Genomic DNA, 72,089 nt, shown 5'->3' with positions numbered 1-72,089 from the left:
TCTTTCGGGGGACGGTGTACGAGACGGCGACCTACACCGTCAACCACTACTACGGCGCCACCGAAAGGGACCTGCGGGTGATCGAAACAAGGAGCCCAGAGAGCGTGATGGAGTCTTCATTGGGAATGGCTCTAACGGTAAGCTGGCTTTACATTTTGTACTCTTTGGTTACCATGCATCGCACGTTCTTTCTTTTTTTTCTAAGGCAGTTGCCTCTTTGCTTTGTATGGTGCCTTGGCTCTTCACCGGAGCATATCCAGGTCCAAGGCTCAGCTCGAGGACATGAGGGGTGAGCATCAAGCTGTTCTGGCCGCCCAGCAGACTACCTTGGCCACCCTGAAGACTGCCCAAAAGCAGGAACAGGAGGCTAAGGATGCCTTGGCGGCCACGCGGGCTGAGCTGGACGCGTCCCGTCCCAAGCTGCAAGAGGTCGAGGCTACCAAGGCCGCGCTAGAAGCTGTAACGGCCGAACTCAAGGAGTCCAAGGCTGGCCGGGCCACACTAGACTCTGCAAAAACTGAGGCCACGGAGGCCAAGGCCGCCTTGGCAACGGAGAAGGCAGCTTCCAGCTCCGCTATGGAGGACATGCTATACCACTGCTGGGTCTTCAACCCGGACGGTGACTTCTCCTTCCTAGGAGCGGATGTCTGGGAGCCCTTCCTGGAGGGGTTTAAAGCTTGTCTTCAGCAAGAGGCGCCCTCTGAGACCGGGGAGACCTCTGTAACGGTCAAGCAGGAGGGTGAGACGGTGACCTCAACGGAGCAGCCCGGTGGGGCCTAGGGCCTTTCTTTTTTGAACGCATTTATTATATATATATTTTTTGTAATTTTTGTATGAGGATTTTTCACCTCGAGACAATTGGCTTTATCAATTTTTGCTTTTAATTGGTTTATATCCTTTTGCCTCTATGCACTTTGGTAATAGTATTAGTTTGTTTATCTTTTTCTTAAGACAAGTCCTGGTTGCTCCCCGGACACTTCCTTGAAAACTTAGTTCGCGTTAATTCTTGATATAATATCTCGTGCTCTTTAGGAAAAACAACGATCAATCAACTTGAATTAACTTCTAAGTTTTAGGACCTGGTTATGTCCAGGACGTTAGTTTGAAAATTTAGTTCGTGTTAATTCTTGACTAATATCTTGTGCTTTTTAAGAAAAACACCAATCAATCAATTTGAATCAACTTCTAAGTTTTATGACCTAGTTACGTCCAGGACGTTAGTTTCAAAACTTAGTTCATGTTAATTCTTGACTAATATCTTGTGCTTTTTAAGAAAAACACCGATTAATCAATTTGAATCAACTTCTAAGTTTTAGGACCTGTTTATGTCCAGGACGTTAGTTTCAAAACTTAGTTCATGTTAATTCTTGACTAATATCTTGTGCTTTTTAAGAAAAACACCGATTAATCAATTTCAATCAACTTCTAAGTTTTAGGACCTGGTTATGTCCAGGATGTTAGTTTCAAAACTTAGTTCGTGTTAATTCTTGACTAATATCTTGTGCTTTTTAAGAAAAACACTGATTAATCAATTTGAATGAACTTCTAAGTTTTAGGACCTGGTTATGTCCAGGACATTAGTTTCAAAACTTAGTTCATGTTAATTCTTGACTAATATCTTGTGCTTTTTAAGAAAAACACCGATTAATCAATTTGAATCAACTTCTAAGTTTTAGGACCTGGTTATGTCCAGGAAGGTTAGTTTCAAAACTTAGTTCGTGTTAATTCTTGACTAATATCTTGTGCTTTTTAAGAAAAACACTGATTAATCAATTTGAATCAACTTCTAAGTTTTGAGCCGACCTAGTTATATCCAGGAAAAGACTTAGTTCGCGTTAATCCTTAATCAATATCTCGTGTTTTTTAAGAAAAACATCGATCAATTGATTTGAATCAACTTCTAAGCCTTTAAGGCGACCTGGTTATATCCAGGCACCATATGCCCCCCAAGTAACTAGGAAAGGGTCTTTCGTGGTTACTTGAGATTACACCCACAAATATACACAATAATAAACAAAGATTTAACTCTCATTGCTTAAAAAAAAAAAAAAGTGGCCTTTAAGCCTTACAAGGGTGCTACTGATAATATTTCTTCAAATGAATAGCGTTCCAGGTTCGTGGGACTGCTTCTCCATTGAGTCGAGCTAATTTGTAAGTGTTGACCACGTTTTTGGCCAACGACGTGAGAACGTCAAAAACGACAAACCTTCAAGAGAAAATAAAACGACACAGACGGGTTTTGAACAGAAAATAAATAACACAGCAATTTTTATAGTGGTTCAGCCCCGATTGTCAGTAATAGCCTAATCCACTTAGAGTTGTGATTTATAGATCTGTACTCAAGATCAGATGGACTGAGCCAACTGAGTTTCTCCAGTACAGATTGCAAAGATACAAGAATTCTTTCAAATGCCAGCACTTTCTCTCTCTAGAATACTCAGACCCAAGTTTTCTCTCTCTAGAATACTCAGACCCAAATTTTCTCTCTCTAGAAAGAAGAAGCAGAAGAAGCCCCTATCTAATCCCATAGGCCCTCTATTTATAGGCTTAGGGTCATACATACGGTATCCCCTAGGACCGGGATATTTTATTATATTTATTACATTTAAATTACAAAGAAACATTCAAAATTCAAAATGTAACAAACCCCCCATTTGTGGGAAGAATGAGAGATTCCCGCATATCTTGTTGAAGTTGTTTCTGGGAATCTTGACTTAGTCTCCTCTAGCTAGTTGATGCACCTCCTACTGACCACCCAAGCAAGTGCTGGTCAAACATGTGCATGGTGGTAGGACAAACATTTGTTGGTCGGACGTGCATGGTGGTAGGACATGCACTTCTCTCCTCTAACATGGCACTCTCCTCTAGCATGCCATGTTTCTCCTCGGACCAAATCCTTGGGGTCTCCTAGGACCACCCTCTTGGGGTCTCCTAGGACCACTCTCTTGAGTTCTCCTTGGATGCACTCTCCTTAGCTCTCCTAGGATGCACTCTCCTTAGCTCTCCTAGGATGCATTCTCCTTAGCCTCCTAGGATGCATTCTCCTTAGCTCTCCTAGGATGCATTCTCCTTAGCCTCCTAGGATGCATTCTCCTTAGCCACCTAGGATGCACTCTCCTTAGCTCTCCTAGGATGCATTCTCCTTAGCCTCCTAGGATGCACTCTCCTTAGCGTTCCTCGGACCAAGGTGCACTTGGCTTGGTTATGACATCTTTCAAGCAGTCCAAATTCTTCGTCAGTCTACAGGGTCACTTTATCACAACTCTGAGGAGTCAATGTATTTATTGACTATTTAATGTGTCTTTTACGGACCATGTACTGCCATTTGTCACCTCTATTGCCACGTCATTGATCTCCAATTTTTGGGTATAACAGTAAGTTCCTTCCTTTATGACCTCGGTGATTTGATATGGCCCTTCCCAGTTCGGTCCCAATACTCCATCTTTGGGATCCTTACCGGCTAAGAAGACTCTCTTGAGGACTAGGTCGCCAATGCTAAAGGCGTGTTTTTTGACCTTTGAGTTGAAATAACGAGTGATTTTTTTCTGGTAATGCGCGAGCTGAAGCTGCGAATCTTCTCGTCTTTCATCAATCAGGTCGAAGGACGCGCAAAGTAGTTCGTGGTTGCGGTCCTGGTCATACACCTCGACTCTATGCGAAGATACCTTAATCTCGACAGGGAGGACTGCTTCACTCCCAAAAGTGAGAGAGAAAGGAGTATGACCCGTAGGAGTCCGATGCGAGGTCCGGTATGCCCACAGAACCTGGGGGAGCTGTTCCGGCCAGACCCCCTTGGCTTCGTCTAGTCTCTTCTTAAGGCTCACCTTTAACGTCTTATTGACAGCCTTGACCTGGCCATTTTCCTGGGGATAGGCAACGGATGAGAAGCTTTTCACAATTCCGTACCTTTCGCAAAATTCGGTGAAGAGGTCGCTGTCGAACTGAGTCCCATTGTCGGATACGATTTTCTTGGGTAGCCTGAATCGACAGATAATGCTCTTGACCAAGAAGTCGAGGACTTTCTTGGAAGTTATTGTTTCCAAAGGTTCTGCCTCAGCCCACTTCGTGAAGTAGTCAATAGCCACCACGGCATAGCGGACCCCGCCCTTTCCCGTGGGGAGGGCGCCGACCAAGTCGATTCCCCAGACCGCAAATGGCCATGGGGACGAGATCATCTTCAGCTCGACTGGAGGAGCTCGGGCAACTGTGGCGAATCGCTGGCACTTGTCACATTTCTTGACGTATGAGATCGAGTCCTTTGATAGAGTGGGCCAGTAATACCCTTGCCTTAAGACTTTTAAGGCCAATCTTTGCCCCCCAGTGTGATCCCCACAAAAACCCTCGTGCACTTCCTGCGGGATGGCCTTTGCTTCACCTGGCAGAACACATCGTAGGAGAGGTAGGGAATGCCCACGTCGGTACAACACCCCATCTACTATCGTATACCTTGGAGCTTGGTACAGTACCCGCCGTGCGTCATTACGCCCCTCGGGTAACTTTCCTTTGGTGAGATACTCGAGGAGGGGGGTCATCCAGGTCGGTCTGGCGTCGATCATCTCGACCTCCACCCCGGCCTCTTCTATACTTGGCTTCTCCAGGAACTCTACCAGTACTAACCCCAAAGCCTCCGTCTCCCCGGAGGTAGCGAGCTTGGCAAGGGCATCTGCATTAGCGTTCTGCTCTCGAGGTATCTGCTTGATTGAGCCTCGTTCAAACACGGACAGTTCGACTTTTACCTTGGCCAGGTGAGCAGCATCTTGGCTCCCCATGCTTGATACTCACCTAGCACCTGGTTTACCACGAGCTGGGAATCGCTGAAGCACTGAACGGAGCTGGCCTTCAGCTCCTGGGCTATCCTTAGCCCGGCCAGCAAAGCTTCATACTCGACCTCGTTGTTGGAGGCCATGAATCCGAATCTCAGCGCCGAGTGGAATCTATGCCTTTCTGGGGATATCAAAATGATTCCAGCCCCGGAGCCGTTCTCATTAGATGAGCCATCCACGAAGATCTTCCATGACGCCTGGGTCGAGGTGACCTGGGGTGACCCTTCCACAGGATCCTCCCTGAATCCTATGCACTCTGCCACAAAATTGGCCAGGGCCTGACTCTTTATAGAAGTTCGAGGGGTGTACAAAATCTCGAACTGACTGAGTTCGATGGCCCATTTCAACAGGCGGCCCGATGCTTCAGGTTTTTGCAAAACCTGCCTTAAAGGTTGATCGGTCATGACGTGTATTGAGTGGAACTGGAAATACGGCCTGAGCTTTTGGGAGGTTGTGATAAGACAGAACGCCAAATTTTCCATCAACTGGTATCGGGATTCGGCCCCGAGAAGTCTCTTGCTGATGTAGTAGACCGGTTTCTGAACCCGGTCTTCTTCTCGGACCAATACGGCACTAGCTGTATCTTCTGTGATAGCTAGGTAAAGGAAAATAGGCTCTCCTGCCTTTGGCTTGGACAATACGGGCAGCTCGGCCAGATGTGCCTTCAGGTCGTCGAGGAAAGCACTCTCGCACTCCTCTGTCCATTCGAACTTCTTATTTCCTCGGAGTAGGTTGTAGAATGGCAGGCACTTGTCGGTGGATTTTGAAATAAACCGATTAAGGGCTGCCACCCTTCCTATCAGGCCTTGAACATCCTTACGCGACCTGGGTGAGGGAAGCTCGAGCAATGACCTGATCTTATCGGGGTTCGCCTCGATTCCTCTAGTGTTGACAATAAAACCCAGGAATTTTCCAGACGCGACCCCGAAAGTGCACTTTTGAGGGTTAAGCCTCATGCCGTATTCTCTTAGTATCTTGAAGCATTCTTCCAGGTTGGAAACATGGTTATCGGCAGTCTTTGACTTGACCAGCATGCCATCAACGTACACTTCCATGCTCTTCCCGATCTGGTTGGCAAACATTCTGTTCACTAATCTCTGGTATGTAGCACAAACATTCTTCAGTCCGAACGGCATAACCTTGTAACAATAGACGTTAGTTGGGGTCATGAAGCTGGTGTGCTCCTGGTCTGCCGGGTTCATGGCGATCTGATTATAGCCTTAGTACATGAGTTTGTGCCCCGCCGTGGCGTCCACCAATTGGTCGATCCTTGGCAAGGGAAAACAATCTTTGGGGCAGGCTTTATTCAGATCGAAGAATTCGATGCAGGTCCGCCATTTCCCGTTGGGCTTCGGCACCAGCACAGGATTGGCGACCCAAACCAGAAACTTGGCTTCACGGATAAAGCCGCATTTCTTGAGCCCGGCTACTTCTTCTTCTAAGGCCTCAGCCCGAGTTGTTCCTAGGTGCCTCTGTTTCTGGGACTTTGCAGGAACGCTCTTATCCAAATGAAGGGTGTGCATGATGACCTTTGGACTGATTCCCACCATGTCCTCGTGTGACCATCCGAACACATCCAGGTTATCCTGCATAAATGTGATCAGCTCCGCCTTCCTCTTGCCACAGAGGTTTTTCCCGAGCTTAACCATCCGTGAGGGATTTTGCGGATCGATATTTACTTCCTCGAGCTCTTCAATAGCTTGGAGCTCGGACTTGTCCTCGCCTATTCGGGGGTCAATATCCTCACTTAGGACGATACTTTCCCCTTCGGCGCTCTGAGGTTTTTCAATCTCAGGATTAGTCAAAGATTCCTGAGATTCCTCTTCTCCACCTTGGACGGCCATTGTTAGCTGCCCAGGTTTCGATTTTCCCTTCATGGAAATGTTGTAGCATTCCCTGGCAGCAAGCTGATCGCCACGGACCGTGCATATCCTTGTGGAAGAAGGGAATTTCAGCGCAAGGTGGCGAACGGAGGTGATGGCTTCAAAAGCTATAAGTGTAGGTCAACCCAAAATGGCATTGTATGCGGCGGGGCAGTCGATGACCACGAACTCAAGGAGTTTTGAGACTGTCCGAGGTCCTTCTCCTAAGGTGATCACCAGCTCGATCGTCCCTATAGCCGCTGATCCTTCTCCCGAGAAACCATACAGCATCATTGAGGTCGCCTTCAGCTCGGCGACAGTCAAACCCATCTTCTCCAGCATGGACCGGAATAGAAGGTTTACCGAGCTCCCATTATCGATCAGCACTCTCCTAACCCTCCGATTAGAGAGCTGCACTGCTACGACCAGAGGGTCGTTATGAGGGAACTGAACATGGCTAGCATCTTCTTCAGTAAAAATGATTGGTTGCCTTTCCAATCGATGCTGCTTTGGCAGATGCTGCTCGGGGACGAACTCTACTCCATTATGAGCCTTGAGTTCGTTGACGTACCTCTTTTGGGCACCCCTGCTCGTGCCAGAAAATGAGGACCTCCAGAGATTGTGGATATCTCTCCTCCTATCACTGGAGGAGGGACGTCTTGATCTACCCGAGACCCGGGCTGACTGACCGGGACTTCCGGAGCAGGTCAACTTGCTGGAACCCTGTTCCGCGCATACTGAGCCAAGGGTCCGGCTCTGATGAGAGTCTCGATCTCATCTTTCAGGTGTCTACAATCATCGGTATTGTGGCCAACGTCATTGTGGAAACGGCAAAACTTGGAGGTGTCTCGCTTCCCCTTCTGGTGCTTTAACAGCTCCGGCTTCTTCCAGGGGAGGCGAGCAGAGTTTGCTAGGAAGATGTTCTCCCTAGAGTGGGTGAGCTCCGTGTAAATCGCATAGACCGGATTAAATTTTTCTACGGACTTATTCTTCTTTGGGTCGTGCTGGTTGCCCTCGCCGTTCCCCTTTCTCTTGCCTCCACCGAACTGGTTATTCTGTGTAACGTTCTGGGTCGCTGTCACGACCTCCGTTCCCACTCCAGTAGGCTGCTCAGGGACCTGGCTGGTTCCTGCAGCTGAGGCTTGGGCCTCCTCCAAGTTGATCCACCACTGGGCCTTATTTAGGAATTCATTTACTGAGTTGACTCCCTTCCTTTGTATTTCATTCCAGAGTCCCCCTCCGACGAGGATCCCAGTCCTCAAAGCCATGAGCTTGGAACTGTCATCTGCGTCTCTGGCCCGAGCAGCGACGTTCGCGAACCTGCTCAGGTAAGCCTTCAAAGGCTCGTTGGGTTGTTGCCTCACGTTAGCCAGGGAGTTGGCCTTCATGCAGGCAGCCTGGGAGGCTCGGAATGCTCTTTTGAAGTCAACAGAGAAAGTTTTCCAGGAGTTGATTGACTGCTTCTTATTTTGTTTGAACCACTGTCTGGCCGGCCCAGTCAGTGTGGAGGGAAATATCAGACACCTCAGCTCGGGGCCAATGTTGTGGGCCATCATCAGGGTATTGAACATACCCAGATGATATGACAGATCTCTATCTCCGTTGAATTTGGACAGGTGCGGCATACGGAAACCGGGCGGGTATGCCGTTGCTGCTATGCTGGGGGCGAAGAGCTCAAGCTCGTCCCCCGAATCATATTCGTCTTTTTCTTTCTCCGATAGGAGCTTCCTCATCAGCTCCTCCATCTGAGCCAGGCGCTCAAGGGTTTTGTCCTGATCTCCTTGGTTATTCCAGGGCTGTTCAACAGCTCTGAATCCATTGTATACGTTTGGTGGGTTATTGCCCCTCCTATCTTGAGATAGGTTGTTTGGGACATTCCCGTCGTTACGTTCCTCGGACAGGTCTCCCCTCGAGCGAGAATGGCTGCCACTTCCTACCGGGTCCCCCCTATGAGAGTTAAGGCGATCTCGTAGGTCACCCCTTAGGGTGGCTTGAGGACTTTGCGCCGAGCTTAGGCGTTGGCGCAGGTCTCCGCCAGAAAGGTCACTTCGGTGACTTCCGGTCCAGTAGCTCCTGTTAGAGAAGCTCGGAGCCCGCCCCTGGGGGTGAGGATCTGGGACTTCTCTGGGCGCCCTGCTACGATGGGAAGGTCCTGCGGAAGGCGGGTTTCTCCTGCTGCTCCCATAAGCTGGGATATCCCGGATAGGCCGAGGAGAAGATGGATATCTTATTGGTGAAGGAGGATGTCTAACGGGGGATGCAATCCTGGTCCCATCAGGGCGGATCAGGTTAGGTAGGGGCCCTTCGGCCCTGCCAACTTGCGGGCCTAGCACCTGGCGATCTGAACGGGGCGCAGGACGGCTGGCTGGGATGGGCTGTCGCTGTGAGCTCTCCCCGAATCTCCTTCGAGAATTCCCTCGAGCCTTCCTTGGAGCGCTCGAGGCTGGCTGTGAGCTGGGAGTTGAAGTTCGAACCGAGCGGCTATACTGTTTCTCAGCCCTGGGTAGTTCTTCGAAGTTTGCCTCTCGGCGGTGCGATGAAGGAGTAAAGTTGGGTGTCGGAGGTCTGGCCGAGCGGCTAGGCCTGGACCGATTACCCCGGCGGGACTTATGAGTCTCGCCTTGCCTCTTTCCGACGTTAGCATCGGTTGTAAGAGGGGGTAGTCGGGCCAACACCTCCTTAATCTGCTGATTGGCTTTCGCCAGCTGACTCCTCAGCTGAGCATTTTCCATCTCTACCGCCGTGTAAAAGTCCGGGTTTGGATTAGGTGGCCGGGGTGCCGAACTTCCAGTGTCATCCTGGCCTATTGGCTGCTTGCCCGGCCGCTGCTGAACTTCGAGGTTTTGCTCACCGGATATGGCGGCATGATGAGCCTCCTGCCCATCATGTTGTTCCGCCTCGTTACCGTGTCTCGATCGAGTGGTCACCATAGTTGGATATTTGCGATAGCACCAATCTAACAAGCTCTCAATGAAAGCACCAAACTGTTGACGCAGTTCTTTGCCAACATGTAATTAATAAAATAAGAGAAAGGGATTAGTGCTAAATAATGAACCGAAACAGATGAATGATCTTAAAATGGACTGATGACACACATACGTTTTTAGGTGGTTCAAAGGTTAAAATCCTTCTACTCCACCAGCCAATATTATTGCTATATTTCTGGTATTCTTTACAGGGTATTTCGTTACACAATAGAATCCACCCTTTGCAACTCCCAGGGTCTCCATATTTATAGGAGAGGGCACCTGGGAGTTGGTAAGGGGGGGTCATCCCATGACCTTCTTACCCATCATGTCACTTCTGTGACATTCATGATTAATTCCTAAAACCTGACAAATGAAGTGTGGTCTAATCAATAGGTAAGGGGATAATGGGCCGCACGGCCCAACCCAGTCGCGGGTGCCTGAACACGCACGCTCATGCAGCGTGTCCGAGAATTCAGGGATATATCAGACACGTGATGTCTGATATATGCACGTTTACATTGCGTGGTTGACTTTATAAAGGGTCACAGCTTCCAACTCCAGCTCGTGCCTCGAGCTGGACGCCTTCTTGACCTGCGGTCTTTATTAACCTGACTCGGCCCTTAAATAATCTTGATAAACCTTTGGTTACCTCGAGCTAAAGGGGTAGGACCTGACAACAGCAGCTCCAGCCACGTGGCTGATATAATTATGTCTTATCTCAACTTGCTAATAGCCCGTGGAAAATTAGGACTTACAAGTTGGATCATTACATCAACGCAAGTTGATGATGAAATTCCCACTCTTCATGTCCAACCTACACAAGTCAATTTAAATGAATAAATTACCACTATTCTTGAGCAAACTGTCATGCAGCCTCGTCATAGTGGGAGGGTTTCTAAGAACCCAATTCGCTATGGTTTGGATGGTGAAACCAATATGATTATTGGTGACACTGGTGACGATGATCCATTGTCTTTCAAACAGGCAATGGCTAGCCTTGAAAATGAACTATGGCTCGAAGTCATGAAACAGGAAATGGAGTCCATGTACTCAAATTATCTCTGGGATCTTGTGGAAGCACCTGGTGACTTTAGGGTCATTGGGTGCAAGTGGTTCTAAAGGATGAAACGAGATGTTGATGGAAAGATCGAAACTTATAAAGCTCGATTAGTGGCAGAGGGTTATATCCAAAGAGAAGGCATGGACTATGAGGAAATGTTTAGTCTGGTAGCCATGCTCAAGTCCATTCACCTATCCATACCAGCCGCTCTCGACTATGAGTAATTGATGTCAAGACAACTTTTCTTAGTGCGAAGCTTGATGAAATCATTTATATGGATAAACCAGAAGGATTTAAAGTAGCTGGACAAGAAGGAAAAGTTTTCAAGTTGAATAGGTCCATTTATGGACTTGAGCAAGTTTCTCGTTCCTGGAATCTTAGGTTTGAAGAGATAATCAAAACCTATGGCTTTGAACAAAATATTGATGAGCCTTGTGTTTACCAACTAAGGGCAAATCAAATAGTGGTATTCATGGTTCTTTATGTAGATGATGTCTTACTCATTGGAAACAATGTTAAGAAATTATCAGATGTGAAGAATTGGCTGAACATTCATTTCCAGATGAAGGATTTATGTTCTATGTATCCAGGTCATTAGGGATAGAAAGAACAAACTCTTAGCTCTATCTCAAGCAGCTTACATTGATAAAGTGCTTGAACGTTTCTCAATGTCAAATTCCATGAAATGACGTCTATCATCCCACCATGGAATTCATCTTTCAAAGAAGTAGTCTCCCTAGACTCCTAAAGAGGATGATGCGATGAGAAAAGTTCATTAAGCATATGTAGTTCGAAGCCTGATGTATGCTATGTTGTGTACTAGACCAGATATCTGCTATGCAGTGGGAGTAGTGAGCAAGTATCACTCAAATCCAAGACCCAAACATTGGATAACAATTAAGCATATCCTTAAATATTTAAGACGAAGTAGGGATTATATGTTAGTCTACAATGGTGGTGTTCTAAACCCTGTAGGCTACACCAATTCAAATTTCTAGACTGATGTCGATGATAGGAAGTCTACTTCTGGAATGGTGTTTACTCTTGGGGGTGGATCTGTGATATGGAGAAGTGTAAAACAGTCTACGATCTCAGATTCCACCATGGAGGGTGAGTACATAGTTGCATCTGAAGAAGCTAAGGAAATAGTCTGGCTAAAGAAGTTCTATTTAGACATTGGTGTTATTCCAGATATGGATAAACTTCTTGTGTTGTTTTGTGACTGTTGGGAATTGTGCCCTGAAAGCATATGTAGTAGACATTGTTTTATGAAATAAATAAATGAATTGAATTTGTTATGCATATATTTTATGGACTATATTATTATGTGATAATATTATGTAAATATCAGAAAATTTTCTAAGTTCATATATGTGATCTCAAACACGTATTGGTACGAGAGGATTGTGTTTGAAATAAATGAACTTGAATAGTTCGTAGTAAAATAAAGTTATGGAATCTTTAGATTAATTACCGCAAGTACGGTCCACTAGTATTATGAATACATGTGATCTAGATCCGGATCACTAGTGTGGTAGGACACTTTAGTGAAGGTGCTTTATATATTAGAGAATATATAAAACTGGATCAGATATGTTTATTAATACTTAGTTAAATACCATTTCGGAGTATTAATTAAATATATCAACTGATGATCATATACAAATAGATCTTAATTCTGAAGTTACTATGAACTCCTGTTTATGTTATATGAGTTCTTTGATTCACTCGCTAGTGTCTGTCAGAATGATCAGGCTAGAAACTTTTGTTTTGAGAACTCATTAATGTAGATGGCTGGGGACATAGTATACAGATATGGAATTTATGCCTTCTCGCAAGAGATTGAATGATGGTTCTCTTAAGGGTTGACTTTTGGGACTGAAAGGTTATTGAACTTAAAATCATAATTTAGTTATGAATTAACCTTCACTAGTAAAGTCAATGATACTTAAGGAAACAAGGGATAATTAAAAGGGTAAAACGGTAATTTTATTCTCGACTAATTATGAACCATTATTAGAGGGTCAATTTGTATGCAATGATTATATCAATGGACGCTTTATAATTATAAAGTACTCAGTAAATAAAATGTCTATAATTACAAGAGTGTAGTCTCATATTTATAGTGGAATAATCATGAGATTAATAAATTAAGATTATTTAATTAAAGAGTTTAATTAATAATCTCAAATTTATTGGAGCTTGGAATTATAGGTCCATAGGTCCCCATAGTGGCTCTATCAACACTATTCGAGGTAAGAGTTGATATGAAGGGAAAAATAGTTTAAAGACATATTTAAGAATAAATTTGTTCTTCAGGCCAAATATGTAATTATATGATAATAATGATTAATTAATTAATTACAAATTAGTTGTAGTTAACAAAATTAATCAATATTTAATTATTGTATAATTTTCAAAATTATATTAAATAATTAAATTAATTTCGAAATTTAATTATATAATTAATTAATTATAATTTTTGAAATTATAATAAATTAAATATTTATTTTTGAAAATATTGGATTTAATTAATTGGTAGAATTAATTAAATATCTTTATTTGAGTGGGAGATAATAATCTGATAAGTTCAAATTAAATTTGAATTTAAAAGATTAATATTTATTCAAATAATTAATTATATTTGATAATTAGTTAAAAAGATATTTAATTCAAATTTGAATTAGTTATCAGGTTGTTAGATCTTATCTGACAAAGAAGTTTGAAAAAACAATTAAATAAAATTTGAAAAAACCAACATCCCTAAAAATAGGGATGCTACACGTGCACACACAGTGGCGTGTACTGCTATTTTCAGGGATAGGATTTTCATTTTTATTTATTTAATTAATTAATTAATTAATGGATAATTCAAAAATTAGTTTTTGGATATTTTCATTAATAAAATAATTAATTAATTAAAAGGTAAATTGTAAGTTGGTTACATATTTATTTTTGAATATTTTCTTTTAAGTATGACTAATCAGAAAATATAAAAATAACCAATCTCAGAAAACTAAGTCGAAGATTCGCTCTGTGAAAAATAGAACGATAGTTTTCTCTCCCTGAAAAATAAAGAACAAATTCTCAAGCCTATTCTCTTGATCTCATGTGTTGAGTACATCAAGTAGAATCACAAATAAACTATCATTCATTCTCTAAGTGCCCACACACTTCTTGAGGTGTAGAGAACACTTTGGAAGATCTTGGTGTGAGTACCTAGGAGCAGCTTGGATAGGAAGATCGTTCTTATTACGAAAAGATAGCAAGGACACTTGATAGGCTTCAAGAGGTATGAATTCTATTCTTAACTTGCTTATGATTAATGTATGTATATTAATGGATCCGCATACTTAAAGGTAGTTTAAATATGTTACAAAATTTTTGTTGTAAACTGGGCCAACCTCACCACCATTCCGCTGCGTTTTAGGAAACTCATTCCTAACAGTGACAACATAGGAGAGATAGCCAACTCGAAAGAACATCGAAGTCGCAAGAGGAGTAAGCATATAGAAAGGAAGTATCACATAATTCGAGAATATGTGGCCAAGGGAGATGTGAAAGTTATGCAGATTGCATCTGAAGACAATCTTGCGAATCCATTTACAAAGAGACTACCAGAAGCTACATTTTATAAGCATATCAAGGAAATGAGAATAGTATAATTAAGGCATTAGTTTCAATTAGTGCAACTGGGAGTTTGTTGGGGTTTTATGCCGTAATTAAAACTCAATTTCTTTGTAATCTCATTTTATTATCAATAAAAGAATAGTATTCTTTTTTGACTTGGTCAATTACTTTGCTCACATGTTTTATTTTCATGATTATTTGTTTAATAAAAACTTCTATTAAATCCCGATCATTTAGCTAATCATATTTATAGTGACGTAATTACAGTGGAGTATAAATATGATTATGTGCTCAAAATAAGTTAGTCCTAAGATTAGTTAGTGCACATGATTTACACTGACTTGTCAATCTACGATATGGTCTACCACATTGTAGTGTTATGTTCTTTCTAGAACATTTGTAAAGTGGATAGGATCAGATATATTTGTTACATCGGACTGGACCGATATTGACTTTAAATAGATAAGTAAATGTACCATTATTATCGAATATAGTCATATCATAAAGTTGATCGTAGGACAATTCAATCTCAATTCGGAGTGGTTAGTATTCTAACTGATTGTATTATTCAAGTCCTTTGATTTGTTCGTTACCAACTTATCCTACGGACTAGCCCCTACTTAAATTGTGGGGACTTGGTAGTATTATTGAGTGGGAGTGTTAATCATAGATATGAACATCTATAGCTTCTAGCAAGAACTGAAATGATGATCACCTTAAAGCTTGGTTCAACGAGTTAAATGATTGAGTACTCATTTCTGTGATTAAAGTTCATGTAAATATCATTTACAAGGAACTTAGTGGTATTTAAGGATAAGATACATTGAGAGGTAAAACGATAATTTGTACCTAACTCAGTTGTAGATCATCTATAGAGGATTGAATGACAAATTATGGTTGTAACAATGGATAACATATTTACTTTAAGTGTAAAGCGTTCTATGAGTTCAAGAGTGCAATTCCAAGTCTTTAGTGGAGTCACGAAGATTTAATAAGGTAGTGATATTATTCGATAATAATTTTACGGTAACTTATTGGAGCTTGAATTTATAGGTTCATGGTCCCCACAATTCCTTTGATTAAATCATCTAGATAGTCTCTATTAATTGATTTTATTTTCAATTAGGATTGCCAAAATTATTTTGTGTCAATTTTGGACAGTTTTACTAAGATGTGGACTTTAGACAAGAAAATAGAATTTTTGGCAAATTTATTAATTATGACAAATTAGTGTCAAATTGATAAATAGTATTAAATCAATGTTCAAATTATAATTAATTAATTATTATTTGAGTATAATTATATACATAAAGTTTTAATAAAAACATATAATATATATTATATTTATTTAATTAATTAATAAGAGTTTTGTTTTATTATATAATTATAGAAAATAATAGTATTTGAAATTAAAAAGCTTTTATGCTTTGAATTTAAAATGAAAAAATCGGAAGGCTTAGCAAAATATCTAATATTCAACCATATAGGGATTTTTAAGCTATTATTTTAATTATTTAATTAAATTAAATTAACCCTAAAATATTGCTATAAATAGGGACTTAATTCTACGGTTGTCAAGTGTGAAAAAACAAAAACTTAGACTCAAAAGAGACATATTGTGGCCACACATCACTACTCTCTTCTTCTCCATAATTTTCTCATCTCATGTGTTAAGAATTGCCCACCCTAGTCTAGATGATAAAAGTAACAAGGGTTAGAGAGAGTGAAGAAAAAAGTCTCAATATCCGCTGCGTAAAAATAAGATTCTTAAACTCTGTTATTTGATTTATATGAAACATACATGAAAATATTTATGATCCTGTAAAATATATTTCTAACAACGTGTGGGCACGTATGATTCAAAAGGTAAATTTATGACTCTCTAGATGTACTCAACACATGAGATCTAGAGAGGTTTGATAGAGAGAAGCCAGGTTTGGGAAAAGCAATCGCTACCGTCTGAGAGAGAGAGTCTATTTTTAATCACATCAAAAATATTTTTTTTGAAAATATCGCTCTATCAGTTTTTATAAAGATAATTAATCTAATTAATTAATCTTTATTTTATTAAAATAGAATTCAAATTAAAATTAATCTGATATTACTATTTAATTATTTAATTTAAATCATATTTAAAAAGAATAACTAAATAATTGATTAAAAAAATAATTTGAAATTCAAAATTCAAATCTCATGGATTGGGGAATCTCTGCGTGTGGTGCCACACTCACTGCATAGTGAGTGTGTTGCCCCACATATTAAAGTTTTCCAAAATCTTCTCATTTGTTTGTTTAATCAACTTTTAAGACAATATATTCATCTCAACATAAATATCAATTAATTCAAAATTAATTTTATCATAAAATATTAGTTTTAAATAAATAAATAAATATCTTATTCTAAATAAGATAACTATCAATCTCTCTATATATTAATTCAAACAAAATTAATATTTATTCTAACCTATAGTTTTTCAAAATAAAAACTATATGGTTGAATAATTAATTAATTCATTCATTCATTCATAATTAATCAATTGCATATAATTGTCACATAATTATTTCCTTGCCCTGGAAAATTAATTCATTTGCAATTAAGTCTTCTCTACAAATCTTTCTTTTTTACACCCTTACTGTTGACCGCGTTTTTGATCAACAACGTGTAGACGTCAAAACGACAAAAAACCTTCAAGAGAAATATACGACACAGACAATTTTTATAGTGGTTTAGCCCCAATGTGTTGGTAATAGCCTAGTCCACTTAGAGTTATGATTATAGATCTACACTCAAGATCAAATGAACCTGAGTCAACTGAGTTTCTTCAATGCAGATTAAAAAAATACAAGAGTTCTCTCAAGAAACAATTACTCTCTCTGGAAAATTGAAATCTGAACCCCCTTTTATGATGCCATGAGCCTTGTATTTATAGGCTCAGGATCGTACAAATGAAGTCCCCCATAATCGGGATATTTCGTTATTCTCACTATATTCAATTAATAATAATATTCAAAATACAACAAAACACTATTTTTGTGGGATAATCTGAGAGATTCCCGCACAGGTATGACCGATTCTTGTTGAAACCGTTACTGGGATCATTTGCGTAGCACTGTTCTGTCTAGTCAGTCCACATCACACTCAGGAGGAGAACTGAAGTGCCAAAATTCCTCACTGGTTGGCCAAGACATGTCTGGTCGAACAAGCACATGCCTAGGCGGACAAGCACATGTCTGGTCGGCCAAGGACATGACTGGTCGGACAAGCACCTGACTGGGCGGACAAGCATATGACCGGTCGGACATGACACTTGACTGGTCAGTCAAAAATCTTCACCGGTCTACCGGACCACTCCTAAGCCAGATTACCCAGCCATTCCTTGCCATTTGTCACTTTTATTGCCACGTCATCGTTTTCAAATTTTGGGGATAACATTTGCCCCCCAAGTTTATTATATGATGTTCTCACATAATAAACTTTTTTCTCTACTGCTGACGGCACAATAAAAAATCCAACTGTTCATTTTCCCGCCTAAGCAATAGACCACGACTCCATAGCAGACCACGATCAATGGAATTAACTGCTCACAATCGTGGGGAGAAAATATACCCAAGGAATTCCAAGGGTCTAAGAATAAGTGGCAATTTCCACTTTTTTCCCTTTAAATAGACCCATAGGTGCTCATACTCTCATAAGCAAAAGAGAAGAGCAAAAAAATTCCCTCATCTTTTCCCCTCTTGGCCGAATACCCTAAGTTCTCTTCTTGGCCGAAAGTCTCCAAAACTCCAAGGAAAGCTCCCATTTTTTCCAAGCAAACACAAGGGCTCTTCAAGAAATCTACACATTTGGGTAAGTCTTCTTCCTTATCTCCACCTATGTGTTTTTTTTTCAAAGCTTTAAGAAAAATATATGTAGGCCGAAACCCCCATAGGAAATTTTCTCTTGAGTTTGTTTATGAATCTTTGAAATACAATGTGTTTTGTGGCTGTTTTGATGTTGTTTAGGTTATGGGTAACTCAATCTTGTCTTCAATTTCATGGAAATTTGAAGAAAAATGAATTTTTCAACCTAAATTGCATATATGTGTTTATGGGTATTTGATGATATATAGGGTCCCTTATAACCTTTGAAACCTTTCAAATCCCCCATTTTGATCTTGTTGTTATGTATTTCGAATGAGGAATTGTGTTTGTGTCCTATGGAATTTAGGGTTTTTCGGAATGGGTTTAGGGAAAAATGTTTTCATGGCCGATCGGCCATGGCTTTTTTTCTTGCTTGAATGTTCAGAAATGCTTATGGCTACTCGGACACAAAGGGATTTTGCTTGAAAGTTATGCCCACCGATCAGTCACCATACCTTAGCCACTCGGACCAATACCCATCCGATCGGAGTGCCTCACATGCATCACCAGCTGCTCAGACGGAAGGCCCCTCGGACACACGCGCACTGCTCGGATGCCTCGGCGTGACACAGGTGCACCGATCGGACGTCACGCACACAGCTGATGTACTCCTCAGACATGCGCGCACTGCTCGGATGGTTCGGCGTGACACAAGCCATCCGCTCGGGCACCCAGCCATCCGCTCGGTCTACTCGGCCACGCCCCCGGATCCACTCGGACACCCCGAGACATCCGTTCGGACATCGTGCTGGCTCCTCGGACACACGCACACACCGCACCCAATTTCTGGGCCTAGCTCCTCGGACATACACATGCCCGCTCAAACATCACTCGGCCTACTTGGACACACCACACTTTAGGCACCAAATTTTTGCCTATCATTTTTTCCCTCATACATGCTCATTCTGGGGAGTAAAGTATATTTTTACTACCCAATAAAATATTTCCTGAGTAGTAAATAAATATTTTCCCTGAATCAATTGACTTATACTTGTTTGGTTACTCACCTCCCCTTATTTATTTTTTGTAGATGAATCGCTTCGACTATAGGGGAGGTGACAACCATAAAAATTCCGACACTTCCATTTCGCAATCGAGCGATACTCCTCAAAGCAGCGACTCTTCGTCGAAGTCTTCTAGCAGTCGCACCCCCGAGGATCGCCTTCGCCATCTTAAAAAAATCCTTCCCCGATCAGCCTTATATTTTCTCCACGAAGAACAGTTTCTCAATCAACAGGCTGAGCAGTCAGAAACGAGGGTAAAGAAATCTAACAGACTTCCTCAGGACCAGGACCCTCAGGTAGCTCGCAGAGCAGTACAGAAAGTAGTGGAAAGCAGTGAGGTCTGAACTGTGGCTTCTTCAAGACCGCCTCGCCAGACACAAAATCCCAGCAAGGCTCGGAGAAAAATCACTCAGAAATTTACTACCGAGTTCTAGCGATTAGCCGTTCAAAAACCAAGAAAAGAAGGAGAAGAAACACCTTCTTGGTTTACAGCCAAACCCTCCAAACTTAACCCCGGCATGTTCGACAAACACATTCAAGCCTTGGGCCTGAGAGGGGTTAACGTGATATGTCCGCGCCCTCATCAGAGAGCCAACAAGCCTGGCGGACCTTACTGTGCCTGGTCTAGGCACCACGTATACGCAGGAGCTACCATCCCGCTACATTCTTTCTTCCGGTCAGTAGCGGACTACTTCAACGTCTCTCCTTTTCAGATTGCCCCCAATGGGATTTAGGCATTGTCCGCTCTATACATCCTTTACTTCCTACAAGGCTGGGATCCACCTACTCCTCATGAAGTGCATTATCTCTTCGATTTCAGGACTAACCCAAGCCACAAGAATACAGGTTTTTTCCACCTCTTCCACAGGCATAAGGGATTAAATACCTCCATGGTATTTCTCATAAGTCAAATCCTGGAAAATACTATACAGAGTATTTTCTCACTTCAGACATCAAAGCCAACAACTTAGCTTTTACACACGCGGGTCCATTTCACCAGCCCTTGCCTACCAAAGAAATGTGTTCCCGAGCAGAAGAGTTGGCTAATATGTGCACTAAGGAGAAGAATGTGAAAGAGTTGGTTACTGTGGATAATCTTCAGATGGTGGGCCTGCTACCAAGTAACCAGAACATTATAGTAGAGAGTACTACTGAGGAAGCGAATGCAACTGACCAGTCCAACGCGGATACTGAGGTAGTGACCGATCAGTTCTCTCCTGGCCCGTCTCCCTACTCTCGTAGACCAGGTGACCTTATCATTAGGGAACCCCAGCCAGAAGATCAACGTAGACGTGTTATTCCCACACAACCTGGGAAAGGAAAGACCGTCCAGCTTCATAAAGACTTAAGCTCATCATTTGATGAAGAGGATGACTTCCTTGACCAAATCCTAAACTCGGGTCTAGTAGTCATAGTGAGATGTTTGATTTTAAATAACTTGGTTATATGGGATTTATAGAGCTATCTGGTAGTTGTAAAGTATTTACCCACATATTGCTTTACTTTTTACTAACAAATCATGTGTTTATTCTTTTGCAGATTCAGAGATGTTCAGGCAATTCAACACCTCTCTTGCCCAAAAGAGGAAATATGGGGAAGGAAGTGGCTCCAACCCCCCAAGAAAAGTTCCAAGGACAACCCCGACCAGCCAAGGAAGACAACCCGAGGAGCCGATGACAATCCCACAGCTGACCCCTTTGTCGATTCCTCCTTTTGCGAGCCTAACCCCCACTCGCCTGACTGGCCTGAGTGAGGCCCTTCGCACTGTTGGTAACATTGGGAAGGAACTGCTTGACTAGACCCTTCATGATGCTTCAATGATTCAAAGCTTTGAATCCTTGCCCCGGCTTAGTGTTGAAGTAGTCTTACAAAGAGGGCTCGCTCAGCTGATCAATGTAAGTATTTTATCACAAGACAATTTGCTATTAATCATTTTTACTTATAGTAACTTCCTGTTTTCCATGCAGTCGCTTATCACCATCAGCCACGCTCAGCATCGAGCAGTAGACTACAAAGAATTGATCAAGGTCTTAAATGTTCAACTAGTGGACGCCCAAGCTAAAGTGGAGACTTTAACTTCCTTGGAAAAAGATCTCCAATCCAAAGTGGAGCAGGCAGAGAAGATTGTGGCTGAGCAGAATGAGTCTCTTAGGGGGCTGGCTGACGAGAACCAAAAAAAAACTCAAATCAACAAGTCATTGACTGATCAGCTGGAGAAATTGACTCATGAGAACGAGGAGCTAAAGCGAGAGAAAGAAGCCGATCTCGCTTGCTATGAGGAAATTTGTTTCAATTGCTTTTACCAGGTGTGGAAGCTGAACAAGCCTCTCAACCTCGAATTTCTCACAGAGGAGGCCAAGGCAGAAGAGCTTGCAAAATGTGAGGCAAAGGCTGCTGAGGAGGCAGTTAATCCTGCTGGTACCACACCTTTTTCCCCCACGCTATCATTCCGACCTGAAGAAACAACTGATGCTGAGGAAGGTGTTGATCAACCTGCCATAGCCGACCAGTGAGCTTCCATCCGACCAGAAAGCCTCCATCCGACCAGAGAGCCTTCATCCGACCAGTTGAATCCTTAGCTGACTAGTAGACCTTTATTTTGTATTTTGCTACTGTACTTTTGCTCGTATGGCCGAGCTATGAACACTTTACTTTTTTAAACTTTAACATATAAAAGTTTTATTACATAGATGCCTTATATTTTCATATGAGTACTTAGTTTTCTAACTTAGAAATTCTAAACATTTCATAAGTTACTACTAAGCATGCTTTCTCACATTCTTATTGCTCTAACATTTTATGAGCATAGCATTTTATTTACACACGAATAGTTGTTCTTAACTTAAAATTTTGAAAAAATTCCAAGTTAATTAAGCTTTGTAAAACAAGTTAGCTTAACACCCCTTTTGACTTCAAATACTTACAAGTCAGCCTGAAAACAAATATATTTTCTCGTGTTCTTATTACTTGTGTTGAAGTGTATACCAGTATACCCTATGTGCCCCCCAAGTGATTGAGGGTTGAAAAATCCTTGATCACTTGCTACTTGACCGAATTCGTCCGAGCAGTTATTACTCGTGAAACACATTGAATATACAAAGGATATTTCAGCAGTTAACACTACAAAAACATGCAACTATTTAAATGTTGGTCATTCATCTGATGGATACCGATCAGTTGAACATTGCCCGATATTTCCTTTAGAAAACCTTTTTTGTTTTAAGTTGTAATGACAGTTGAGCACTGCCAAAGTAAGAATAATCAACACATATGCAAAATTTGTAGCAAGATTCGACCGCGCTGCGCGTGATCTCTTTTATTACTCGTAAAAAAAAAGGACAAAGCATGTCTAATTACGAGTCTCAAAAAAAATACAATTGTTCAAAATAACATGACTGGATAGCAAATAGCCAGTTCACAAACAAACTTAAATAACAAGTTAAACACTTGAGACAAAGCTACTACTCTGTAAGCAGTATTTATTGATAATATTTCCTCAAGTGCTCGCCATTCCAATAGTTCCTGATCAGCTCTCCATTTAATCGAGCAAGTTTGTAAGTGCTGGGTGGCAAGACTTGCTCAATTTGATACAGTCCCTCCCAGTTTGGTCTTAGTACTCTAGCCGCCGGGTCTCTGATGAACACCTTTCTGAGGACCAAATCTCCAACCTGGAACTTTCGATCTCTGACTTTGGAATTAAAATAGCAGGCCACCTTTTGCTGATGAGCAGCAACTCTCAAGCTTGCTTTTTCTCGTCTCTCCTTAAGGAAATCTAAAGATTTAGCTAGCAACTGGTGATTCTCCTCTTGGTCATACATGGTTCTCTGATGAGATGGTGGGTCTACTTCCATAGGTAACATGGCCTCATACCCATATGCCAAGGAAAATGGGGTATGACCAGTTGCTGTCTGGGCAGTAGTCCTGTATGACCAAAGGACTTCTAGTAACTCTTCTTCCTAAGCACCCTTAGCTTGCTCTAGATGCTTTTTTAGAGTATCCTTCAAAGTTTTATTTACGGCTTCAACTTGCCCATTGGCTTGCGGATGAGCTGCCGAGGAGAAACTTTTCGTGATGCCATGTCTAGTGCAGAAATCGGTAAATAAGTCACTATCGAACTGAGTGCCGTTATTAGAGACTATCTTTTTGGGCAGACCATAGCGACATATTATATTCTTAACCACAAAATCTAACACTTTCTTCGAGGTGATCGTTGCTAGTGGTTCGGCTTCGGTCCACTAGGTGAAATAATCCACAGCAACTACTGCAAACTATACTCCTCCTTTCCCTTTGGGTAGCTTCCCGATCAGATCAATGCCCCATACTGCAAAAGGCCATGGGTTCTGCATTTGCTTCAAGACATTCGGAGGTGCCCTGGGTACTTTAGAAAATCTCTGGCATTTATCACACTTCTTCACGTACTCCATGGAATCTTCATTCATTGTAGGCCAGAAAAATCCTTGCCGCAAAATCTTTTTAGATAGACTCTGCCCCCCAGCATGATCTCCATAGAACCCCTCGTGCACTTCAGCCAATAAGTTTTTTGACTGGTTGGGTGCTATGCACCTTAGTAGAGGCAAAGAGTACCCTCTTCTATACAGCACCCCATCCATCATAATGTACCTAGCAGCTTGCCACATAATCTTCTTTGCTTCATTACGATCATCTAGGAGGATTCCTTGCTCAAGGTAAGCAATGATGGGTGTCATCCAAGTGTCAACTATTGTGATGGGCATGGCTTCTTGTTCATTAATGCTCGGCTCTGCCAAGTATTCCACCGGTACTATATTAAGAGTTTCAACATCTTTTGCACTAGCTAATTTTGCTAGAGCGTCTGCGTTAGAGTTTTGCTCTCGCGGTACTAGCTTAATAGTATACTCCTCGAATTGTGCTAGCATATCCTTGGTCTTATTCAAGTACGCCATCATGCGTAGGCCCCTTGCTTGATATTCCTCTAAGACTTGGTAGACCACCAATTGGGAATCACTGTTTATTTCGACCGACCGGGCATGAACATCTCTAGCCAAGCGCAAGCCTGCTAGGAGGGCTTCATATTCTGCCTCATTGTTAGAAGCATTAAATCCGAACCTTAGTGCACAATGAATTCTATGCTTCTCCGGCGTGACTAATATAAGTCCAGCTCCCGAATGATGTTCGTTTGACGACCCATCAACAAAAAGTTGCCAAACAGGAAGATCTTCTCTCTGTCCAGTTACACACTCTTGCTGGTCGGGCATATCAGTAATCCCAGTACATTCAGCAATGAAATCTGCCAAAGCCTGACCCTTAATAGCAGATCTCGGTTGATACTTTATTTTGAATTGGTCCAATTCAACCGCCCATTTAAGTAGCCGACCAGATGACTCCGGCCTCTGCAAGACTTGACGTAGGGGCTGGTCGGTAAGGACTTTAATGGGGTGTGCTTGGAAGTACGGTCGCAATTTGTGGGATGCAAGTACCAAGCAATAGGCCAACCTCTCGATCACGGGATACCTGGACTCTGCTCCTATCAGTTGCTTGCTAACGTAGTACACCGAATGTTGTACTTTATCTTCTTCTCATACTAGAGCAGCACTAACAGCGTGCTCTGTGACTGCTAGGTAAATAAAGAGGTATTCTCCATCAGCTGGCTTTGAAAGAACATGAGGTTGAGTCAAGTGCTCCTTTATGGCTTGAAAAGCTTGCTCACATTCTTCCTTCCATTCAAACCTCTTGCTTCCTCTAAGCAGGTTAAAAAACGAGACACACTTGTCCGTCGATTTAGAGATGAACCTGCTTAGAGCAGCAATCCGCCCAGTCAAACTTTGCACATCCTTAATTCTAGCCGGAGACTTCATTTCTGCGAGCGCCTTTATCTTTTATGGATTTTCCTCTATTCCTCGAGAGTTCACAATAAACCCAATAAATTTTCGAGAACTTACTCCAAACGAGCATTTGAGGGGATTCAACTTCATGCTGTACTTTCTCAGTACTGCAAAGCATTCCTCCAAATCTCGTACATGTCCTTCAAATTCCTTCTACTTCACCAGCATGTCATCTACGTACACCTCCATATTCTTGCCAATTAAGTCACATAACATGCCATTCACTAAACACTGGTATGTGGCTCCCGCGTTCTTCAAGCCGAACAACATGACCTTATAACAGTATAGCCCTATGTCTGTTCGGAAACTGGTATGCTCTTCATCGGGGGGATGCATACTAATCTGGTTATACCCCGAGTAAGCATCCATGAAGGACAATGTTTCATGGCCAGAGGTCGCGTCCACCAACTGGTCTATTCTTGGCAAAGGAAAATAGTCTTTTGGACATGCTTTGTTCAGGTCGATAAAATCCACACAAGTCCTCCACTTTCCATTGGACTTGGGCACTAACACTGGATTTGAAACCCAAGCAGGGTAATATGCCTCCCTTATAAACCTATTTTCCTTTAGCCGCTCCACCTCCTCCTTGAGAGCCTTTGCTCAATCTTTGTCAAGCAATCTTCTCTTCTGCTGCACTGCTGGATAGCTTTCATCCACATTGAGCACGTGGCTGATCACAGTTGGTGAGATACCCACCATATCCTTGTGAGACCAGGTGAAGACGTCTTGATTCCTCCGCAAAAATTCTACCAGCTACGCTTTTACTTCTGACTTTAACTTTTTTCCAACCTTGACCCCTCTGGTCGGGTCATTCTCATCTATTGGAACCTCCTCTAACTCCTCGGACGGTCCCACTTCACTTTCATAATCCCCAAAGCAAGGATCAAAGTCCATTCCCTCGCTTTGGGCAACGCCCTATTTGGTGACTTCATCACCGGATGGGGCTTGTTGTTCACCTATACCAAGAGTGCTTTCTTGGTCAAACATTCCTTCCTGATCGGCTACGACTATAAAGCTTTGGTCGACATCCATCTCGTCTACCTCCTCTCTCTTGGCACATACAATCATGTTGTTTTCTTTGGCCCCCTTTCTCGCTTTAGCTACCGAGGCATTATAACATTCCCTAGCCTCTCTCTAGTCTCCTCGGACGCAACCTATGCCTACACTGGTCGGGAACTTCATGGAAAGGTGCCAAATAGAGACTGTCGCATGCAAGGTTGTGAGTAGTGGTCGACCAATAACCACATTATAGGCGGACGGGCAGTCGACTATCAAAAACTCTGTCATAACTGTCTCATGCTTGGGAGCATCCCCTGTTGTGACTGGTAACTTGATCGTTCCATCTGGTGACAACCCTTCTCCAGTAAATCCATAGATGACTTGAGAGCATGGCTTCAAGTCGTTGATAGATAGTTTCATCCTTTCAAAGGATGATTTGTAGATAATGTTCACAGAGCTCCCTGTGTTGACCAGGCATCTTTTCACCTTCATATTCGCTATTTGGACTGTCACGACGAGAGGGTCATTATGAGGATATCTCACGTGTCATGCATCATCTTCAGTGAAGGTGAGGGACTCACTTTCGTATCGTGGGTTCTTCGGAGGCCGCTCCTCTACAGTCATGACCTCAGATGTCGATGCTGCATCCAACTCATGCCGAAGGGTTCGAGTATACATCTCCCTTGCTTTGTTGCTATCCCCAGCCAGAAGTGGACCTCCACATATGGTGTCAAGAGTGAAGTCCACAGGCTCGGGTTGCAAAGGTGGAGACCGCTGTCGCTTAAACCCAGGATTGTTGTTACTTCCCTCTCCTTGGGTCTTTTCTGCTCGATATTTTTTCAATTTCCCCAACCGAAGGAGAAACTCTATCTCGTCCTTGAGATGATTGCATTCATTCATGTTGTAACCATAGTCTCCATGGAAACGACAGAACTTATTCAAATCTCTCTTACTCATCTCCTTCTTGATGGGTGGGGGTTTCCGGTAGGGGACCTCCTGATGACTTGCGAGATATATCTCCACTCGGCTGGCCGAAAGAGTGGTGTAATTGGTGAACTGAGGTTCATACTTAGTTGGCTTGTCGTTTGGTCCTGACTTAGCATTATTTTCATTGTGGCGGTCAGACCCGTTATTCCCACATTTCTTACCACCACTTTGATCGTTTCCACCATTCTTGGGAGGATCAGTCGATCTGCTTGGATTGTTCAGGCCCTTCTCTCCCTTCTTAATCGCATCATCCAATTTCATATACTTGTCTGCCCGGTCAAGAAATTGTTGTAACGTTGAAATTGGGTTGCGATGAATACTGTCCCACAAAGGACTCCGATAGATTATGCTAGAAGAAATGGCCACCATCTTCCCCTCATCTCCAACTGCGGTTGCTTGGTTGGCTTCCCTCATGAACCTTTGTATGTAGTTTTTGAGAGATTCATCTTTCCCTTGTTTAATATCTGCCATGTGATTGGCGTAAACTGGAGGGGTCCGAGCAGCACTGAACTGCCTGCAAAATTCTTTCCTGAAACTTTCCCAAGAAGTGATGGAGTTTGGCTTAAATTTCCAATACCACTCCTGGGTAGTGTCGGACAATGTAGTGGGGAAAACTCTGCACCGATAGTCATCACTCACTCCGAGCAGCTCCATTTGGTCTTTGAATTTCCCCACATGCCTTATCGGATCTGCCTTTTCTGTATAAACTGGCAGTACCGGTGCTTTGTACTTCACTGGTGGCTGGGCTGCTCTAATTCGAGTACAGAACGGGCTGCCACTCCTGTGGTCTACTGGATCGATTGCAGAAGGTCATTTCGACAGGCCCTGAACTGCTGCTGTCAGAGCATCAAGCTGAGCTTGGATGCCTGGGGCCACTGGTTGGGACTCATTCTCTGGACCGCCTGGTCGGGCGCTCCTATCCTACACACCATCATCGAGTATTTCTACTTGACTGGTAGGTCAGTTCGGATCTCACCCTTCGACCGGGACGGTCCTTCTCCTGTCAGAAATGACGTCTCTTAGATCCTTCTGAGAGGTATGCCTCCCTAACCGATCGAACACCGTACTCCGAGTTTTTTCGAAAGGCTTGCCGTGTGGGACATGCTCCTTTCCACTGCGCTGCTAGTTGGGATGCAGTGGTGGCCTTCCTGTCTGCGCTGGGCGGTCTTTTCCTCCTCGCTGGTTGTTGTCATTCTTCTCCTTCGACTGATTAGTGTGATGACTATCAGCTTCATCACGACCATGCCTGTAACGCCCTAGATAGCCAAGACCATTACACTGTGTGTTTATAAAGTGCTAGACTTGCTAATCAAGCCATTTAATTAAGAACGTATTACTGAAACTATAAAGGTACTAGGGTTAAAATGTTTTGGTCTCAAAAGTCACATTTTTCATAAAGAAACATTTCCTGTTTACACGGGATCCCAAAAATGTTAAGATTGAAACCGTTTACAAAAGATTCATGGACTAAATACAGTATTATCCATATTAAGGCAAAACAGACAACTAGGCAATCTCTGTCCTAATCCACTCCTCGGCCATGGCGACCGAACAGCTGGCTATGTACATTCCACCCCCACAGCCCTCCATCTCAAGATTGGTCCAAATTGCCTTTGCCTTTACCTGCACCACGTAGCACCCGTGAGCCAAGGCACACAACAACAGAGCATAAGCAATCAATAGACAATTCAATATCTCATATTGCATCACATATTCTTAATCATATCAACAATCATAATAGTCAAGTATTTAGCATACTAAACATATCAATTCACAACATACACCAAATCAAATATGATAACTAGGGTTAGCGCCCTCAGGTCGCACCCTCCGTTATCCCACTAACTCCGGCCCGCTTAAACCAAGCTCAATGAATATTAAGCTGTCCTCGGCTACCAGTGGCCAAGCCGCGCCCTGTGCACAAATATTGTGTACGGCACCCTTAGGCCGCTATCACATGTCCCATGGCATAATATCATCATTGACATGATACAAATATCGAGAGCACTTAGTCCCATCACAAACATATAACCGGGTGCAGTTTTCTTACCTTTCGATTCACTAGCTTTGATCACTTGACTCCTTGAGCACGATCCCTCTCGAGTCCTAGCGCTCACCTAATCACAACCATAGGTCAAAGTCATCACCAAACCTCAAGTCCAAAACCTAGCCTCGGGACCAATCCCAAGCCCCCGGGAAATCCTAGTTCCACCAAACAAGGTGGTGGAATCGAACCCCGAACCCTTGGTCAAAAACCCTTGAAAATAACCCTAAAATCCCTTTCTGGAAACAGGGCAGCGCTACAGCGCTCATAGGAGGGCGCTACAGCGCTACAAGCAGAGCCAAAATCCCCCAGAAAGCATGGCCTAGCACTACAGCGCCCAAAGGCTAGCGCTGTAGCGCTAGTCACAGACAGCCAACATCCCATTTTTCCTTCCTGCGGTTTCCTCGAACCAAACTTAACCAAAACTTCTCCAAACCTTCACCAAACTCAAAAACAAGCTTATTAACACATTCCACTCATCCCAAGCATCCCAAAAACTCAAAACCCAAGCACATGCATCCCTAATCTCAAAATTCACCATAGCCACTTCTAGACTTCAAAACTCAGCAGAAACCAGTCAAAACATCAAAGTTAAAAGCTCAGAATTTATACCTTTGATGGAAATTCAATTTCAAGTTAGCCTCTAGACCTCCTTAGCTTGCTCTTCCTCAACCCTTGGCTCCAACTTCCCTAGAATTCCCCATTAACACAACTTAGATACCTTAGTTAAAAACCAAAACCAGAACTGAAGGAACTACAAAGTTTTACCTCAAGTGATGGTGTGTTCTTGCTAAGCCCTTCCAACTCTTCAAGCCTAGCTTAGGATTCTTGTTGCTCAGCCTAAACTAGCTCCCCTCTGAGTTTTGCTCCAAGAAAACACCCAGAAATGGTGAAGGAGATCACCAACCGACTCCTAGGAAAACAACTCTGTTTTCTTTCCTTTCTTTTCCTTCTTTTCTTTTCAGACTTCTATTACATTCTACAAACTCCACTGAGCATAAAGCCTCAATAATACCTATCTCTAAACAGCCAAATGACCATTATGCCCTCCCTTTTAATTTTAAACCTTTAATCCACTTAGGGGCATTTTAGTCATTTTACCCAATTCCCGCTAATTCCTCGAGTGTCCCTAATATTTTCCGTTTACCTCTCGATACCTAATTAATCACCAATTATATTCCTCGATGTCGAAATAGACTCCAATATACTCACTAAATTCTCATTTATACCCCCAGGCTCGCCTCGAGCCGGGTATAAATCCCTGCCATGACTTTTTCGCTAATCTGCTCACTAGGATCATCTCGAGTCACAGATCACAGATATATCCACATAATAATGTGGTCTCAACAATTATCACATATATATACACAGTTATACCCGCAACGGGCCAAAATTACGATTATGCCCTTCTAACCTAATCAGGGCCTACATGCATACTAATACACATAGTCATGCATCTCAAATATTCAAATAGTCATATAACATGCTTTAAATCATAATCATGCATTTTACTCATTAAAGTCACACATAATTGTCATTATTCCCTCCAGGCACACTAATCAAGGCCCTTAAGCCTTATTAGCGAATTTGGGTTGTTACAATGCCCGTCTTTGAAGTGTGAAGTTTCTTTACCTCGAGGAGCCCTATTTTGCTCCTGCTCAGATGGAGTTTTCTTACTGCCTGACTTGTGACTTCCGGATCTGGAAGTCTCTGATCGGTGGCTCCTTTAGGGGGTTCTGGAGTTCCCCCTTTGGGTTGAGGCAGTGCCCGATCGGACCCCATCTTCTTCCTGACCAGGTGGGTTACTACCACTTCTATTTGGTCCTCGAGAATTGGGTCTGTCAGTGTTTTTGCGACCAGCTTCTGTGGTCCTTGCTCCTGGGGTGGCTGCTCCTTGTGTTGCAGCTTGGGCATTGGCCTGGGCCAGCTGCGTAGCTGCCTCCAGAGCGAGTGCAGCCTCGTGATGTCGCCTATCGGCCTCCTCCTGCTGTCACCGGATCTCCTCGCTCCTAGCATCCATCTCCCATCTTTGCTGCTCAAATGCAGCCTTCTTCCTAGCCATTTCTTCAGCGAACGCCTCCTGTCTGGCGTTGAATTGTGCCATTTCCTCCTGGAAAGCCCCCATGGCTTCCTGGAGTTGTTCAACCTCTGGAGTCACGTCCTCGAGCAGGACTCTAGGCTCAGTCTCGTGGTCTTGAGGACCAGGACCTTCTGATCTAGCAGGCTCTCTAGAGGAACCTGGCTTCTTGGAGGCCGCATTGGTGTGCTTAGGCGCCATAATGCTACAGAGATTGTCTGTCTTTCTCTTCAGGCTCTCAATGAAAGCACCAAAATGTTGACCGTGTTTTTGATCAACGACATGTAGACGTCAAAACGACAAAAAACCTTCAAGAAAAATATACGACACAGACAATTTTTATAGTGGTTCAGCCCCAATGTGTTGGTAATAGCTTAGTCCACTTAGAGTTATGATTATAGATCTACACTCAAGATCAGATGAACCTGAGTCAACTAAGTTTCTTTAGTGCAGATTAAAAGAATACAAGAGTTCTCTCAAGACACAATTACTCTCTCTGGAAAATTGAAATCCGAACCCCCTTTTATGATGCCATGAGCCTTGTATTTATAGGCTCAGGATCGTACAAATGAAGTCCCCATAATCGGGATATTTCGCTATTCTCGCTATATTCAATTAATAATAATATTCAAAATACAACAAAACACTATTTTTGTGGGATAATCTGAGAGATTCCCGCACAGGTATGACCGATTCTTGTTGAAACTGTTACTGGGATCCTTTGCGTAGCACTGTTCTGTCTAGTCAGTCCACATCACACTCAGGAGGAGAACTAAAGGGCTAAAATTCCTCATTGGTCGGCCAAGACATGTCTGGTCGGACAAGCACATGACTGGGCGGACAAGCACATGTCTGGTCGGCCAAGGACATGACTGGTCGGACAAGCACCTGACTGGGTGGACAAGCACCTGACCGGGCGGACAAGCACCTGACCGGGCGAACAAGCACCTGACTGGGCGGACAAGCATATGACCGGTCGGACATGACACTTGATTGGTCAGTCAAAAATCTTCACTGGTCTACCGGACCACTCCTAAGCCAGATTACCCAACCATTCCTTGCCATTTGTCACTTTTATTGCCACGTCATCGTTTTCAAATTTTGGGGATAACACTTACCCTTGACAGTGTAGGACAGAAGTGATTTAGGGACCATGGACCTATAATAAGAAGTGATCCTTAAGTACTATTAATTCACTAGCGAATAATTAATATATAATCAAATTACAGATTTGAGCTCTAATATTATTATGTTCTAGAATTAACCCTAAAGGAGACCAATATTCAATCCGTTAGGAAAGTATGGATTCTATTATTGTAATTCATGTTCTCAACCATTCATGATATTGAATTTCCAAAACCAAAGTCATTAGCCTCATTATACTAAGAAACATTAACGAGTGAATCAAGAGATCCAATAAACACAAACAGGATTTCATGAATACTCAGGATTTAGACTGATCTACAAATGATCATCTTTTATTATAAGAATCAAATCTTTATGTCAAACGGCAAGTTTATAAAGATAATTAATTATTATCGGTCTTGTCATATATAATCTTTATTATATACAACAACTTTACTAAGATGTCTATCGACATCAGTAATCTGACTCTAGATCACTTGCATCCTGTATGCTTAGTAAACCGCACTAGTAACCATTTATTAAAGATTTCATACTTTAACATGTTCATTACTATTTTATTCATTATATATGATCTTAACTCTCTCGTACTAATACAAGATCATATTCTTATGAATGAATAATAAATTTTCTTAATATTATCGTATAATTAATTCAAACAATAATTATAATATTCAAATATAATAAAATTATTCTTTTATTTAATTCAATAAAATATTTTTACATACTTTTAGGGCATTAATCCTAACAACAACTACTCAATTAAGAAATGGATGTCGTTCTTCATACAACGGATCTCCTCCCTAAATTCATTACGATCATTCTCGGCTCTTCTTATTGCATCAAACATAAATCTCATGACCCCAGAATCCATCATCCAAAACACTACAAACAAATGATCAACCTTCATACTTGTAACTTAACTTCAACATCATTAATGATAATTTACTTATGCAACTTATGGTTTGCTCACTCATAAAGCCTTCCATAACTAAAGTTTTAAATGTTTGTAAAGGGATAATAAAGCATGGTGTACAAGTACAAGTGAAAAGCATTCAAAATTAATTTGTTAAAAACAAATTACACTAATCATTTACCCATCAATCATAAAGAAATAAACAACGAAAAGCAGGGGACCAAACGCGAATATAGAGAACATCAATCATCGAAAATAAACAATCAAGATGAGAGTACTTAAGAAAATAAGACGAAGGGCAACATAATTGGCCATGTGCAATGCAAACCTCGTCAAAAAAAATATTTATAACATCAAATCCACACTTCTGCGACTTCCACCATATCTGTACATAAAAAATATGAGAGTGGAGTGAATAAGAAAATAGTCCATAACCAAATACAAGCATACAATGGGTTTTCTAAGAACAAAATCCCCACACAAAAATACAAATTATACTAACACAAACATTACAAGAGGATCTCAGAATGACCACAATATACAAAATTAAACAAAATTTTAAATGGGATATCCGGTAGTATACCCTAGAAAAATGAGATTGCATGATATAAACACTCACCACAGATCCATTATTCCAAAATGGGCATGATGTTTCCTCACGCCGTCGCTACAAAAAAGATGTTCAAACACAATAAACTAAAACCTAACCAATATATAAAATCACTTTACAAGTATAATATTGATAATAAAGGTTTTAAGAAAGTCAAAAACAATTTAACAATAATAAAGGTTTTAATAAAATGCGGACGGTTCCACTACCATCAAAATCTTGATTAAATACGAAGAGCTTAAAAAAATGCCCCCATTGTGGGGCTTAAAACGTTACCCACTAACGATTTTCCATATATATATATATTTATATGAAGAATTCTTTTATATGCTTTATTTTAAGCCCTATTGGTGGGGCTTTTAGTGTTCTCGACCCTGAACAGTTTTCGGTGCGATTTTTTTTTATGACTGTATATATTGTAGCTATTTAGATCATCCTGCAAAATTTTCAGAAAATTCCGAATAGTTTACAGTACCGAAACTAGGTTCAAACATGTTGCTTTCCACGCGCATAAAAAAAATTAGTCATGTGTGCAACAACATGTTTGAACTTAGTTTTCGGTACTGTAAACTATTCAGAATTTTCTGAAAATTTACAGGATACTCTAAATAGTTACAATATACACGGTCATAAAAAAAAATCACGCCGAAAACTGTTCACGGATCGAGAACACTGAGAGTCCCACCGGTAGGGCTTAAAGTGATACCCCTATAAGAGAATTCTCCTATATTTATATATATAAATAGAGCTTCTTAGGTAGGAGCATCTCTTTTGCACCTATTGTATGGTGTTTTCTATGTTTCAGTACTTGTAGAAATTATAATCTATTTTTTTTGTATGATAGGTATAGTAGACTTCTCGCCAATTTTTCAGGAAATACCGAATAATTTACAGTACCGAAATCAGAGTTCAAACAATCTGTTTTCCACACGTATAATAAAAATAAGCACCGTGCAATTGACTGTTTGAACTCTAATTGCGGCACCGTAAATTATTTGAAATTTCTCGAAAATTGGCCGGATGTCTATTGTAACTATAATGTACGTCTTCATACAAAAAAAATTGGGTTATAACTTCTCCAAGCCCCGAAAATAAAAAACGTTCCTCCAGTATGAGCAAAAATGATGACACTACCTAAAAAAAAAAACCTATATATATTTATGTATGAGTATAAGTACTAATGTTACGGACAAGAAAACTCACAAGTTTATAAGCACTTGTTATTTTATATCACATAGAGTTGAGCCTTCCTTGATATTTAATAGTATAAAAAACAAAATGAGAGAGCAGTCGTGAACAACTGAGATAAATATATATATATATATATATATTAGGGGTGTGCACAATTTGATGCAGTTTAGAAGAATTTTGAAACCAAACCGCTCAAACAATTTTGTCAAAATGAAAAATCAAACGAAACCATTAAAAATAAAAAAATCAAACCAAACCAAATCATAAATTTTGTGCGATTTGGTTCGGTTATAACCATATAACAAAAATATTAAAATTTTAAATTTTTTTTATTATAAAATAATAAACTAAATAATTATATTTACAAATAATAATAATTTTAGATTTACTTTTAAACCATAAAAAGTCTACATGAAGTTTAATATATTTGTTGTTAGAACTGTAAGAATTTTAATTATTTTACAGAGGAGGGAAATATAAATTTTTACTTTCTAAACAATGTGAGACTTTACAATTTTCTTTTTCAGTTTTGGAAACTTATGCATGTTTTAAATACTACTGAAAACATATTCTTAACAATTAAATTGCGTGACTTGGATGAATGGATAAACTTTCAATTAACTCAAGGGTAATGTTTTAAACTTTTATGTTTTTCTTTGTTAATTGCTGATTTAGTGGACACGTGCTAGTTCCTTACTTATACATATACATATGTCTCTGTTAATTCCAATAATGACTTGACATGTGTCTACCGAGTCAGCAATTACTAAAGAAAACAATGGAAAATAAATAAATGTTTTAGTAATATTGAGTATTTTTCCAAAAAAAACGGAGTATATAACTAACAGCAAATTAAAAACATTGGCTATCAAAAACTTGAATTTGAAGCCGTGATTCCTTAGTGACATGAGATCCAACAATCAACATCCATATATTATCACCATAAATTGACTGATTATTAAGTTTTATTGGAGTATGGTATCTTACATGGAATAAGTATAACTATATTGAGTAATTAATAAGAACATGAGTAACTCTACTAATTACCAATTAATTTTTAGATGCAACTCCATAATTCTTGTCAAGCCTAATCCTTTCTTCAGATGTAGACATATAAACTGAACAAATTGAATATTAAAAAGGTATGGATGATGATGATATGTGTTTTGTGTTATGGGAGAAACAAAATATCGAGATATCAATATAGGAGATAGAGAGTGAGTGAGAGAGGGAAAGAAAGCATCAGATAAGATGAAATATCACTTACAATAGTACCTGAAAAATCAGTAGGTGAGACATCTTAAAGAGGCAATTCACTTTCAAGTGCAGCCTCCTCGTCTTCCTTCTATGGCTGCCTTTAAAACACCCTCATGCAGCATAGCAGTGTACTTACTTATCTCGTATCCTCTCAACTACCATCCCAGCGAGCTTGTGATCCCGAAAATTTGACACCATGTTTCACAAAATCAATGCCAACCCCGTTCAGAGAATTCTGCAGCAAACCCATTCATTTACAGAGCTCAACTTCATCTTTTTAGCTGTTTTATGTTGCATGATAATATCTCCTGCAGGTAAAGTCTCTCATATATCAAACATTAAAGATTTATATATATATATTTGGTTCCCCTTTGTTATTTTGATCTTCATGTTCTTATTAGTTGAATTCTAATTTTGTTACTACATAATTTCAGCCGCATATGATCCGTTAGATCCAAATGGAAATGTTTCAATCAGATGGGATGTCATGTCTTGGACAACAGATGGTTATGTGGTAAGATATTAACGTTTTAGCTAATTAGTAACTCAACTCAACCCTTACAAAAATAATCAAAAACCATGTTAATATTACCGTTTGAAAGAATGTCAAAAACCAAATCAGTTTTCTTATTGATATGGTGAATGATCAACACAATGGTTATAAAATCTTTTTTTTTTACTGAATGACACAAGGCCACGGTGACTATAACGAATCTTCAACTGTTTCGACACTTCATGAGCCCTGGCTGGACTCTGGGGTGGACATGGGCAAAGAAGGAAATAATTTGGTCTGTGTTGGGAGCTCAGGCCACAGAGCAAGGAGACTGTTCCAAGTTCAAAATAAACATTCCACACAGCTGCAAGAGAAACCCCGCAGTGGTTGATTTGCTTCCTGATGCTCCCTTCAACCAACAATTCACCAACTGCTGCAAGGGTGGTGTGTTGGCCTCCTGGGGGCAGGACCCTACAGCTGCCGTGGCAGCGTTTCAGATCACAGTTGGGCTCTCTGGCACCTCGAATAAGACAGTGAAGCTGCCAAAGAATTTCCGTTTGCTCGGTCCTGGACCGGGGTACACTTGTGGCCCTGCAAAGGTTGTGCCATCTTCACACTTTCTCTCAGCTGATGGAAGGCGAAAAGCTCAAGCTCTGAGTAAGAATCTAACTCTTTTTTCCCTTGTTATTCAGACCTCAATTTGATCCCTTGTTACTGTCACAAGGTAACAAGTTATTGATGTGAACATAGTAGTGGCAAAACCTGTCTTCATGCCAGGCAGTAGGGCTGACAATATATGTTACGACAGGAATAACACGATTCGAAAATGATTCGAAATTAACAGGTTTGGGTTTAGCATAAACAGGTACGGGTTAAAATAGATTAAACCCATTTAGACACGATTAAATTTTAGGTCAAAATTAGGCTAACCGGCTAAATTCGAAATTGACCAATTTAACAAGATTACTAAACATAATATAATTATGTTAACTTGAACTTATCCTATTTATTAATATATTTATGATATGTTTACTATATTCATTTAAAAATTAAAATTAAAATAATAAAATAATAATTCTTTTTGGAGATTTTATGATTATATAATATTTTATTTCAATTATGATTACTTATATTTTATATATTAGATTTATGTTTTAATTTTGAGTTTATTATATAGGTTAACCATATAAATAGGTATTATGTGTGTTGAAATGACTTGTTTGAACATGTTTATCATTTTTATTTAATCTATGTAGGTCAAATAAGTTCAAAATATAAATGTGTCATGCAAAGTTAATATGACATGAATATGACTTATTTAGATATTATGTTAAATGTGTCGTGTCACAGATTAACCTGTTTATAAACGTATCGTGTTTGTGTTTATATTTTATAATACGTTATTTAATCGTGTCGTGTTCGTGTAGAGTATAATTATATCGTGTCGAAATTATATTGACCCGAAACACGACACAATAACACAAATTGATAGGCTTACTAGGCAGCATTGTTTCTAAGTTTTTTTTCCCCATATCTCTCATTTCCATGTTTGCCTTTGTTTGCAGTGACGTGGAATGCGACGTGCACTTACTCAAAATTTCTTGCTTCAAAGAACCCAAGCTGTTGTGTTTCTTTGTCATCTTTCTACAGCACCAAAATAGTTTCTTGCCCCGCTTGTGCTTGCGGTTGCCAGAGCAACAGCACTTGCATCATGTAAATCCCCTTTTTGAGGCACCTATTTATACTACAAATTCGAGTGATCTTCTTGGATGACATGACATTATTCTAGCGAGTGAACACAAATTGAGACATCCGACAGAAACATTACATATGATCATAATTGACTTTACTATCGTTTTTTGCCATAGATAATTGCTTTTCCCCTATATCATCATAAGTGAATCTAGATTTAATGCAATTCAGGGTTCGTAGACTAACTAGTTTGTTGGAACAGGAGCAACTCAACACTATTACAGAAGCCAGGAATCAACACACCAAGGAAAGACAATGCTCCACTGTTACAATGCACAAAACATATGTGCCCTGTTAGGGTGCACTGGCACCTGAAGCTTAACTACGAGGCTTATTGGAGGGTTAAGATTGCAATAACTAATTTCAACTTCAGGAGGAACTACAGTCAGTGGACACTTGTTGTTCAGCATCCAAATCTCAACAATGTCACCCAAGTGTTTAGCTTTAATTACAAGTCTCTTCTTCCTTACCAAGCTATCAGTGAGTGCCTAACATAAGAGACAGAAGATGTCTCCTAAAAAGGATATATTTATAGCAATAATAATAATAATAATAAAGTCTATCTAAATGAATTGGGGAATGTCACCATTAAGTTAAAAACTACTAACAGCAACATTTTACTGGTATGTGCAGATGACACTGGCATGTTTTATGGCATGAAGTTCTTTAATGACTACTTAATGGAAGCTGGACCATATGGAAATGTTCAATCTGAGATGCTTCTGCAGAAAGACAAATCTGCATTCACACTCAAGCAGGGGTGGGGATTTCCCCGGCGAGTTTACTTTAACGGGGAGGAATGCATGCTACCCCCACCCAACCAATACCCATTTCTACCGAACTCTGCATGTTTTTATTCTTTCAGAATTTTGAAAGTTGGAGCTTCTGCACTTCTGATACTTTGGTGGATATGGTGATCAGTTTTTTCCAGAAACAGGCAAAGGTTTTCATTTACCAGCGACATGAGAGGCTATATGTATCGTATAATACTAGCAGCAGGAGTACAATCCACTTTGGGATGATTCAATCATTCAGTTGTAGAAAAAAAAAGGTACAACTAACTAACTACATTTTATCTGAATTCCTATTGAGCTGTACCACATTCCACAATGTCATTGTTATAAAAAAAAATATCTGTCATCTTGCAAATTTTTCTCAAGTTCTGCTACTTTCTTACTATAATTTATTATGCTTATTAAATATTGCCAACACGGTGACAAAAAGAGAAAAGAAGAAGATCAAATGCTAGTATAAAAGGCTTAACACGATAGTTCAACAATGACTTCGTAAAATCTCTTACAATACGAAGAACAAATTCAATGTGGATATTCTACAGATAATTCAAAACTTGTATAAATTATTAAAAAAAAAAGAAGAAGAGGGGGGCAAGAACTAAATCTAAACAAATAAAAGGCAGTAAAAAAGTTAAATCTTCATACACAACAGATTGCAAAGCTGAATTTTGTAGTGATAAGCCAAAGTGCACCTGAATTACTCGTTTAATATGAAGCTGCAGCACTAGTAATTTTGATCAGAACGTCTGGAATGCCGTAAGCTTTGTTAACCAGATAGAGTTCATAGATTAGAACGTCCTGAAAAAGCATATTGCTTTTATTGCTTCCGCAGACTTTAATTCATTTATGAATAAGTAACTAAGAATACAAAAGATGCTATGACAGTCATGGCTAGACGAAGTAGGGATGCCATTGGCTTGTGACTGCTATTTGGCAACCATGGGTAGGAATCTGGAGGTGGCATGACACAGTTATCACCATTGAAATAGATCCTTCGTGGGAAAGCCCATCCTTTTTCAAAAGTAAAAGTTGACGAGTCTTTTCTGAAGAGAAGCTCCGTTTGAACATTTCCAAGGGGACCAGCTTGATTAAGAAAATCATTGTAAAACTTGACACCCCATAACATGGCAGTATCATCTGCAAAATGATTGTGAACTACATCAGATTTTTTCTCAAAATAAGGTGGACCGTTGAGTCAAATTAAAATAAGACAATAAAGAGTTATGTTAAACACATTTAGCAAGATATAATTATTGTCACAAATGTAACTTACTTAAGCCTGCGTATGGAGTCAAAGACTTGTAATTAAAGCTGAAAATCGTGGTCAAATTGTCGAAGTTAGGATGTTGGACAACAAGATTCCACTGCGAGTAATTCATTCTGTAATTGAAATTTGTTATTGAGACTTTCACCCTCCAATACTCCTTGTAATTGATCTTAACATGCCAATGGACTCGAATTGGACACATATGGCTAGTACACTGGACAAGAGGTGTATTCAGGTTGTTGCCTTTGCCAGGATTTGATACAGCGGAAGCCAAGTAAGGAGAGTTTGGGCTGCAATTCAATATCATAAAAATAAAAGTAGAAACATGATGATATTTTTTAAATGATTGACTACTTTAAGATATTAGATTAAGAGATACCCAAATAATAGATGAGAAAACTTACTCTACACAGCTTCCAGGATCGGTCTTATTGTTCTGACAGCCACAGGTACAGGTTGGACAGTTTACTATGGTGTCATTATAGAAGGAAGAGAGGGAAACACAACATGTAGGTGTCTTTTGAGCAAGAAATTGTGAGTACGTGCAAGTAACATTCCAAGTCACTGCCAAATGAGATGCATAGTTTAGGAAACAACAAAAAAGTTTTCAAACACATTTAAAATAAAAATACACAATTGTACTGTTTGTGTTCAATCATTGGCCCATTTGATGTACAACTAAATAAGAACATGTTTCTTTAACCTTAAAGGTTCTTTTTCCAAGAATAATGTTTAGAACAACGAAGCTTTCTTCTAAATTAAGATTATTTACGTATTAGTATCTCTTAATGGATGCTATATGATAAACCCAAAATGTGCATATGATGCACCAGCATGAATAACTTTAACCAGAATGACAAACACATTTCAAGTACTTTTAGCTCTAGATTGCTGTTTAGAGTTGATAAATAAATTATGGGGAGTGATTTGGAACTTACTCAAAGCTTGGGTGACTCTCCTTTTATCTTGAGTGACAAACTTAGTTGGTCTTACAATCTTAGCAGGCCCACAAGTATATCCCGGCCCTGGTGCTCTCAGCGTGAAGTTCTTAGGCAATCTGACAGTTTTATTAGTTGTCCCTGCAGCACCAACACTGACCTGGAATGAACTTGCTGCACCCGGATCTTGGGCCCAAGAGTTTAGTACTCCACCTTTGCAGCAATTTGCAATCTGTTGGTTGTAAGGAGTTCCTGGCAACAAATCCACAACTGTTGGGTCCTTTCTACAGCAATGTGGAACATTTCCTTTGAATCTTGAACAATCCCCTTGATCCGTTGTCTGTGCTCCCATCATGCTCCAGATTACTTCCTTTTTCGCCCATGTCCAACCTAATGTCCAACCTGGAGCTTGTATATGGCGATACTGCTGGAAGTTAAACATTGTAACAACGGCCTGCCCAATTCAATTATGATATGCCACATTAGAAAACTCACAGGAAAGGTATTCAAAGATTATGTAACAACAAGGACTCTAATGGAATAGTTCACATATTATGTAGGATTGAGTTCATCAAAACTAGTTTTCTACATCAGAAATCTTGAAACACCCACTAATTTGTTAATCCACAGGGAAAAGTAACTCCAAACATTCAAAATTGGTTCTTCCATTTTATAATTTCTCAGTGCATTATAGGCAATCTACAATGTAATAGCACTAATCCATTGCAATATACCAAAATCTTCCATATTTAGCTTTATCTCACAAAAAGCATTTGACTACTAAAACTTACAACATAGCCATCTGGAGTCCAACTCATAATATCCCATTTGAGTGTGATGTTACCAGTTGGATCAAGAGCATCATACGCATCTGCAAAATAAATAAATTAATTAAACATCCAACAAGGAACTATTTAGTCTGAAATTTCGATCTTAAGACACTCAAAACAATATGTTATTATAAAAATTATTTAGCAAAAGTAGAAAACTCAATCAACACGCAACAGATAGTTTTCTGCTTATATTGGATCTGTTTATGTCGTACTACAATCTTGGCATAAGAATCAAGGTAGGCTTCTACTATATTCTGATTCTAATAACTGTATTCCAATAAACAAAGGAAAATCAATCCATATTGCTTCGATTTAACTCTCTAGTAAGTATTAATTTCAAACTTTTCCAAAAAATTAATGTCAAACAAAATCAATTCCATAAAACATGGAAAATATCCCAATCCAAAGTTTCACAACTCAATTATTCAATTAACTAAACTCAGAAATTAAACCACCAATTTCCAAAGACTCCACAAGTCTTGCACACTAGACAATGATTGTTAAAAATAACGATCTTTTACTCGAAACCCAGAAAGAATCTGGAGAATCTAAGCAACACCCAGAAGAGAAAAACAGTCGAGAAAACCAAGTACACGAGAAGTGTAAAGAGAAAAAGGATCTTGATATTGGGGGTACTGACCTGTAGAAGTGAAAGTGAAGCAAGAAAGCAATAACACAATCAGAATGGCGAAGCTGCTGAGCTTGGCAATGGATCCAGTGGGTGATGATGAGCACTGGAACTCCATTGCTTGATGCAGATTTGAGTCTGTAAACTTGGGTCTTTAGATCTATCTATCTGTACGAGAGGAAGAGGGAGAGGGAGAGGGAGTGGAAGTAACGAGCGTGGTTGTGTGAGTAAGTCGCCTGTGGACACGGCAAGTAGAGTATCTCTCTAAATCTTTAGTGAAATGAAAATGAGAGCACGACTTATAAAAGCCTCTCTCGCTCTCTCTCTCTATTCACTATTTTAGACTTTTAATTTTAGACACTGAAAGAGAGATTAACCGTTAATGTGATTTTAATGGTCAATTCTTGACAAATTCATAATAAGTCAATTACCATTGTACCCTCGTCGTTCTTCAATTAAAATCATACACCAATTTAATAAAACTTTGTAAACACAAATTTTTATATGGTGAAAAACACTATTAATCAATTACAAACAAATGTGAAGAATAATATATATGTTGACCCTCAAATTAGTCAACGACTATGACTCAAATAAACGATATGAAATGAGATGAAATCAAGAAAAAAAATCAAATGGAAAAATAAGTAACACAAATGATTTATAGTAATTCGGCCCCAATTGGATGATAATGACCTACGTCCACTTAATATTCTTATTAATGTAGAATTCCAATATTGTGATCAATGAACTAGGGTTCACGAGTTTCACCAGCCTTGGTAAGATTACAACTTCAGTGAATAATCACACTATATTTTTCTCTCAGAGTACAAAGACCAAAAGTTCAAAAGTCTCTTTCCTTGAGCCCATTGATTCTTATTTATAGGTTCAAGAAGATTACATGGGTCGATGGGCCTTAATTACCATTAAGACTTGCGTATCTATATAATAAAATAAATTACAATTAATGCATAATTATAGATTTGCATGAATAAAGGAAGTATGCGATCAGGCTGGTCGCATATAAGTATGACGCTTGACAAATCAACAACTTTCTGGTCGAGGGCCGATTAGGATGCATCCACCTAAAGTTGACATGTGCCTGCCACATGTAGGTCAATCCGGCCACTTCATCAGGGATCCTTTTTGGGTAAACATTTGCCCCTCAAGTTTATTTTACTACGACTAGCATAAAGTAAACTTAGACAATCGACTTTTCGTATGCCTTATCAAATCTGCCAGAGCCATCCATGCCTTCTCTAAAAATGCAACCAATCATATCACCGCAGTTTCCCAAAAAGGTGTTGGACGGCTATCACGTTTTCCCATGCCTCGAAAAATAACCTCTCATCATTACCTTGGTAACTGCACTACGACCAATATAAATAACACCTCAAAATCATTTTTTACTTTTTACTTTTCACTTTCTCCTCAAGAACACTAAAGAACATAGCGTAAAAAACCCAGAAACTCGGACGATCTTGACGACTCACGGAATTTCTGCCCAGCCACTTAGCGTCTCAGAAATTTGCTCCAATCTTTATTCAAGTAAGTTTCTCGAACTTTTCAGTCGCTGAAATGCCATATCTGTTTTATATCTGTTTCGGCCTTTGAGTTCTTGCGTGTTCTTGGAAAAAACTGTTTTGGGGTAAATGGGTATGTAGATATGAGCACAATTAGATAAGGAAAAAACACTACAGGAGGCCCAGGAATTGGCTTAGGAGTTAGGATTATTGATTTAGGGCGTCAAATCGAAGTAAAAATTCGATTTTTAAGCATGTAGAAAAAACTGGGTTTTTCCCGCCCTTTCAGAGTCGAAAAGTTTTTCCTGAAAAGCTTTTCACTTCCGTTCTTTAATCTGTTTCGCAAACTGTTCGCATAGAATTTAGTATTTTTGTTAGAATGCTGCTGGTCGTATAAAAGCTTAACTTTTATACGCGAGCAACATTATTCCAACTTTTCCACTTTCTTGGTTTTTTGGCCGTAGATTCTCATCTCCCCTTCTCTGTTCGCAGATTTTTATGCACAACCCGTGGGGAGGTGAGAGGCCGATCGACGACGACTTGCTCGCGCAGTTACTCAAAAATTAGGAACAACCTTCGTTGCTGATCCCGGAAATTCCTTTTTCTCATAACCCTTTAAATAAACCTTCAATCAGTCCAACAAACATGGGTCGAGTAAAATCCATTGCTCAAAAGATAAAGAAAACAGCCACTTCTCCTGCCGAACAGCCTACTCCTCGGGCTGAAAATCCATCGACCAGCCCTCAGTCTGAAAACACTTCCCAGCCAGAAATCCAAATAAAAGCCTGCCTTCAAGATGTCCTTCGACCAGAGGTCGAATGGTACGTTGCACTTCCTAGCAATATTACAACTAGGATGGTAGGGAATTACCTCAAGAAGTACAGACTTCCTAGGGTAACCCTAATCAAACCATCCATCGACCAGCGGGCAAACCTGCTTGGGGGCACCTTCAGCGCCTGGTCGAGATATCATATTGAGGTAGGGGCAACCTTGCCTCTTCATCCATTTTTCCATGGGGTGGACAACTATTTCGAGGTGGCCCCCTTCCAAATCACCCCAAACAGATATAGAGTGTTCTCTGCTCTCTATATTCTTTACAACCACAAGAAGTGGCTCGTTTCGATGCCACACGAGATCAATTATTTGTTTGATCTCAAATCCAACCCCAACCAAAACAACACGGGGTTCTTTCACTTCTATCACCAGGAATTTGCTCGCACTTTCTCGAGTGATATTACCCACAAGTCCAAAATGGGAAATTACTTCTAGGAGTACTTTTTAACAACGGATCTGGTCGCCAACAATCTAGCCTTCACTGAAGGAGGTAAGTTATTTATTCACTGGTCATTCATTTCCTTTAACTTTTCTGCACACTCCTTAGAACCTTGGTGTTATTCAGGTCCATGGCACCGACCAGCTCCTACTCCAGAGATGGAGATACAAGCAGCATCCCTGCCCAGTATGACCAATATAGAAAAAAGCGTCAAAGAGTTGGTCACAGAGAATAATCTAAGGCTGGTTGGCCTTTTGGTCCCTCACCAGGATGTGAGGGAGTCAACTGCGGGAAGTGCTACCGGTGGAGAAGTTCCCGAGCAGCACCACGATATGTCACAACCTCCGAGGAGGAGGACAATGGGAGTGACTATCAGGGAACCTTCCAACACCCCGCGAGCAGCTGCTGCCCCTGCTTCACTAGGAAAGGGCAAGCAGAAGGCTTCTGAGCCTACTCTAGAGTCTTCAGATGAGAATGGTACTGACTTCTCACTCTTAGACAGTTTGCCCATTCCCTGTCATTTATTTGTCGGGGATGGCAACTTTAAATACACACCTAATTTAAATTTAGACTTCTTCAAGCCAGAGAGTGAGTGTAGCAGTAGTACAGTAAATAATGTAGCGACCAGTAGTTGTAGCTCGGGTATTTTATTTATAATTTCTTTGCTCTCATTTCTTTGATTTAGCAAGCACCTCTGATTATATTGCCCGACTATTCGTATGTTTCCTTCCTTGCAGACATGCCTGCTAAGAGAGCCTTCGACCTGTACACCAATCCAGCGAGCAACAAAAAATCTAGTCGGCGCCGTCCTGGGGAGGGTTACAGTGACCCTTCTGCAAAGAGGGCTTGAACGGAAGACCCTCGTGCACCAACTCCTACCAAAGAGATGACTCCTCCCCCAATTGTTGTCAATCAAAATCCACCAGCTCCAGTCGACCAGACTCATTCTGCAGCTCTTGCTGACATAACTCCTCTAGTTTCCACTGACCAGACACCTTCTGGTCATCCAGAAAAAGCTCCAGGAGAAGCTCTTACAAACACGGTCCTCAGCTTAGCCAAGGATAGGCTGACAAGGCTAACAAAGCACCGACGCATCCGAGAGGTCAACCAGATCTTCAATCGTGCGTTGAACGAAGTGCTTAGCGTCAGTCACCGTTCTTATCGCGCTTTACTAATTTATCTTGTCAATTTATTCTCACTAACAGTTTTACCTTTTTCTGGTCACAGGAAGTTCTCACCATGAGCTCTGGTTGGCGGCGCTCGAGAGTAGTGGCTGCTCAGTTCAAAAAGAGAATTAGTGATCAGCTCAGCATGGCTGAGGCCAATCATGCCGAGCAGCTCAAAACAATCGAGGCTAAGCATGATGAGGCATTGCAAACAGCTGAGGTCAAACTTGCCACGCTCGAGGAGGAGCTGAAGAAGAAAGAAGCATCAATTACTAAGATCACTGCTTCCAAGGAGCAGTACAAGGAGGCCTCGCTGGTCAACTATCGAGAAACCGCCAAACTCCAAACGGAGTTGGAGATAAGCTGCAAGGAGACTGCTGATCTTGAGGAGGCGAATGCCCGCAACCTCGAGAAATACGAGGGAGCGACGTTTCAATGCTTCTATATGTTTTGGAAATGCAACCCCAAGGCTGACTTTTCTTACCCACCAGATCATATAAGGCAGGCTGAGCTGGCGAGGTGCGCTGCTCGCCTAGAGGAGGAGAAGGCTCAAGGGTCTCCGGAGATCTCTCTAGCAACAGGCATTGAGGGTGCCAACGAAGATGCTGGGGTCACAGTCGACCAGCAGCCACAAAAGCCTCAACAGGATCCTCTTGCTGCTTCATAAATTTATCTATTTTTATTTAAATTTAACTTGTACTTTAAGACACACGAACTACGGTTTGTGATGTTGAGACAATTTATATTTTTATTGCTACATGGACAAATTTTCCTTTTAATAGACAATTACATCCGAGCAGTAACTGCTCGCGGTGTAAATGATTTCTCTTTTGATATTATAATATTTTCATTTTATTATAACATCTGTTCGCATGACCGAACATAGCATAGCACTTTGGTTTGATTTAACAAAATTTAAACAAAATTTTGAAAAATACTCTAAGTATTGTAGCATGCTTTCACTTATTTTGCTCGTGTGTTTACATATACTTATCGATATGCTTTGCTTACTAGATACCTTATATGCCCCCCAAGTGATTGAGGAGCTTTAGGTCCTCAGTCACTTGCCTTGACCAAGACCTATTTGAACATTACTGCTCGTAATAAAGATATATGAAAAACGATAATATAGCAAAACAACACACGTAATGAGCAAATATTTGTAATGAATACAATAATTGGCAAGATTGACTGGCTGCGCACAGTCCCTTTTATTTCTCGTAATAGATGGACAATCGTGTCTGTACGAGTGATCAAAATATGATCTTACACTTATAAGCGATCAGTCACATGGTTGACTAACCCTTGTTCATAAACTTGTAAAAAGTAAATTTCATACAAGCCAATTCTTTAAGAAGAATTGTTTATTGATGGTACTTGCGCAGGTGTTCTCCATTCCAATAGCGAGGAATGAGATCTCCATTTAAGCGAGAAAGTTTATAAGTGCCTGGATGGAGGACTTCTTCGATTTGATATGGTCCTTCCCAGTTAGGTCCAAGTACTTCAGTAGCTTGATCGCGGGTGTTAAGGAAAACTCTTCTTAGTACCAGATCTCCCACATTAAATTTTCTTTCACGAACTTTAGAGTTGAAATACCGGGCGACCTTTTGTTGGTAAGCTGCTACTCGGAGTTAGGCTTGCTCGCGCCTTTCATCGACCAAATCCAAAGATTCCATTAATAACTTACTATTAGTGTCTTGGTCGTATGCCATCCATCGATGGGATGGTGGATCTAATTCAACAGGTAACAGAGCCTTATATCCATAAGCCAAGGAAAATGGAGTATGACCCATTGTTGTTCGATGTGATGTTCTGTATGACCAGAGGACTTCAAGCAACTGTTCTGGGCAGGCCCCATTTGCTTCTGCAAGCCTTTTCTTCAGAGTGTCCTTTAGTGTCTTATTGACAACCTCAACTTGGTCGTTTTCCTGTGGATGAGCGACTGAAGAAAAGCTTTTGATAATCTCATGCCTTTCGCAAAAATCCGTGAACAGATCACTATCGAACTACGTGCCGTTGTCTGAGACAATTTTTCTTGGCAATCCATATCGATATACTATGTTCTTGACCACGAAATCCAGCACTTTCTTGGTCGGTATGGTTGCAAGTGGCTCAGCTTTGGCCCACTTCGTGAAGTAATCAACAGCCACCACGACATATTTGACGTTGCCTTTTCCTGTGGCAAAGACCCAATCAAATCTATTCCCCACACTACGAATGGCCACGGGCTTTGCATCTGCTTTAGTTCATTAGGGGCTGCTCGTGGTATCTTAGAGAATCTCTGACACTTGTCGCATTTTTGAACAAAATCCACAGAATCTTCGTTCATTGTTGGCCAGAAGTATCCTTGCCTTAGGATCTTCTTTGATAAACTCTGCCCCCTAGCGTGATCCCTGCAGAAACCTTCATGGACTTCTCGCATTAATTCTTTGGCCTTTTCTTTTGAAACACACCTTAGGAGTGGCATTGAGTACCCTCTTCTATATAGAACTTCGTCAACCAGAATAAATCGAGGAGCATGCCTCTGGAGGGCTCTTGCTTGTTTCTGTCCGTCGGCAACACTCCGTGCGTTAAGTACTCAATGAAAGGTGCCATCCATGTATCTGGTACCTGAATTACCAGAGAGGTTTCTTCTGCTTTGATGCTTGGTGTGGACATCCGCTCAACAGGCACTATATTCAGGGTGTCAGCATCCTTTGCACTTGTTAATTTGGCCAAAGCATCAGCGTTTGAGTTCTGGTCACGAGATACTTGCTGGAGAGTATACCTTTCAAACTGCGCCAACAAATCCTTTGCTTTGTTCAAATAAGCAACCATCTTCAGACCCTGGCTTGATATTCTCTAGTAATTTGATTAACCATCAACTGAGACTCACTATAAATTTCAAGTGACTTTATGTTCATGTCCCTGGCTAATCGAAAACCTGCGAGCAATGCTTCATACTCAGCTTCGTTATTAGACGCTGTGAAATCAAATCTGATTGCGCAGTGGAATCGATGTCCTTTAGGTGTCACTAAAATTACTCTGGCTCCAGCGTGATGTTCATTAGAAGAGTCGTCTGTAAACAACTTTCAAGAGGGAATTTGGCTTTGAGGCTCACGCTCTTCTGTCCGTTCATTGTTTGGAAGCCCAGTGAGCTCTGCGACAAAGTCTGCTAGAGCTTGTCCTTTTACTGCTGCTCGTGGTGAGTAATAAATTTCAAACTGCCCAAGCTCGACTGCCCATTTTAATAATCGACCAGCGGCCTCCGGTTTCTGCAGAACTTGCCGTAGGGGCTGGTCAGTTAGCACTGTGACGGGGTGAGCTTAAAAGTATGACCGCAACTTTCTAGAGGCTAGAATTAAGCAGTAGGCTAATTTTTCAATGGGCAGATACCGCAATTCTGCTCCTATTAGCCTTTTGCTTATATAATATACAACTTTTTGCACATTTTCCTCCTCTCTTACCAAGACAGCACTAGCAGCACATTCTGTGACCACCAAATAGATGAACAAAGTTTCTTTTTCAACCGGCTTAGATAGGATTGGTGGCTGTGACATATGAGACTTTAAGGCCTGGAAAGCCTGCTCGCACTCCTCTGTCCACTCAAATTTCTTATTACCCCTAAGTAGATTAAAAAATGGGACGCACTTGTCCGTCGATTTGGAGATAAATCTACTTAGAGCGGCAATCCTCTCGGTCAAGCTTTGAACATCTTTTATCTTTGTTGGCGATTTCATATCGACCAGGGGCTTGATCTTTCTGGGATTAGCTTCAATACCTCGTGAGTTCACTATAAATCCCAAAAATTTCCCTGATCCAACTCCGAAGGAACACTTGAGGGGATTCAGCTTCATCTGATATTTGTTCAAAACACTGAAGCACTCTTGTAGGCCCCCTATGTGTTCTTCTGCCTTTTTTGACTTAACCAACATGTCATCAACACATGCTTCCATGTGTATATCGATCAGTTCTTTTAACATGTGATTGACTAATCGCTGGTAAGTCGCACCAGCATTTTTCAAACCGAAGGGCATTACTTTGTAACAGTAAAGCCCTGTATCAGTCCAAAAGCTAGTGTGATCCTCATCAGGTGGGTGCATATTGATCTGATTGTACCCAGAGTATGCATCCATGAATGATAGGATCTTATGCCTTGAAGTGGCATCGACCAACTGGTCGATCCTTGGGAGAGGGAAACAATCTTTTGGGTAGGCTTTATGAAGGTCTGTGAAATCCACGCATGTTCTCCATTTTCCATTTGGCTTGGGTACTAGTATGGGATTAGAGACCCAAGATGGATAAAATGCTACCCTGATGAACCTATTCTCCTTTAGCTTCTCGACTTCGTCTTTTAGAGCCTTCGATCTGTTTTTGTCGAGCAACCTTCTTTTCTGTTGTACTGGTGGAAAGCTTTTATCTATGTTCAGGACATGACCGATAACTGCTGGGTCAATTCCAACCATGTCTTTATGAGACCAAGCAAAGACTTCCTGGTTTTTCTTCAAAAATTCCACCAGCTTTTGCTTTATTGTTGTCTCTAAGTTTTTACCGACTTTCGCAACCCTGGTCGGATCTAACTCATCAAGTTGGACCTCTTAGAGGTCCTCAATTGGTCCTACTTCTTCATCAAAATCCCCAAAGCGAGGATCTAAATATGTATCCTCACTTTGGGCAACACCCTATTTGGTGACGCGCTCACCTGATTAGGCATGTATTTCATCGGCCAATTGCAGCTCTTTTCTGGCGACTTCCCTCGATCCACCTCTCTTTGCCTTAGTAATCGAGGAATTATAGCATTCCCTCTCTTCTCGTTGGTTTCCCAACACGCATCCTACCCTTGCATCAGTTGGGAATTTCATGGCAAGGTGCCAAACCAAGGTTACAGCTCCCAGGTCGACCAAAATAGGTCTTCCAATTACAACATTGTATGCGGAAGGACAATCAACTACTATAAAAGTAGTGAGTAATGTCCTGTTTACAGGCGTGGTCCCTGCTGTAATAAGAAGCCTAATATACCCCCTTGGCGCGACCACTTCGCCAGAAAAACCATAAATGGTTTGGTTACATGGCTCTAGGTCCTTCACTGACAACTCCATTCTCTCCAATGAAGACTTGTACAAGATATTTACTGAGCTCCCTGTGTCAACTAACACCATTTTGACCATCATGTTGCCTATCTGGACGTCCACGACCAGAGGGTTCGAATGAGGAAATCGGACATGCTGAGCGTCAAGCTCAGAGAAAGTTATTAGCTCTTCCTCTGTTCGAGCTTTTTTGGGAGCTCGCTCCTCCACATTTAGCATCTCGATGTCCTGGTCGTGGCTTAAGGTTTGAGCGTATCGCTCCCTTGCCTTCCCACAATCTCCTCCAAGATGTGTGCCGCCACAGATGGTTAACAATGTACCTGCCACATGAGCTGGCTGTAAAGGTGGCGAGCGTTGGCATACAGGCGCCTGCTTGTTGCCTCCTTGAGCCTCTCATTGAGAACCTCCCGTGGCTCGTACGTTTCTCCTCAGGCCTTGTCTGATAAGGAACTCAATCTCATCTTTCAGTTGGTTACACTCATTAGTGTCATGACCATAGTCGTTGTGGAAACGACAAAACTTTGTGTGTATCTCTCTTGGAGATATCCTCTTCTTATAGGTGCTGGTCACTTGTAAGGGACATTGGAGCTGGTCGCCTGGTACACCTCCGCTCTACTTTCGACAAGGGCCGTATAGTTGGTGAATCTTGGCTCGTACCTGTTGCCCTTAGGGCACATATTCTCGGACGTCGAAGGCTCATTATTTGCTCTCCTTCCACCATTTTACCATCCCTATTGCCTTTGTCGTTGCCATTGGGTTTATCCGACCCGTTGGCGGCTTTAGCAGGATCTTCCTTTGGTCCCTTGTCTTTCGCGGGTGATTTTCCTTCGTTGGCAATCGCATCTTTGATCTTTATGTACTAGTCCGCTTAATCAAGGAATTCCTGGGTACTTTTTAACCCATTCTTCCTTAAATTGTTCCAGAGGGAAGAATGGCGCCTCACCCCAGCAGTAAGGGCCATCATTTTCCCTTCATCACCAGCTGTTTTAGCTCTAGCTACGGCTCGCATAAAACGCTGCACATACTCATTTAAGGACTCTCCCTCCTTCTGGCGTATCTCGACCAGCTAGTTGGCTTCAGTCCGGTGAACACGACCAGCATAGAATTGCCCGTAGAATTCCTTCACGAACATTTCCCACGATACTATGCTAGCAGAAGGGAATTTAAAAACCACTCCCGTGCGGTGTCAGATAGGGTGGCTAGAAAGATCCTACAGCGAGCATGATCCGACACCTTCTGGATGTCCATCTATATCTCAAACTTGTTCACGTGAGATACTGGGTCCCCATATCCATCAAAATTGGGTAGTATTGGCATGTTGAATTTGCTGGGGGTTTTTGCCATTGCTATTCTCTGTATGAAAGGAGTGCTCCTTCTCCGATCATACTCGATGTGGGATGTCTGAATCCCTACCAGCTACTGGACAACCTGGTTTAATGGATCGATCTGGGCCTGCACGGCGTCTGGGATTGCTGGGGCGATTGGTGCCGGAGGAGCGTACTCATCATGCCTGTCGTGCCTGTCATTGAGCACGTCCCTTAGGTCATCATCTCTGTGCCTTTGCTCACTAGCACCCAACCGATCAAAGACGTTAGGCTGCCTAGGCTGCCCCCCAATGTTCTAGCTCGTAGGCCTATTTTCTCTTGGTGGGGGATTCCTTTCCCCACCTCTTTCTCCTTAACCTTGACCAGCATTCCCTCTGCCGGAAGCAACTTCATTATAATCATGACCGTCCCTGAAATGGGACCGACTATGGCGCGACTGGCTGGTCGCACTGTTTCCTCCTCTAGCTGGCATCTCCCGAGCATCAGGGGGAGGCCTACGTTGGTTGGTGGGTCCCTGGGCATTATTATGCCGTGGAGGTCCCCTGACTGCAGAGCCTGACTCGGCGTGTCTTCTAATAGCAGAAGGATGTTGCCCCATGCTCGGTGGATTTGGTTCCTCAGTCGTTAGGCGTCTAGGGCTTCGGGGAGGCTGCCCGGCCCTATTCTGCCTTTGACTCTGGGGATTATCTCGACCAGCACGAGAAGGTGGCTGCTACTCAAGATCCTGATATGGGATATCCTGTTGAGCATCATGTGGTTGCTCTGACCTTTGAGGGCTTGCCGACTGAAGCGGAGGACTTGGGTTTGGGGCCTGTTGTTGTGGTGCACTTGGTGGCTGATCTGGTTGAGAAGTCGGCGTAGCTTGTCCCCGGGCCAATTGAATGGCTGCTTCTAGAGCGGCAGTGGCATCTCGCTGCCGGCGGTCCATGTCCACCTGCCGCTCATTCAATTCTTGGCGTTGACGCTCGATTTTCCTCTCCTGCAATGCCAATGTCTCAGTCGCATACTTGATTGGCCCTCAGATTGGCCAACTCCTCTTGCAACACACTCAGTGTTGTCCTCAGGGTTTTAGAATCCATTTCCTCCTCTTCAAAATCCAACTGTGGTTCATCTTTAGCCATATTTGGTGGAGGAGGCTGAGTGGATGCAGCGCCAGAAGTTTGCCCCGTCTTCCTGGATGTTTTAGCCATTTAATTTTCTTGAAGTCTTAAGTTCGGCTCTCAATGAAAGCACCACAATGTTGACCCTCAAATTAGTCAGCAACACGGAGTCAGATAAACAATATGAAATGAGATGAAATCAAGAAGAAAAATCAAATGGAAAAATAAGTAACACAAATGATTTATAGTGGTTCAGCCCCAATTGGATGGTAATGACCTACGTCCACTTAGTATTCTTATTGATGTAGAATTTCAATGCTGTGATCAATGAACTAGAGTTCACGAGTTTCACCAACTTTGGGAAGATTACAACTTCAGTGAATAATCACATTCTACTTTTCTCTCAGACTACAAAGACCAAAAGTTCAAAAGTCCATTTCCTTGAGTCCATTGATTCTTATTTATAGGCTCAAGAAGATTACATGGGCCGATAGATCTTAATTACCATTAAGACTTGCGTATCTAGGTAATAAAAGAAATTACAATTAATGCATAATTATAGATTTGCATGAATAAATGAAGTAAAAGGAAGTATGTGATCAGGCTGGTCGCATATAAGTATGACGCTTGAAAAATCAACAACTTTCTGGTCGAGGGCCGATTAGGATGCATCTATCTAAAGCTGTCATATGCCTGCCACGTGTAGGTCAATCCTACCGAGTCATCAGGATTCTTTTTGGGTAAACAATATAATATATAATATATAATTATGTTTATTCTTATTTTTAATGTGTTTTTTTAAATAATTTTTTTAATGTGTTTTGACTGTAATTATTAGATCAAATTTTTGTTGTGAAGTAAAAAATGCGTATAAATATATGTTTCAATTGAACCTATATATATATATATATATATTTGTATAAAAAAAATTGTAGACAAAATATGACCTTATTAGTTTCAACTTCATATATACATATTCCTAATATGTAGTAATTATTCCTAATATTTGAAAAATGTGATTTTTACTAAAATTTGGATTTAATTTTGTATACAATTAGTTATATATTTCCATAAGGTTTCGTTGTTTGCCATGTGCATGCAAATTATAAGAATATTTAAATAAAGTATTGTCCACGTTGGGATGCATGCAATTAATATTTATTAGGGAGGGACAAATTCGGAATTGAGAAAAAGACATTCTGCCAAAATGAACAATCAACATGATCAAAATAAAAATCACATAAAGAAACAGAGGTTGCTAAGGTGGACACAGCAAAGGCTTTGGACCCACTTGCGCATTCCTTCTTTGTCGGTGGAGAGACCAAAATTAAATTAAATTAAAATAAAAAAAATATAAATGTTGTAGAAGCTTTGAAACTTTTCTCTTTGTCCAAATCTTTCTCTTCTTACCCACCAAATTAAAATAAATTATTTACCAAATGCCATTATTTTTAAGCCCAATTATTAGGCCTTACTTCCCATATAATACGAAAGCATCAAAATTGTGGACCTTCTTTTTATTAATTTATCTTGATTTTTTTATTTCGTTTAATTTATGTTGATTGATTAATTAATTAATTTTATTTTAATAATTAATAGCATCTCTTCATTTCTTATTTGTGAACTGTAATCAATAAATCCTACCGACAATCTTTTTGAGGTCTTAATTTATCCAAAAAGCATGGTAAGGCAATGTGTTTTTTGTCAATTGGGATTTTGTGAAACTAAATATAATAGTTAATTATTAACCAATCAAATCAGCTTTTAAGTTTGGCTCCGGAAACGGTTTGACCACTATTTATTTATTACAAGTGCTCAATTTATATGTTTTTTTTAAAGGGCTCAATTTATAAGTAGACCACTCATTTTTCAATGAAGACGAAATCTATTGCCAACCTAACTTACCAAAATTAAGGAAAATAATGACATTATGATAAATGTCATGCTATGATATTTCTCTCTCCATAATTCTAACATTATAATTGGCGGTACTTGTTAATTTTATGGTGTCAAACGAGTCAAATTAATTTTTGTGTATGATTCATTTCATTAAGGATCCTAATATGCATATATATTTTTATATTTTTTTTAAAAGAAAAAAAAAGTACTGGCTTGCACAATTCATTAGCCTCGAACGCCTGAAAAACAAAAATAATGCCAAATCACACTTGTTTATGAAGTGATGCCAAAAATAACGTACCTAAGTGTTCCTCTCCCAGAATCGGAGAAACTGGACAGCTGGATGAGGTACCCAGACTCTATAGGGAAATTCTCAATAATATCAATTTATTCTTTTTCTTATGCATATAAACCCAAAGAAAGCACGTCGGCCCTTGTCTGGAAGAGCAAAATTCACACAAGGCTCAAGTACAGATGCGCTTCCCACAAACACCAAAGTGAGGAATACCTCCTGCTACTTCTATAAATTGGAGGGAGAAACATCATTTCATTTGTTTTGGAAATGTCAATGGGCAGCCAGATTATGGTTCATTAATCTTTGGGGTTTAAGAATTGAGCTAACTGGTACAGAAAATTGGAAAGACTGGTTTATATTCCTCGTCACGGAGCATAACATCCCAAACTATTTGTCTTTTGAGGAGTTCTTCATGCAGGCCTTGGTCCTAATTGATATCATATAGGCGGGAAAGAAACCACATTGGTCATGGAGCGACTTCAAAATCGTTTCCTATTCTCTGTTCCTTGTTCAATACAAGACTATGAGAATGGAAGAATACAACCTCTGCCACAGCAAGTCCTTCTCCTATGTGACTCCCGCCCCCGCCTGGCTGGCTTTGTTACAAATATTTCTATCTAAGAGAAGGAGTCATCCATGTTAGCGGTTTACCGAGACTGCATGGGAGAGAATTAATCAGTCATTGCTCAACATGTGAGAGAGTCAGATCCTATCTTAGTCGGAGGTCATGTTAGATTAAAATAAAATGTATGCATATGAAAAATTCTATAAATGTTGGCGGAATTGATATATATATATATATATTAAACATATACGAAGAGAGGATCGAATATTATATACCTCCGGCCATTGTAATTGATAACTTCGATCTAGTTTTAGATCTAAAAAAAAAAAAACAGAAGTTAGAACGAGTACACAATCTTCCAAGCTCTCACTAACTCTTTTAAATGGAGTTACTGATAGTCAGAATGAGCAGTGAGCTTGGGACGGGTACTCTATATTTATAGAGTGAGACCTACCATCAGAGTCTCTGCCACAAATTAAGATATTTTCTCAATCAGTTGGGATATGTAAAATCGGACAACAACAAAATCAGGTAACAAATAATGTTGATCATTAATTAGAATATTTTGTCAATAAATAAAATATTGACTATGATATATTAAATCATTTAGTTGTAACAAATTGATTTTATGTACCATATAAATAAATATTCTAATATTCTCCCACTTGGTCAGCATTTAAATTAATGTATTACTTAAGCCCGATGATTATCCTTGTTAGATAATAAACACATGAATCGTGGCGATAGGTCCTCTTTTAATGGCGAGTATTATCTTCCATGTATTACAATATATTTATTACATAACAATGTACTCTATATGTGGCTATGTACTTAAACGAATAAACCTTATGTTTATTCAGGTCCTATGAAGATAAAATTTTCTCAAATAAAATTAAGATCCGCATAAATATGAGATAACATCAAAATGAGAGTTTCATTGATAATAACTTCAGTTTGTACAATAAATTTACATAAGGGAACCAAGTCCCATGTTCACTACATGATCCTTGAATTTATGAGGTGGCAAGCCTTTCGTCATAGGATCAGCAATCATCAATTCAGTGTTAATGTGTTGAATGACCACTTTATTTTCTTTAACACGTTCTCTCACGGCTAAGTACTTGATGTCGATGTGCTTGCTTCGACTACCACTCTTGTTGTTCTTAGCCATGAATACAGCAGCTGAATTGTCACAGAACATTCTCAATGGCCTAGATATAGAATCTACAACTCTAAGGCCTGAAATGAAACTCTTTAGCCATACACCATGCGATGTAGCCTCAAAACACGAAACGAACTCGACTTCCATAGTTAAAGTAGCAGTCAAGGTCTGTTTGTTACTCCTCCATGATATAGCTCCATCGGCAAACATAAACACGTAACTAGAGGTTGATTTACGTGAATCAGTACAACTAGCAAAGTTTGAATCTGAGTAACCAACTACTTCTAGGTTGTCGGCTCGTTTGAACATGAGTTTGTAATCCTTAGTACCCTGAAGATACCTCATAACTTTCTTTGCAGCTTTCCAGTGGTCTAATCTCGGGTTACTCTGAAATCTTCCAAGCATTCAGACAGCAAAGGCAATGTCGGGTCGTGTGCACACCTGAGCATACATCAAGCTTCCAACAGCAGAAGCATATGGGATGTTCTTCATTTCTTCCTTATCAAAATCTTTCTTTGGACACTGGCTCAAATTTAATTTATCACCCTTAACGATAGGAGCAACACTTGGTGAACAATCTTTCATCCGAAATCTCTCTAAAACTTAGTTAATGTAGGTTTCTTGAGATAGACCTAAGATACATTTTGTAGCGACCCAAATTTGCTAATAAGGCTTGAGGCCCTGATTAGCGTGCCTGAAGGACAATAATTGTTATATTGAATTAATATGTGAATTTAATGAATATGTGATTGGAAATGCATGTTTAGGTGAATTATATATGCATGTGGGCCCCATTTGGTTGTTAGGGGCATATTTGTAATTTTAGCTCGTTGAGGGCATAAATGCAATACTTGTATATGTTGTGATTGATACCACGTGTGAGAGGTGATATAATTGTGATGCATGTTCCGAGACGGTCCTAGGGAGCTGTTTTGCTAAAAGTCACAACGAGGTTAAATACCCGGCTCGGGAGGAGCCTAGGGGTATTTTGGGAATATTATAACTTGAATATGAGAATTATTGAGAAATGGTGAGTGGCACTTTGGTAACTTGGGTAACTATAGGTAACTCTTGAGGATAGTTGTTTTAAGTAGGAAAGTGGTATTCTTGCAAGAGATTAAGGAAGAGTCTAGGATGCCCTTGAGGATTAGCTAGAATCTAAGTTAGAAAGGAGGGCAATTGGGTCATTTGGCTTAGGTGATAGATAAGCTTTGGATGAGGAAAAAGTTTAGAACGTTCTCACATTTTGGCTTATGCAAGAATTGTGTTTTGGGAGCTCTAGAGAGAACTAGAAACCAGGAAGGAAGGAAGGAAGAACTCTGGAGTTTTGTGGGATCAAGAGGGGAATCAAGCCAAGGAAAAACTAGAGGATTGTTCTGCATATTGAGGTAAGGAAATCTGAGTAATTATTTTGTAGAATTCAGCTAAGAATGTCATGGTTTGAGAGTTGAATTGTGTGTTGTCTTGTGGATTATTGGAGTGAAGTTTAGATTGGGATTAGTGGAATTGAGCTTGGAATTGGATAGGGAAAGCAGCTCAAGGTCGAATCTCCATTTGAGGTGAGAGTTTCATGCATTTCTAAGGTTATGCTTTGTTATGGTTTAAGTTTTGTGAAGTTTTAAACCATTTGGTGAATTATGGGTTTGAATGTGTATTTAAGCTAGTTGTTGTTGTTGTTTCTGGGTTACTATATTGTCTATTTGGGGTTTTAAGTTGATTTGGGACTTGGGAGTATCTTGGGGTTGATTTGGAAAATTTTTGGCTCGGGAAAATGTTGGGGAAAAACCCAGTTTTCTGGGTTCGCATATGAGCACCGCGACGCTAGGTTGAATCAGGAGGAGGGCATCATTCTAGGCGTCGCGACCCCTATAGGGTTGTGCCGCGACGCTAGGCCAATTTTTGGGCAAGGAAAAAAATGTATTTTCAGGGTTTTGGCTTAGGGGGCTCGGGGGACGCTTTCGCTACCTTGTGCGGGGAAACGGGGGGTCCCGAGAGCACGTGATTGGTTCCGGGAGATGATTATAAATTGATTAGTAATGAGAGTGATATTTATGTGTTGTGACTAGGTTTCCAGTGAGGCTCGGGTTAGGGGACCGTGCTCGAGATTTCGGTGCACAAGAAGCTCGGGACACAGGTAAGAAAACTGTTGTACCCATAGAGCAGGGCGAGGCCCCAGTTGTGTTGCAAGGCAAGACCCTATATGATTATGTGCAGGGCATAGCCCATTGATTATGTTAATATGTGTTTGATTAATCACGCTATGTATGCATATATGTGAATGAACGGCCTAGGCCGGGAACGGCGAGGGCCGAGAACGACAAGGGGGCCGGGAGCAGCGTTTAGCACGCAGAGTGCAAGTTGCCAGGGTAAGACCCTAAAGGATACCTGGGATATCCTTACGGTGTAGACCGTGAACCCAGGGCCTAGTAAAGCACCTAGGACGGCACGGCCGTATGTGTTTAGCCTGTTGGCGGATTTGCTTTGTGTTGAGTAATTGATATGCAAATGTTATCTATTTGTGTGAAGTTTTCTTGCTGAGATTTGGCTCACGGGTGCTCTGTGGTGTAGGTAAGGGCAAGGGGAAGGTCGACCAACCATGAGTATGGAGAGCGTGAGGTGATGCGTACATGTCCGGTCTGCCTGGCTGTCACGGCTAGGGGTATTTTTTGGAAGATGCTTTGTACTGAATCCTATTTCGTCGTGTAGTCGACTTTAAACATATTTTGAGTTGTAAATGTTTATAAACAGTATTTTGGGGATCCCTAATGCAAAACACTCACAATTTTCAATGAATGATTACATTTTCAAATTATGTGATTTTAATTCAGTTTAGTGACACTTTTGGACTAAATGCTTGGTTAGCAAGTTAAACGCACATTTTAAACTCACTTAGTAACGACTCTAAGGTAGTAGGGCGTTACAACTTAGTATCAAAGCGAGCCAAGGTTTATGGTTCCTAGAGATTGAACGAACATGTACACTCGCTGTCAGTGACAAGCTCGACTTAGGGTTGGTTGGTAATGATTGACTTATATGCTTGAATATGTGCTTAGCTGCCCTGTTTGCCTGCTTATTCTATATAGAGCATGATGGATGAGTTAACATATGCATGATGCCAGGGCATGGCTCATTGAGTGTTATATGCTATTTGTGTTATGTGGACTGCTAGTTATGGTTGGCTGGTGTAAATTGGGAGGTGGTTTTGGATTTTGTTATCATGCCTGATGAGCGGCATTGTTGATTGCAGACATACAATTGAGATGCCTCGACAATCATCTAGACTCCGCGACAGTCGGGCCGAGGATGACATTCAGGGTCAGGACCCTCCACTTGCCCCACAGAACTGGCAAGAGATGTTTGCCGAAATGGAAGCAAGATTGCAACGAACAGAAGAAGAACTTTGACAGTTGAGGTAACAGGCCCCTCCACAGGTCACTGGGCTGCCAATTTAGCAGGTTGTGGCACCAGTGCCAGTTCAGCCTGTGATGGAGAACAGGTGGGAACCTTTGTATGAAAGGTTCAGGAAGCAGCATCCTCCCACCTTTGAGGGTGGACCAAACCCACTGCGGGCAGAGCAGTGGATGAATATGGTTTCCTCCATCCTGGATTTTATGAGGGTTGAAGGGAACGAGAGGGTAGCTTGTGCTAGCTACATGTTCAGAGAGGATGCCCGCATCTGGTGGGATGTAGTGGTTCAGAGAAGGAATGTGGCAGTTATGACTTGGGAAGAATTCAGGAATATCTTCAATGAGAAGTATTACAGTGTGGCAGTCCGAGCTGCGAAGGTTGACGAGTTCATCAACCTAACTCAAAACCGGTTGACCATTACAAAGTACGCCTTGAAATTTGACAGGTTGGTGAAGTTCGCGCTGGACTTGGTGCCGATGGATGCGGCAAGAAGAGACTGATTTGTACGGGGGTTAAATGTTATGATCGCCCGTGATGTAAAGATCACCTTGGATCCACAGACTACTACCTATGCTCAGGTTGTGGACAAGGCCCTCACAGCTGAGGGGGCCGAGGACCAGATTTGGAGAGAGAGCGTTGTTAGGTGCTACGCCAGGAGGACGGTGCCTCCTTTTATTGGATCCAGTCGGGGTAGTGGCTCCAGTGAACAGAAGAGGAAGGCCCCAGATTCTTTTGTTCCTCCTAGCTCGGATAGGAGGGCACGAGGTGCTTTTAGTGGTCGTTAGGGCGGAGGTGACAACTGGAGGAGTTTTCCAGTGTGTCCTCGGTTCAGACGATGACACCTGGGTGAGTGCAGAATCAGGGCCTGTTTTGTCTGTGGGAGTGCCAAACATCTGAAGAAGGACTGCCCACAAGCCAGGAAAGAGGAGCCAAAGCAGGGCGACAGTCTCGCTCCTGCCAGAGTGTTTACTTTGACTCAGACTGAGGCGGAGGCTAGCCCCTCTGTTGTGACAGGTCAGATTTCTAGTGCTGGTTCATCTTTTACTGCGTTGATTGACTCGGGAGCTACCCATTCATTTGTATCTACTAGAGTAATATATCAGCTGTGTAGACCTAGTGATTTGTATGCTAGGGGTTTTCAGACTTTGTTGCCAACTGGGGAATTGGTAGTCTCTAGGAGATGGATTAGAGCTTTGCCAGTAGAGATATATGGTAGGGAGTTGTCTGTTGATCTGGTTGAGATTGCGATGGATGACTTTGATATGATCCTAGGGATGGATTGGTTATCGGAGTATGGGGTGACGATTGACTGCAAGCGCATGATGGTGACTTTTGAACCAGAAGGGGAGGTACCCTTTGTATTTGTAGGAACAGTCAGTGGACCGTGGGTACCTATGATTTCAGCACTGAAGGTTAGAGACCTGATGCTGGAAGGTTGCATAGGATTCCTAGTGAATGTTGTGGATGCCTCTAGGGTTGTGACGGTTGGACTGGGGGAGACCAGATTGGTATGTGAGTTTCCATATTTATTTCCAGCAGACCTGCCAGGGTTGCCGCCGCAGCGAGAGATTGAGTTTGTCATTGAGTTGGTGCCAGGAGCAGAGCTAGTATCTAGGACACCTTACAGAATGGCTTCAGCAGAGTTGAAGGAGTTGAAGATTCAGTTGCAGGAGTTACTGGATTTGGGGTTCATCAGACCGAGTTTCTCGTCATGGGGTGCTCCAGTGTTGTTCGTTAAGAAGAAGGGTGGATCTCTTAGGATGTGTATTGACTACAGAGAGCTGAATAAGTTGACCATTAAGAACAAGAATCCACTACCTAGGATCGACAATTTATTTGACCAGCTACAGGGAAAGACAGTGTTTTCCAAGATTGATCTCCGATCAAGTTACCATCAGTTAAGGATCAAAGAAGAGGACATACCAAAGACCGCTTTCCGCACGAGGTATGGACACTATGAATTCCTGGTCATGTCCTTTGGATTAACCAATGCCCCAACAACTTTTTATGGATATGATGAATAGGGTTTTCAAGGACTATCTGGACAAGTTTGTGATTGTGTTCATCGACGACATTCTGGTGTATTCTAAGTCAGAGACAGAGCATGAGCAACATCTACGTTTGGTATTGCAGCGGTTAAGGGAGCATAGGTTATATGCTAAGTTCAACAAGTGCGAGTTCTGGTTACCGCAAGTTACATTTTTGGGCCATATCGTCAGTAAGGATGGGATTCTGGTTGACCTAAGTAAGATAGAGGCACTGAGAGATTGGCCTAGACCAAGAAATGTTCTGGAAGTTAGAAGTTTTCTGGGATTGGCAGGATATTATTGGCGGTTTGTTGAGGGGTTTTCCAGGATAGCTACATCGTTGACAGAATTGACAAAGTATGTTTGGACAGATAGATGTGAGAACAGTTTCAAAGAGTTGAAGCGGCGACTGATCACCGCACCAGGGCTGAGTCTGCCGACAGATAATGAGAAGTTTATGGTTTACTATGACGCTTCCAGACATGGTTTAGGGTGTGTGCTGATGCAAGCTGGTAAGGTGATAGCCTATGCATCGAGACATTTAAAGGAGTATGAGCAGAGATATCCCACACATGATCTAGAATTGGTAGTGGTGGTATTCACACTTAAGATTTGGAGACATTATTTATATGGTGAGAAGTGCGAGATATACACCGATCATAAGAGTTTGAAGTACTTCTTTACTCAGAAGGATATGAATATGCGCCAGAGGCGGTGGCTAGATTTGGTTAAGGATTATGATTGTGACATCCTATACCATCCGAGGAAGGCTAATGTAGTGGCTGATGCATTGAGTCGGAAAGGCTCGGGACAGTTGTTCAGCTCGAGACAGATATCTGATAAGCTAGCTGAGGAGATGACTAAAGCGGGTATAGAATTGGTGGTTGGTCAGTTAGCTAACATCACTCTTCAGTCTACACTTCTTGAGAGGATCAAGGAGGCGCAAGGGAAGGATTCCCAGTTGAGAGGTTACATAGAGAATGTCTTAGTCGGAGCGGCTAAGGACTTTTCTATCTCGGATATGGGATTACTAAAATATAAGGGTCGGATCTGTGTTCCGATGGATTCTGATGTTCGGCGAGAGATCTTTGATGAATCGCATACCATTCCCTATTCCTTAGATCCAGGTACGATGAAGATGTACCAAGATCTGAGAGCTTTGTATTGGTGGTCGAGCATGAAGAGGGATGTGGTGGATTATGTGGCCAAGTGCTTAACTTGTCAGCAGGTTAAGGCTGAACACCAGAGGCCAGCGGGGTTGCTACAGCCTCTAGGGATTCCAGAGTGGAAGTGGGAAGATATTACCATGCACTTCGTGGTTGGCTTGCCGAAGACCGTGGGACAGCATGACTCAGTGTGGGTGATTGTGGATATATATACCAAGTCTGCCCACTTTTTACCTGTCAGGACGACTTATACTGTGGAGCAGTATGCTGAATTATATGTGAAGGAAATTGTTCGACTTCATGGGGCTCCGATGTCGATAGTATCCGACAGGGACCCCACCTTTACCTCCAAGTTTTGGGAGAGTCTGCAGAAGGCTATGGGAACGCAGATACGGTTTAGTACTACTTATCATCCTCAAATAGATGGACAGTATGAGAGGGCGATTCAGATACTGGAAGACATGCTACAAGCCTGTGTGCTAGATTTTAGGGGATCTTGGAGTAAGTATCTCCCTTTGATTGAATTCTTGTACAACAACAGTTATCAGGCGACTATCGGAGTGACTCCGTATGAGATGCTTTATGGGAGGAAGTGCAGGTCACCTATCCATTGGGATGAGACGGGTGAGAGGAGTTATTTGGATCCTGAAATGGTTCAGAGAACCAATGAGGTGATTGATAAGATTAGAGCTCGAATGCTCGCCTCCTAGAGTCGCCAGAAGAGTTACTCGGATCTGAAACGCAGGAGCATAGAATTTCTGGTCGGTGACCATGTGTTCCTTAGGGTTTCACCTTTGAGAGGGGTGAAATGGTTTGGTGTTCAGGGCAAGCTGAGCCCTAGGTTTGTTGGCCCCTTCGAGATTCTGGAATGGGTTGGGGAGGTAGCTTACAGATTGGCAATGCCTCCAACCTTATCAGGGGTTCATGATGTATTTCACGTATCCATGCTCTAGAAGTATGTATCGGATTCGACGCATGTACTGAGTTATGAGAATTTGGAGCTGGACCAGGATTTGTCATATGAGCAAAATTAAGTTCAAATTCTTGATCGGAAGGATAAAGTTTTGCGGAGCAAGACCATCGCCTTGGTGAAAGTGTTGTGGAGGAACAACAAAGTTGAGGAGGCGACATGGGAACTTGAATCAGATATGCGGGAGCGGTATCCCGAGTTGTTCAGGTAATTTCGAGGGTGAATTTTCTGTAAGGAGGGGATAGTTGTAGCAACCCAAATTTGCTAATAAGGCTTGAGGCCCTGATTAGCGTGCCTGGAGGGCAATAATTGTTATATTGAATTAATATGTGAATTTAATGAATATGTGATTGGAAATGCATGTTTAGGTGAATTAAATATGCATGTGGGCCCCATTTTGTTGTTAGGAGCATATTTGTAATTTTAGCCCGTTGAGGGCATAAATGCAATACTTGTTGTTAGGAACGAGTTTCCTAATACGCAGCGGAAAGGTGGTATGGTTGGCCTAGTGTACAACAAAAATTTTGTAACATATTTAAACTACCTTTAAATATGCGGATCCATTAATATACATACATTAATCATAAGCAAGATAGTGATAGAAATCATACCTCTTGAAGCCTATCAAGTGTCATTGCTATCTTCTCGTATTTAGAATGATCTTCCTATCCAAGCCGCTCCACGTACTCACACCAAGATCTTCCAAAGCGTTCTCTACACCTCAAGAAATGTGTGGGCACTTAGAGAATGAATGATAGTTTATTTGTGATTCTTCTTGATGTACTCAACTCATGAGATCAAGAGAATAGGCCTGAGAATTGGTTCTTTATTTTCAGGGAGAGAGAAAACTATCGTTCTATTTTTCACAGAACGAATTTTCTGAGATGTCTCACACTCACTTCTCTTATTTTTAATAATAATCTGATCAGTCTTACTTAACAGAAAATATTCAAAATTTAAAAATAAATCTGTAACCATTTTACAATTTACTTTTTAATTAGTTAATTATTCCATTAATGAAAAAATCCAAAAACCAATTTTTTGAATTATCCATTAATTAATTAATTAAATAAATAAAATTGAAAACCCCATCTCTGAAAAATACTGTCCTACACGCCACACACAGTCACTGTGTGTGAACGTGTAGCTTCCTAATTTCTAGGGATATTGGTTTTTCATATTTTATTTAATTATTTATTCAAATTACTTTGTCAGATAAGTTCCAACAACCTGATAACTAATTCAAATTTGAATTCAAATTAATTATCTATTTAATTAATTATCAAATATAATTAATTATTTGAATAAATATTAATCTTTTAAATTCAAATCCAATTTGAACTTATCAGATTATTTTCTCCCACTCAAATAAAGATATTTAATTAATTCTACCAATTAATTAAATCCAAAATTTTCGAAAATAAATATTTAATTAATCATAATTTCGAAAATTTCAATTAATTAATATTTAATTAAATTTCGAAATTTAATTTAATTATTTAGTATAATTTCGAAAATTATATAATAATTAAATATTAATTAATTTTGTTAACTACAACTAATTTGTAATTAATTAATTAATCGCTAATATCATATAATTGCATATTTGGCCTGAAGAACAAGTTTCTTCTTAAATATGTCTGTAAACTATTTTCCCTTCATATCAACTCTTACCTTGAACAGTGTTGATAGAGCCGCTATGGGGACCTATGGACCTATAATTCCAAGCTCCAATAAATTTGAGATTATTAATTAAACTCTTTAATTAAATAATCTTAATTTATTAATCTTATGATTATTCCACTATAAATATGAGATTGAACTCTTGTAATTATAGACATTTCATTTACTGAGTACTTTATAATCATAAAGCGTCCATTGATTTAATCATTGCATACAACTTGACCCTCTAATAATGGTTCATAATTAATCGGGAATAAAATTACCGTTTTACCCTTTTAATTATGTCTTGTTTCCTTAAGTACCATTGACTCTACTAGTGAAGGTTAATTCATAACTAAATTATGAATTTGAGCTCAATAACCTTTCAGTCCCAAAAGTCAATCCTTAAGAGAACCATCATTCAATCTCTTGCGAGAAGGTATAGATTCCATATCTGTATACTATGTCCCCAGCCATCTATATTAATGAGTTCCCAAAACAAAAGTTTTTAGCCTGATCATTCTGACAGACCCTAACAAGTGAATCAAAGAACTCATATAACATAAACAGGAGTTCATAGTAACCTCAGGATTAAGATCTATTTGTATATGATCATCCGTTGATATATTTAATTAATACTTCGAAACGGTATTTAACTAAGTATTAATAAATATATCTGGTCCAGTTCTATATATTCTCTAATATATAAAGCACCTCCACTAAAGTGTCCTACCACACTAGTGATCCGGATCTAGATCACATGTATTCATAATACTAGTGGACCGTACTTGCAGTAATTAATCTAAAGATTCCATAACTTTATTTTACTGCGAACTATTCAAGTTCATTTATCTCAAACACAATCCTCTCGTACTAATACGTGTTTGAGATTACATTCATGAACTTAGGAATTTTCCTGATATTTACATAATATTATCATAGAATAATATAGTCCATAAAATATATGCATAACAAATTCAATTTATTTATTTATTTCATAAAAACAATGTCTACTACATATGCTTTCAGGGCACATCTCCAACACTTGTATATGTTGTGATTGATACCACGTGTGAGAGGTGATATAATTGTGATGCACATTCCGAGACGGTACTAGGGAGCTATTTTGCTAAAAGTCACAACGGGGTTAAATACCCAGCTCGGGAGGAGCCTATGGGTATTTTGGGAATATTATAACTTAAGTATGAGAATTATTGAGAAATGGTTAGTGGCACTTTGGTAACTTGGGTAACTATAGGTAACTCTTGAGGATAGTTGTTTTAAGTGGGAAAGTGGTATTCTTACAAGAGATTAAGGAAGAGTCTAGGATGCCCTTGAGGATTATCTAGAATCTAAGTTAGAAAGGAGGGCAATTGGGTCATTTGGCTTAAGTGATAGATAAGCTTTGGATGAGGGAAAAGTTTAGAACGTTCTCACATTTTGGCTTATGCAAGAATTGTGTTTTGGGAGCTCTAGAGAGAACTAGAAACCAGGAAGGAAGGAAGGAAGTGTTGGAAATGTGCCCTGAATGTTAGGAGTGTGTCCTAAAAGCATGTAAAGACATTTGTTTTTTCTGTGAATAAATAAATACAATGGTTTATTATTATTGTCATATTTAGATTGTTAAATTATTGTTTGAATAATTTTGTAAATATCAGAAAAATTCCATATTCATTATTGAGGATGTGATCTTGTATTAGTACGAGAGAATTAAGATCACATGAATGAATAAAAATGGTCAACAACGACAAATTAAAGTTATGGAATTCTTTAATTGGAGTTGTAAGTACGGTTTACTGAGTATCATAATGATACAAATAATCTAGATTCGGATTATTGATGTGGTAAGACATCTCGGTAAAGGTGCTTTATATAATATGATTATATATGACATGGATCGATGTGAATTAAAGTCTTTATCCAAAAACCATTTAACAATAAAGACTTGTAATTCATATCATAACAGATGATCATTTATAGATCAACCTAAATCCTGAGTGTTCATGAACTCCTGTTCATGTTTATTAAATCTTTTGATTCACTCGTTAAGGTCTCTTCAAAGAATGAGGCTAATGACTTTTGTTTTGAAGATTTAATATCATGGATGGCTGGGAACATGTATCAACAACACGGAATCTAATCTTTCCTAACGGATCGTATATTAGTTCCCTTAAGGGTTAATTCTGGAACTGAATGATTTTGAGCTCAAATCTATAATTAGATTATAGATTAATTATTCACTAGTGAATTAATGGTACTTAAGGAATAAGAAATAAATTAGAAAGGTTAAATGGTAATTCTTCCATTCTAATTTATGAACTAATTAATTAGAGGGTTGAACTATTGTAAGATGGTTATATCAATGGGCGACTTAAGAAAAAGATTTCTGTAAAAGTATATCTATAACATAAAGAGTGCAATTATGAATTTATAGTGGAGTAATATCAGAATTAATAAATTAACTATTATAATTAAAGAGTTTAATTATTTAGTTTCAATTTATTGGAGCTTAATGTTATAGGTCCATGGTCCCCAGAATGGCTCAAACAATCACTGTCAAAGGCAAATACAAAAGATGGGTAAAAAGGACTTATGTGATAAGTAAAATATTTTTCTATGTATCAAACATAATTATTGTTTAATTATGTGTAATTAATTAATTATTTGATTTAACAAAAATATAATTAATTTTGAATTAATTTATTTTTGGGATTTTTGGTATTTAAATAATAATAAAAATTGGGAAAAATCACATGCATGCACATGCATGTGGTACACGTGTGGCACAGTGCACATGCACTGTGCTACACGCATAAGAGATAGACTTAGTCTCTTGATTCCACAATTTTAGTTATTTAAATATTAAATAAATAATGAGATATTTTAATATGATTAAAATATTATTATTTAAACAAAAATCTGATAACTGATCAGTTATTTTGAATTTGTTTAAAATAACAAATATTTTAATATATTGGATATTATTAAATATTGGATATCAGTTTTCACAGAACGTAAGTTTTCAGGGATAGAAAAATATCTAGGATTCTCTCAGAGAAAAAGATCAGTGACAAAAACAAAGGTCATTGTTCTTCACAAAACCTAGGTCCAAACTTTATCAGATCTCATGTGTTGAGAATATCTGATAAATAGTTATTGCCTATTATTTGTATAGCGATCCCACACTCGTTCTTTGGGTGACTGAGAACATTTTGGAAGATCTTGGTGTGAGATCTCAAGGATTCAGCCATACGAAAAGATAGCAGCAAGGAAGGACCTGAGGTAATGTTTCTATTCTTGTCCTTGATTCAATATATATATGAGTGTGAAGAAGTAGATCTAGAAATCTTATGGGATTAATCTGACAATTTGATTGTTGTTCCGCTGCGCATAATCTCTGATTTGATCAATAAAAACCAACAAATGGTACCAGAGCCATCTTCACATATATATATGTATTGAATCTGTGTGGGTTTAATTTTATGCATTTATTTATGAATGGATGGCTTAATATGATTGAATGCGTGGGAATGTTGAATCGTTAATTGTATGGTGTTTTTGGGTTAGGATTTGTTTATGATTAGATCATTGTGTAAGCCATTAAAGGGCATAGGATTTATGTAATTTTATTTGGTTTTCGATACCATAAAATTGTAATTCCGATCACACAAAAGTCAGAACGGAGCCCGGAATTCAGAAATCAGCCACCGCACCTCCGAGGCCAACCTCCGAGCCACTGCCCGACGTCGTACGGACTCCGTACGGACGGCTGTACGGACATGTCCGTACGGTCGGGCCCCGGCGGCCCCCGTTTTGACGCCGTGTGGCCCCGCTTGACAGTCCAGATTTTTTTTTTTTTTTTTCTGAAATTAATCTGTTATTTTTTTTTATTTTAAAATGTTTAGATATCCTATTTTTGAAATTTGATATTTAAACAATGAGATATTTTTGTTGTCTTAACAATTTTTTTTTAATATCTTATTTAAAATTTATTTTTTCAAAATAACAGATTTAAATTCATTTCAGATTTAATTAAAAGTTGTTTTAATTAAAAAGAAAAAGAAAATATTGATTATTTAAAAGTTTGTTTTAATTAATCAAAAATAGTTTGAAAATTGTTTTCTTTGTTATTGTTCTGGACCAACAATGCCACAAATCCTACCGACAGTAAAGTAAAGAAGCCCGATGGAGATCAAGGCATTTTATTTTATTTATTTTAATTTTATAAAGTGGTTGTAAAATTAGAAATACCCAAAAGCACCCGGTTCAACATTTATTGCTTATTTATTTATTTAAATAATTATTTTCATGTGGTTAATGTGATTGATAACATGATTCATGCATTGTATGCCATACATAAAAACCCACACAGTTATAATCATGCATCTCATCAGTAGAAACATGATTATTAGGATTGTCCTATATGTTTATATGAATTGTTTTGT

General features: G+C 40.3%; 2 protein-coding genes across 2 annotated transcripts; one reads left to right on the top strand and one right to left on the bottom strand.

The window, feature by feature from the left end:
• Positions 1-36,502: 36,502 nt before the first annotated feature.
• On the top strand, positions 36,503-39,974 carry LOC133830728 (COBRA-like protein 4). Its single transcript, XM_062260778.1, has 6 exons — positions 36,503-36,646; positions 36,767-36,846; positions 37,026-37,482; positions 38,391-38,538; positions 38,780-39,057; positions 39,211-39,974. The coding sequence occupies exons 1-6, from the start codon at positions 36,529-36,531 to the stop codon at positions 39,492-39,494; spliced, it is 1,365 nt and encodes a 454-aa protein (XP_062116762.1). The 5' UTR covers positions 36,503-36,528; the 3' UTR covers positions 39,495-39,974.
• On the bottom strand, positions 39,805-43,325 carry LOC133830727 (protein COBRA-like). Its single transcript, XM_062260777.1, has 6 exons — positions 43,050-43,325; positions 42,368-42,447; positions 41,577-42,030; positions 41,043-41,202; positions 40,645-40,928; positions 39,805-40,508 (listed from the first exon to the last, which is right to left on the bottom strand). The coding sequence occupies exons 1-6, from the start codon at positions 43,153-43,155 to the stop codon at positions 40,216-40,218; spliced, it is 1,377 nt and encodes a 458-aa protein (XP_062116761.1). The 5' UTR covers positions 43,156-43,325; the 3' UTR covers positions 39,805-40,215.
• Between the last annotated feature and the right edge of the window lie 28,764 nt (positions 43,326-72,089).

The sequence above is a fragment of the Humulus lupulus genome, chromosome 4, assembly GCF_963169125.1.
Source record: "Humulus lupulus chromosome 4, drHumLupu1.1, whole genome shotgun sequence".
Classification (NCBI taxonomy): Eukaryota; Viridiplantae; Streptophyta; class Magnoliopsida; order Rosales; family Cannabaceae; genus Humulus; species Humulus lupulus.
Note: the sequence above shows the minus strand (reverse complement) of the source record. Positions and strands in the feature narration are given on the sequence as shown.

What these genes read in the sequence shown, in the direction of transcription:
- LOC133830728 (XM_062260778.1), top strand. Translation starts at nt 36,529, where the DNA reads ATGTTTCACAAAATCAATGCCAACCCCGTTCAGAGAATTCTGCAGCAA. An exon ending in CATGATAATATCTCCTGCAG is followed by an intron (nt 36,647 to 36,766) that starts GTAAAGTCTCTC and finishes ACATAATTTCAG; the next exon opens with CCGCATATGATCCGTTAGAT. An exon ending in GGACAACAGATGGTTATGTG is followed by an intron (nt 36,847 to 37,025) that starts GTAAGATATTAA and finishes GAATGACACAAG; the next exon opens with GCCACGGTGACTATAACGAA.
- LOC133830727 (XM_062260777.1), bottom strand. Translation starts at nt 43,155, where the DNA reads ATGGAGTTCCAGTGCTCATCATCACCCACTGGATCCATTGCCAAGCTC. An exon ending in GAGAGTCACCCAAGCTTTGA is followed by an intron (nt 41,203 to 41,576) that starts GTAAGTTCCAAA and finishes CTCATTTGGCAG; the next exon opens with TGACTTGGAATGTTACTTGC. An exon ending in GATCCTGGAAGCTGTGTAGA is followed by an intron (nt 40,929 to 41,042) that starts GTAAGTTTTCTC and finishes ATTGAATTGCAG; the next exon opens with CCCAAACTCTCCTTACTTGG.